The sequence below is a fragment of the Passer montanus genome, unplaced genomic scaffold (assembly GCF_014805655.1).
Source record: "Passer montanus isolate IOZ18808 unplaced genomic scaffold, ASM1480565v1 scaffold1, whole genome shotgun sequence".
NCBI lineage: Eukaryota > Metazoa > Chordata > Aves > Passeriformes > Passeridae > Passer > Passer montanus.
This window is the reverse complement of record NW_024356504.1, coordinates 26,600,210-26,661,157: the sequence shown is the minus strand read 5'-3', so window position 1 is coordinate 26,661,157 and position 60,948 is coordinate 26,600,210. Positions and strand designations below refer to the sequence as shown.

Genomic DNA, 60,948 nt, shown 5'->3' with positions numbered 1-60,948 from the left:
AGTGAAGCAAGGTTATTCCTAGATATCAAGGAGAATTTTTTTTCTTTTACAGACTCGGATTCTCAACAATTCTTTAAAAAAAAAATACATTAATTTATACTTCAGACCATCAGCCATTCCCTGAAATGAGCCCAGCTCCACAGAAAGCCTGGAAAGATCAGATAAAAGTGGAATTTTCAGGGAGCAGCAATCCCAGTGAAGTAACAGGTGCCCCCCTGAGCTGCCACCACCCCTCACCTGACCAAGGCAGTGTCTTGGGTTCCTCTGGAATAATCTGGAAAAAGATCCAAGTGGAATAATCTATCCTCACATCTCCCTGCAGACATCATATGGAATAAAAATAGAGCATTAGTTAAGCAAAAACCAGGTAATTTTAGCTGAGTTTGTGATGAGCTCCCAGGATTTAAAGCTCTTTCAGCTGCCAGGATTTTTAACTCACGCAACGTAAAACAAAACAGGTTTGAACACAGCTTGGATTAAAAATAGTTCTTTATATAGAAAGCTAAGATGGAAAATACACCAACTGCATGACATAGGCAAGATTTTCCTGGGAGGGTGAGTCTGGACTAAACATCATTGCCAGGTTCCCTCCAAGCTCAGTGATCCTGGGATTTGCAACACAGAAACACCCAAACGTGGAGAACAAAAGAGCAGAAATTCACCCCATTTCTTTGGCAGGGCTACAAACTCCCATTGCCCATTTCCCCAGGTCTCAGATGCCATCCCTCCCCTGGCACAGAACCACCACATCACCTGCAAGCCTCTGGAAATAAGTGCATATGCTGGGATCAAAGGATCAGAGTGTCCCTGCTTGCACACTGTGAAATAACCACATATGCACCATGGCCAGGTTTTGATATGTATTTTTATTTCCCTGCAGTTTTCACTTATCAAGAACAAGTAACAGGGAAAGTTGTCTGAACTAGTGCATAAACAAACATTCGGAAACACCACTACACGTATCTAATGTACAAGAACCGTATAAAAAAAGTCACTAAAACACTACACTACGAAGGTGTCCAACGCTTACAGTCAGACTTTTTCCAACCCGTTACTTGCCTTGTAGCCACAGGAAAACTCTCCAAAATTGAAAAGACAATCTTGCCACAACCCTCCCTCCCCCCCGCCCCCACCACCTGGGATGGCTCGATAGCTAGACATCCAATAATGAATTATTGCAATGATATAGAATGCAATACATACCTGGTAAAATATCCTTTAATGTGGTGTGGTACAGTTTGAAAGCCGGTTAAAATACGCAGTCTTCGGATAAAATGGCATCAAGGTGAAAATTTTTCTCAGATCTGCACATTTGGACATGTGCCAGATGCATAATTTTCCTAGTCAGTTTTTTTTTTCCTCTCCTGTGTAATTATTTTTTATAAACTGGTATTATAAATAGAAATATACATTCAAAATATATGGAAAAGTGAGTTACTACATTAAATTTGCATGTATCGATCCATCCCTTTCCCCTGCACAGTAATAGAAAATACTATTTTGCCTTGAACTTCATATTTGACAGTGAAATGCCACTAAAGTATTTACCAAAAAGTCCATCTAGTCAAATTGTGAAACAAAATGAACCAAGTGAAAACTTTACATTTCCTTTAGAAAAAAATTACAAGAATTTTGTTTCCTAGCTATGAATCTTTAACTTTTTTTTTAGACACAAAGTTGCATTTATTTGTACAAGATACAAAATGTAAACATGGCAAAATAAATAGTTTAAACAAGTGATGCAGGATCCCATGTCATGCTCATGATCCCATTAAAGAATTATTTTTTAATCCATTCAGTTGCAAATTCAAGTGCAAAAGCATGATGATGAATATCTACTATTCAAGTAACAGAAATAATATTGATGATACAAATAAACTATTTTACAAGGTAGTGATTTTCCCAATTTTACAAAATTTACATTATATATCGACTTAATACACGATATAATGGAGTCCATTCAGGTCTGTGTGAGTTCTCTGTGATCCACAGAGTGCTGTGTTTGCATTCAGCTGGAACAGGAGGAGCACAGCAGGGGACAGTTTGGAGGTTATGTCACTTCCATGGCCACTGTGGTCTCTGCGATGCCGTTCAAGCCCAGGCGCTCCGGTTCATGGTTCTCTCTGCAAGGCAAGGGGATCCCACATCAGAGCAGATCCTCACTCCTTTTACTCACTGCTTTTGTATTTGTATTTTATTTGTTATATTATGGATATCATTATATATAAATTATATTATTTATATTATTATTTATTATATTTATTTGTATTTTATTTGCTGTTAGCTGGGCCAGGCAGGAACTGTAACACACACACTGCAAACCTTGCTTGGAAGTAAATACTGGCATTTAACAACTGCTCCTATTCAACAATGCAGTCCCTTCTGTGAGATTATTGCATTTAACTGTCCACTGCCAGCCTAAACTATGGATTAAATCCCTCAACAACTGCTCCTGTTCAACAATGCAGTCCCTTCTGTGAGATTATTGCATTTAACTGTCCACTGCCAGCCTAAATTATGGATTAAATCCCTCAACAACTGCTCCTGTTCAACAATGCAGTCCCTTCTGTGAGATTATTGCATTTAACTGTCCACTGCCAGCCTAAATTATGGATTAAATCCCGAAAAGCTCTTCTGAAGGAACAAAGTCAAGATATAACTTAGCATCAGTTATTCTTTTAATGTACCAAGTGCTGTAATTCCCTGCTCATTCAGTTTTAGCACTAATTTTTTACTCATTTACTAATACTCATTTTTTACTTTTCCAATTCACAAACATGACTTTGTTTTTTGAAACACCATATAATCCAGGAGAGACTACAAACAAAGCCCAAATATTGCCATTTTCAGAGCAATTTGCCAGTTGCAAAGCTCCTGCCACTCCTGTGAAACATCATCTCAGTATCCTGAAATAACAGTGCTGCTGTTCAATGAGAATAAATACCTTAATGGTTGGACTTGATGATCTTAAAGGTCTTTTCCAACCTAAGCAATTATGAATTATGATTTTATATATAAGATACAGGTTGTCACTTTTCTGACTTGTGTTTTATATAAATATGTAACATATATCCAACATGTAAATATAAAAATACATGTGCCTGCCTGTACCTTACAATATTATACAATGATTTAGAGGGAACATGAGAATTTGACAGACTCTACCTGAAATGCTGCATGAGAAGGGACAAATGAAATGGTTAAAATTCCAACACAGCAGAAGCTGACCAAAAGTACCAAAAGGCAAGGCAGGTTATTTGAGGGGTTAATTTGCAAAATCAGCTCTTGTGCTTGCCATGGCCATGCTGAAGGTGCTGAGAAGCCTCTCAGAGGTGGAACAGACTCCCTCAGGTGCAGAGCTGGGCATGACCATGGAGAGGACACAGGCTGAAGCTGCACCAGGGGAGGGCCAGGTGGGACATCAGGAAGGATTTCTCCATGGGAAGGGCTGTCAAGCACTGGAACTGCCCAGGGAGGCGAGGGAGGCACTGCTGAGGTGGCTCTGCCCTGCCGAGGTGAGGCCGAGTCCTGCCTTGGACTCTGACTTTGGTGATTCCAACCAAACACTTCCATGATTCCAAACACAAATGGCAGCTGCTGCTGCCCTGTCCCCACTCACCTTGCTATACTGCTGATGGCACTGCTGGGAGTTACCTTTGGCACTCTGTCCATGCTGGCAGCAACTGTGGCAAGTTTTAAGGCTGTTGGCGAGGGCGCTGAAGTCCGTGTATTGATATGAACATTGACTGGAGACACAACGCTGACGTTGTTGAGGTGCACGGCGCTGGGCAGGCAGGAATTGTTCATGGGGAGAGGCTGAGGGCTGCTCGTGCACAAGGCTGGGATTAAGTGGTTTGTGGTGCTGTGGCCAACTGTCCTTACGAGCTGTACAGTTGAGATCCCTGGGCTGGATGATAAAGCCATGTTGGTGGAGTACAAAGTTCTGGAGGTTCCTGTAATGCAGAATAAATGGTGGGTGTTAAAAAGGTGACATTTCTTAGATGAAAAGCCAAAGATGAACCTCAAGGGCAATGCTTTGAGTGTGTAAGTCATTGATATCCATGCTTTACAGATTCAAAAAATGGTAAAGGTCAGATGTGGCAGCATGGCACACTGCCATTGATGCCTCAGCATTTAGCTTTTATATTTTTCAGATCCTGTACTGCTTTAGGGTATAACTCTAAAACTCCACAGCCTGTCAGCTGCTGCTCTCCTGTTTTATTCAGACAATCCCTCTAGGCCTGAAACTCACACACCTCACTGTCTCAGGCCCCAAAAAGTGTAAACAGAAGTGAGTTGGGGGGAGCAAACTGGGGGTAGGTGACTTCATTACCTGAAAATGTAATTGGAGGATTAACCCCTGATATGTAAATGGACCAAACTCATAATTATCTGAAACACTCGTGCCCATCATCCATTTTGGGTGTAACCTCTTGGAGGCTTCTGACTGCCCAAGGGGCATCTACTGAAGACCTTTAATAAATACCCACTTTGATTCTCTTGATCTTGTCTAGCCTCTGTTCCAGGCAGCCACTCCAAGGCATCACCATGTGCCTGATCTTCACCCTCCAAGCACTGCCCTCTTGGATATGAACTCAGAGAATCACACACAGATCTCTCTCTCATTCCTGGAACTGCTCCAGCTTATTGATTTTATTCAGTCGTGTTTTTTCTCCCTCTATTCATTTCATATTATCATTAACCCAGCCTGGCAGAAGGTCTATAAAACTAATCACATCATTAGCTGCTAAAACAACAAATTACTTTAAAAGCCTCTTCTTTGTCTTGGCAGCCCAAATCCCATTTGCCTCTTGGCACCGTGGAGATGGCACCAGCACAGGCAGCACCACAGGAGGGTGGGAGGGGGCACTGAGTGCCCATGGCTGCACTTTTTGGGACGAATCCTAAATGCAGTGAAACCTGAGGCTAACTGTGATGTCAGAAGAATTGCCAGTAAAGGCTGGTTAGTACATTTTTGGCTGAATATACAAGTGAGGTAACAACCAAATAATGAATCAACTTCTCCATTTCCTTCTTAAAGTTCTTTAATGTTTTAAACAGTTTATTTATTCCTTCATTACACACTTGCACTGCTTTTAAAATGCTGTCATTTAGACATTTGATCTGAAGAGATTATTAGAAGATAAACACTACCTAAGGAAAAGCAAAAATGCTCTTCCAAGGTAAAGAGGACTTGGTGGTTTTATTAATATCTATTGGACAAGGCTCTCAGGAACAGGATGGGATTGTTGGGGCTGTCCTGTACAGGGCAAGGAGTTGGACTTGGGTCATCCTTGTGGGACTCTTCCAGCTCAGGATATTCCATGATTCAAACCACTACTCCAAAGTACTTCAGAGAACAATTCTCAAAATCATCACAACTAAGAGATTTGATTTTCTTTGTTGTTATTTCCTAATGTTTTAGAAATCAGCAGTAAGATCAGCTGATAATTAAGAGCAGCTGACACTCTCAGCTCATTCCAGGCCAGGATTTTCAAGGGCTGCTCACCTGAAGGCTGGACAACACCGTTGATATTGTTGTGGCTGGTGTTCTGCTCCTTGGTTCCCTCGCTGCGCCCGGGGCCCGGGGCACTGACCACTGCAGAGGCAGCAAAGTGGGCACTGGCTGAATCCAGGGTTTTGGACATGCAGTCAGAGGTGCTGGAGCCCTGCAGGAAGAGGAAAAGGTGGCTCTCAATCATCCAAGTACAAAAGGAAACATGCCTTAGGACTGCTACAGTGCACAAGTAAAGCAAATAAATACAGCTTTGACGTGTGAGCTAATGCAGCACAACATGGAATATTTCTGTGTCACCAGAGGGATGGGAAGCTGGAAATCAGTGTCCAAATGAGGGTTACACAAGTGCTGCCCGATGCAGCAGGCCAGATCTCAGCACAACAAATCACTTCTGTTGTGTGTTGTTCAGCCTGGGGAAGGGAAGGCTCCAGGCAGAGCTCAGAGCCCTGGCAGGGCCTGAAGGGGCTCCAGGAGAGCTGCAGAGGGACTGGGGACAAGGATGGAGGGACAGGAGCCAGGGAATGGCTCCCACTGCCAGAGGGCAGGGATGGGTGGGACATTGGGAATTGGGAATTCCTGGCTGGGCTGGGATTGCCAGAGCAGCTGGGGCTGCCCTGGATCCCTGGAATGTCCAAGGCCAGGCTGGAGGGGCTTGGAGCAGCCTGGGACAGTGACAGGGACAGTCCCTGGGAGAAGTGGACGGGCTTTAAGGTCCCTTCCAACCCAAACCACACGGGATTCCCCATGTTTGGAGAAACATTTCCTCTAAGAAAACAACCCTGTCTTAAATGTTCTCTATTCTGTCTCCAGGCAGCTGCAAATCCCAGGATGTTCAGGATTTGTGGTACCTCCATCCTGTGACTTGTGCCACAGAATAACTGCCCAGCACATTCTGGAATCCCACTGTTAGTCCAGTTCCTACTGGAAAGACTCACCATTCTTACTGGAAGGAACATTAATTCTGCAATTTCAATTTATATCAACTAAGAAAATTACTTTGCACAGAAGCTTGAAGTGTTTTAAAGATCCAAAATTCATTTGTTTTGTTTAAATATTTTGGCATAGTTTCTTTACACTTACAAAAAATGTCATCAGTATCTGCCAACACAGAATCCCTGATTAATTGAAGTAGAAAACACTGAGGGGAAGGGACAACCAGCACAAGCAATTAGATATAAAATGCTTAAAGTAATATACATTTTCCTAGTAATAGACAACAGCAACAGCTTTTATACTTTATTGGGAAAAAGCTAACAGAAAATTAAGTGCAATGGAAAAACATTTTTCCCTTGCAAGGGATTCCAGAGGAAAAATGGGATTCTTTTAGAAGCCAGAATATGCAAGTATGCAAAGCTCTTTTTTCCTCTCAGAGATACCAATTTTTAGTGCTCACTGAATATCTGTTCATAACAGATCCCATTACCTCAGAAGGTAATTTTAATAAAGTCTCTTCAGAGCACTTACAGACAGGAGGGCAAAACCAGTGAAAACAAGAAAAGTTGAGAGCACACATTGATATTTTTACACTGGTAACTCTGTGGATGCAGGCAACACATTCAGCTACAAAGTCTCTTCCTCAACTTGCAAAATGCAGCCAACTTGTCAAAAAACCCCTGAGCAAATTGTTTAAATTCCCTCTGAACCACCCCACACTGGCTGGGGTGTCTCATTTGGCCATGAGAGATGAGCAGCACTGTGAGCACAAGGAACAGGCGGGGTGGGAGCAGTACCTGTGCTTTCAGATGTGTCTGTTGGGAGGAATGCTGAGATTGCTGCTTCTGCTGCAGCTGGGCCAGCTGCTGCCTCTGCATCTGCACGAGCTGCTGTTGGTGTGTCTGGAACTGCTCCTCCGTGATGCCCCCTGTGACTACAGGGAAGAAAGGAGCCACGGTTACACAACACACACGTGGGAAAGGCAAGAGTGCAGCTAAGGTGGGTGAGGATGGCAGGAGTCATGGCAGACGCACCAAAACCTTCACAGATTATGTAAAGGAAAGGTCAAGCTGTGTGTGTTTGTTGTGTTCTTTCATGGAATTAATTTGTAACAAAAGAATTCAGAGCTTTCATTGCTTTTGAGCAGTTTTTATCTTTGGTGGTTTTATCCCCAGTAGCTTTAGGCAAAAGCTCAAGAGAAGTTATTTGCCTGGCTTTCAGGAAAGAAGCACAGCCTAAACATCAGAGCTGAGGACAAAGCACCCTGGGCTGAGCTGGGTGCCTTCTCCCCCAGTGAACACTGACAGATTCCTGGACAGTTTCCCCTCCCACAGCCCCTTGCTGTCCCTTTGCCAACAGCAGAAAGGACCCTGAGGGAAGCACACGTCTGGCACGGGGCACTTTCTCTGCCAATTATGCTTTAAATGCACAATAGGTTTATTTTTGAGAAGCAGGTTAATGCCACCCCAGTAATCTCCCAGGCCCAACACATGTAGGAAATGAAGTTAGAAAAGCTCGTTTTAATATTCTCCCCCTGGAGAATCTGCACACTCAGTAAACTGAAAATACTGACAGGGGTTTGATGCTAAAACTGTGTGCATTTAACCCAAGAGCTGAGCTCTCTGGGGAGTAAGTAAAGAGAGAACTCACTTCTCAAAGATTCCCATGAATACATTTCAACACTTCATGCTCAGCTCTGTTTTTGCAGGATTGAAGCTGTGCTGCACCTCAAACACCTGGATTCTCAGGAATACTCTCCTACCCAGGGACACTGAGCTAACATTAAAACACAGAGTTTTATCCATCTTGCAGGGTTTGCCTCTTCCATTTACCACTTTTAGTACTCAGGGTTCTCCTGAAATTCCATTGGGAAAAAAATACCAGAATTAAGACTGCTTAGAAATTAGAACTGAAACCTCTTCTTTACTTCTACATTATTAAAGCAGGTTTCAACCATATTAGGAATGCACCTAGAAGTCCAATTATTTAAAAATTACTCCTCTTAAACTCCAGCAATATCATAATATCCAACTTAAGTTTATTTTGCATTTAGCTTTACTTTGTTCCTCTTGCAGACTGTTACCTAGAATTTAATTCCAAGTTAAATCAGCTCAACCTGCTACATTCCCTCACAAAACACATGGCACTGCTGAAGGCACCATGGCCAAGAACAGCATTATGGAATATTACATACATTTCTATTTTTAAGTTCTGAGGTAACAAGTCCCAGAAATGTGTTTTGTTTTACAGAAAGCTGTTTAAGAACAAGGTGAGATTTCATGTTTTCAATCTCCTTTCTTTCCCAGTTTGTCACAGACACAAAGTCATGGAATACCCTATTACAGGGAAGGTAATCCAGAATTCACTATTCCCTTGTTCTGCCTGTATGTGCCTGAATTTCAGGTATTTATCCAGTGGCCAAGCTGTTCACCTTGTTACAAACCAGAAGATGTTCATTAGCACATTAAATATCATTTGCTTCTGCCAAATCAAACACGTGGAGGGTCCTGGAGTAAAAAAGAGCAAACTCTGACCATGCCCCAAGGCAGAGCTCTGAGCAGGGTGAAGAGCTCTGCAGCTTCAGGGGGGTTTTAATTTATCAGAGCCTGACTGGGCTGCAAAACTGCACCACAAAAGAGGAAGAAAGTCACTTCAGCTTTCATTTCCAGGCTCCTCTCCTTGCAAAGTTTGGATTATGTCACTTCTCTCAGGACCTGAGGGCTTTAACCAAAGTCCATCCTTTGCAGGCTGCCCCAAAAGTGACATTGCTTCAATTACTCCTACGTGGCATTTAAGGCAGAGAAAAAATAATTCTAAAAAGTAAAAGTTGGTTCCACAAACAAAACCCTTCAGCTGGGAATAGCATCATGTGCAGCTGACCTCTCTCTAGGGACAACCCTTTTCCCATTTGCAGTGCTTATAACATAAGCAAGAGAGTAATTCAGCTCCAAAAACTGGTTCTTGGTTCATGCACTCATGAGGTATATTGAAGAAAAGTCTAGTCCCAGGCTTTTCAAATAAAAAAAAGTCTGTCTGTACAAGGCATTTGAGGAAATACCAGAGTTGCTTTACTAACACTGGGAAAAATATAACACAAAGGTATTTTTAAATATTCTTGTGTACCAAAAATCAAAGGAACTCCCCAGTTCTCTCTAAAATAAAAAAAATAAAAAATCATTTTAAGTACTGCCACCATTTCCTCTGGAGAGAATATGAAATCAGCTGTAAAATTAACTGATTTCAACAATCACTTCCCAAAGAGAATGACTCCAAAAAATGCAGTGACAATGCCTGTGCTCATTTAATGCACAACCAGACTCTGACCAGCCCCTTTAAAATTTATTCCCTATTTACTAGTGAGAAAATCCATCAGCAGAGCCTCTTGCTGGTTCAGTTATTTGGGGAAGAATTCTGTTGCCTATTGTGTCTGATCCTGTTCCAGAATTGCAGGATCTGGTTTGTAATTTAAATCTGTGACAAGAAAGGTCCTCCCCAGCCATAAATTCCATGCATAATGTACTTCAACTACTGAGGGATTTCCATTTAATTTAAATGTATTCCTCAGATGATTTCTAAAATTATACCAAGAGTTTATTACTATTCCTCCAAAAAGTGGCTCGGATCCATCAGATTTAGTTTTATTCATTTTTCAGTAATTTTTTTTACCTGCTCTTGATGTTTATCAATAATCCCATCACACTGAACTGCCCCTTTCTGCCCCAGCTGTGATCCCTCAGGCCTTCAAGGTCCTTCAAAAATAACTATGTAAAATATATAATACATTATATCTGGTTTTTCATGCAGCAGCAAAATGCTCCTGTGCCAATCTTTGTGCAGAGAACAATCTGAAGGTTACAGTGACCATACTGAGAAGCTGGGGAAGTACTGGGCTGGAATAAATATTCTGTGCCTCTGTCAGAACAATTTAATAGTACCCAGGAATTCTAGAGATCCATTATTGCAGAATGAATACCCATTCCTGCAGCTTTGAGAGAGATGGGACATTCCACAAGCACTGAAATTACAGAATTCATTCAGTCTATTCCATCATTTAATTATCCTGGTTTACAGAGGAGGATGGAGGTGGGATATATTCAGCTGCTTGCTGTTGTAGGAGATCTCATTTGCTGGATCTCCAATTTTTCAGATTTTTGAAGTATCAATGATTACGATTCTTTCCTAATTATAAAGAAGTGACAGTATTAAACTTGAGCCATTACAACTCTAGCTCACGAAGCAAGTGATGCAAACACTGCTCAATTTAAGCTTCAAGCAGTTTTTTCATCACTGGATGCTTCCACTAGCAACATTTTTACCATTTTCAGGCCTTCTCACGCCTGCTCAGGGCACTTAGGAACTTCCTACGTTTGTCTGAGTCAAAAATGAAAACTGCCAACAAAAATGAGCCACACCCACCCTCCCCAAGAAACCACCAGATTTGTTTTGCATTCATAACGAGAATCCTTCTACCCTTAAACAAGGTTAGACCAATTAGTGCCATTAAGATTTAATTAGACCTAAACAATTCTTCATATGAGCAGAATCCCTGCTTTGAATAAGGTTTGAATCCAGCACTTGAAATTCTAATGGAAGCAAAGCAGGAGGAAGAAGTGTTTGTGGGAAGTTTCTGTATGTCAGGTTGTAGCTGTGGTTAGCTCCACACCAGTGCTGAAGATCTCACCAGTCCCAGCCACAAAGAAAACCAAAATTCAGTGTTTTAAACCCCAGAAGCAGCCAAATCCTTGCCTACCTGATATGCCATTCTTGCTGGTGTTCAATAAAGCTACAGATGCTGCAGAGACTCTTTTATTATTCACAGTCTGCCCTGCTTTCCTTGAGGTACATTCTTCACTATCACTGTCCTGGAGATTGAGTAGCCTGGGCTGGAAACACTGCAGTCGACATGATCTGATATTGCTTAGGATTTCAGGAAGGGACAGTCTGTTTTCACAAGGTTTATTGGAAGCATTGGTCCGTGAAAAATTAGAAGAAAAGTCTAAAGTCTGGGAAGAGCTTGAAAAACTGCTCAGCATTTCCGGGTCAATCTGCCTCAAGACAGGATCATGTTCTGTGGATATTCGGTCCATGATAACCCTGAGCAAAGAGGAGCAGGACAATCATTAGCTTCATGAGCTCTCTTTAATACTTGTATCCCTTGAGGGGGAATGAGGAATTAGAAATAACCCAACTGTACCTTCCACCCCTGCCAATCCTCCTCCTTGCAAAGCCTATACATCTCCTTGGGATTGTGAGGGTTGTAAGGCAGTGCCTGAACCTCAGTTTGTCCAATTCTGCCAATTCTGGGCTTTCGTACGAAGAATTCGTTTGGTCCAAGCGAGGCTGTGAAGAAAGAAAAGCCAGTTTTATACTCCAGGGTGCTTGGATGAGGGCACTGCTGGGTATCACGCACAGGCTTCAGGACAGAACATGGGGTTTATGCTGAGTTAACCAAGAACAGCTTCAGTAGTTAAAAAATAAACTCTAAATATTAGGCTGTTAAATACTTTGCATCTAACAGCAATGGAAACGTTGGAGAAAATGAAAATAAAAGTTTTCAGTCATCTCAACAACTTTTGGCAAAGGAATTAATTCATAGGCTAAGGGAAAAAAGAAAGAAGGATGAATTCTAAGCAAAGTGGCAAGTTCAGCTTGGACCCTTCAGAGCCAAGCAGAAAAGGGGATGCTCCTGCAATTGTCTCTGGACTCACCAAAGCATCAAAGCTTTGGTGGTGAGAGGGAACAGAACTGCACCATTGCCACTATGCCAACATAAATTCAAAGAAACCAGCACTAAACCCAAGAGCTCAGCATAATACTGCATATTCTTACAGCATAATACTGGCATCCTGCTCTTCTCCTGAAAGCACAAGGTCCATCAGGATCATTTTCTTCTTCTGCTTCTGACACTGGTGAGGGTACCTAGGCCAGAAAACAATGTCATTCTCCCAGCTGCCACATTTGCATAATTGTATTTATTATAAAAGTTTGTGTTTATATAAGAGAACTGCCATGTTTGTCACAGCTTGGAAGCAAACTCAGTTTACAAAAGCTGCTTTTAAATATAGTCAGAGCTGGGACAAGCCAGACTGGGCAAAGGCCAGCTAACGGGAATTTCTGCCTTGTGTACACTGAGATTTTGGGGGTTACCTGTGGGAACTCATCCTCATCAGAGCTGTGGAAGTCGTACTGTTTGATGTCACTCTTGCTGAGCACAGGCAAGGGCTCAGCCAGGGGCTGAGGGGTCACCACACACTCCAGCTTGGGCTTCTTCAGGTACTTCTTCTTCTGACGGACCACATCGGACACCTCCTCCTTCAGAGAGGAGTGGTGAGGGTGCTGCTCGGGGAAAACAAACAGAAAATTCTAAAACTAAAGCATCAGCAAATTTAATGACTTCAAGACAGGCTGTTTGTCTTCCAAGAGCTTTGCAGACACTTGAGACACATCATGCAAAACTCACTGAACACATTAAACCTTTCCTCTGATTGTTTTTACAGGTATTTATTAATAATCAGAGAGCTCTCAAGCCATGTCACTGAGGAGAGGCTCCTCACTCTGCACTACACTCAGGGTATTGTCATTGAAATTCCTTTTCCAATTATCTTCCGAGATCTCATTTTTCCCTGGCACTTTCAATTTTCTGAACTGCTCGGACATGTTCAAAAGAAACAATTTAATTTGTTTCCTGTTTCTCACAGAGCTGACACTTTTGAACAGATGTGATGGTATTTGGGCTGGCTACTTAAGATTTTTCTCACATAAACCCTCTGCAGTGAGCAATTACTCCATCAATACTGAACTGTCCACTTGAACACAAATGTTATTAAACTTCAAAGCTCCCATTTGAAAAGATTATTTCACTTGCAAAATTTTCCATTTGAAGGAGAAGTACCAGTGCAGCTTTAGAAGTGTTGAAATTTACCCTGGATTAACACTCATCAATAACAGCTTGACTGAAACTAACTCCAGAGATGGAGCTGGGCTTGGGAAGCAGAGGAGGAACACGAGGAATGCCAAAATTCCTGGAGAACCGGGCATTCCAGGCTCTGTATGGAATTCTGGGACCACTAGGTGTCGCAGGTGCTAAATACAAATTTCCAGAGGTCTTCAACTCTCAGCCTCACCCCCAGGCATTTTAACTCCTAATGTTTCGGGTTATTTCTTCAGGGACACGTCTGAATTCAAAGCATATCCAGAGGGATGATGATCCCAAAGGAATGATGATCCCAGGAACAAGAGACTCATGGCAGGGAAAAACATCTCACCTTAACTTTACATTCTTGAACTTTGTGGTGGTTCCCATTGTGGAGAGATGATGGAGTTGTGCCCATCTCTTTGTCAGGTCTGTTCAGCTTCACTTCATTGAGGATTTCACCTCCATAATCACCCAAATGGTACCTGAAAAAGCAGGATTAAAACTACAGGGCTGCATTTCCACTGGGAAATGTCTCAAAGTCAAACCACTGTCTTCCAACTGTCTACACAAACTCCTTCTCTTTTAGTTTTTGAAGTTCCTGCTGCTATAATAAATAAACTGAGAGATTATTTCACAGCGACATTTAATGAAAATCTAAAACCTTGGTTTTCATGGTCTGCAATTTTACCTTTTCTCCACAACTTCCAACGTTAAATGCAACAGCTCCCGTTTTGTTTTCTCTCTCCTCTTAATCATCTCCAAAATTGTTATGGCTCTGCTAAACTCCCTCCTTAATTTCAACATCTTCTCATAGGATGCTTCATCGTTCTTTCGGTTCTGTTGAGAGATGAAACAAATTTTTAGTCAAAAGCAAAAGCCGTGAGGCACAAACTGCAAAAATAAAGTTATATAATGCTGCTGCAAACGAGGCTCATGAGGACACTCCAAAGCAGCTTTTCCTAAAGCAGATCCTACTTGTCAAACAAAGCCCCAAAAAGCAAACAAACTCAGTTTTAAGAGTAAACTGAGAAGAACTTTACAGCCATTTCCCCCTGTGTTTTGCTCACATTTCTGATCAAGCCAGTGCAAGTTTGTCAGAGCAAGGAATTCAAGCCTACACCACTTTCCCCACCTTGATTCCACACACAGTGAGGCTGTGCATGTGTACAGAGGAGAATGCTGGGTGATCACAGATTTCCTGGTAATGCTACAAATACAAAAACTGGGAATGGTTTCCCCTTTTCCCACAGAAAGGAAAGCTCCCAATCCAGCAGCTGTTTGTGTGACAGGCTGTGAGTTTCAGCTCAAAAATGGATGGACAGTAACTTGTCCCCTGCAAGATGCTGGACAGGGATCCAAATTACCCCTACCAAGGGAGAAATGTACAATTCCCACAGCAGAGTCTGCCAAGTCACCTTTCTGGTCTGCATCTTCTCAGTTCTCCTCCGGAAGGCCACGTAGGGGTCGTTGTTGGTGGAGCCATCCCTCTTCTCCTGCTTGATCTGCGGGATGAGCGAGGGCCCCCGGCAGTTCTTGCGCTTCCTCACCCAGTAGTCATAGACAGCCTTGATCAGGTAATCGTCCTCATTCAGCAGCAGCTTGGCCTCCTGGAGGGTCACAAGCTGCAGGGGAACAGGGACAAGCTCCAGCTCACATGGGGCTGCAGGGAAAGTCACCACACTCACACCGCTTGTGCACCTCCTGGATAAACTTTGTTATTTTCCAGCACCAGGGTAAAGGGATGGAAAAACATTAATGGAAATTGAAGGCATCAGTTGTTCTTGCCAAGTCAGAGTTCCCAATTTTTCTGAACCAGCAGCATCTCTTTCATCCAGTGGTCCTATCCAGAATCCCATCAATCTTTCATGAAATCTGAAAACACTTTGAAACAACTACAAGCACAGGATAGAGAGAAATTACTGCAGTCTGCAGTCACGATTTGGGAATCACAAACAAAAACAGTTTCTTATTGGTTAACCTTTATTAATGTGTAATTCTTTGCAGTTGAATGTTGATTCCCCTAGAAGCAAATTTACTTCTTATTTACTTTGTGATAGAACAGGACAATGCCCATCCCTATTATTATTATTATCCCCTGGAGACACGAGGATGTTCACTTGTTTGCTAAGTTACCTCAGTAAGTGGTAGTTCTACACAGATCACTTAAAAATAAAAATTAAATCTGTGTTCAGCTTTTTATATGGAAATGAGACTCTAAATAAATGCAAAAGTGTCACTGAACAGTACATTAGATAAGCAGGCTCATATCATCTTCAACCCATTCATTACACAAAAAGAAACTAGTACCTAGTATTGCTTAAAAAGAAGTCAGGCAGCACTTCATCTGCCCCATAATTTGAAAAATATCAACTGAACAACTTAATTTGCACTTTTGCAATGTGTCAAACTTTAATCTTGTCCCTACGTTAGGAGAAGCAAAAAAAGGAAACAACACATTTTGGAAAAATAAGGAAATCCTAAGTGTAACCATGGCTACTCTGCAAGTGTTAGCTGCAGCCCAAGCAGAATAAAACCTTTGCAATCTGTGGTAGGATTAAAAAAGCACCGAACTGCTTTTTTAAAAAAGGAAAAAGTATTGCTGAGAAATAATTTCAGTTGTGTTTGTCTTTTGCTCCCTTTTTTCCATTAACATATTTCTTATAAAAAATAAATCACCTCTGCCCTGAGTGCACAGCTGGGAAGTGAAGCTGAGCCTGTGTCTGCTTGTGGATGCAGAGCCTTTGTATTCCCTGCTTACATCAAAATGCCCAGCAGCAAAGCCTGGAACCCTCCTGGGCAGGGAAGGCATTCCCAGCAACATCCTAAATTTAATATTCCAGGGATCAGGCATGGCAACTGGGAACTGGGAGCAGCACTCAAACCCCACCAGCCACTGCCCTTCCCAGGTTCCAACAACCTGCAAGAGCTGCTTGTGTCCACAGAGAAAAACCTGTGTTCTTAGAGCACTTAATTTCTGAAAAAGCATCTTCAAATCTTAAATTGAACTTCATTATTCCAGCAAAGAAAGGTGAAACCAGCATCAGAAGGATGAATATTGATCATGAGAAGTGATCACCAGAATGGCCTGAACCCCAAGCCATTGGGGTGTCTTTATCAAAGACAGGGGTGTCTTTATCAAAGCTCCAACAAACACAAGTACACGTTCAACAAGTATCATCCAATGTATTCCCTATTTTTCCCTTCATTCCCAATTTTTCCCTTCATTGCCATTTTCTTAGCATAGTAAGAAATCTCTACCTTTCTGAAGTTGCTCTAAGACAGAGAAAAATTCAATATTTTGGCCTTTTAGCAGACAACACTGAAAAAATCAGGTTTAGGAACCGAGGCAGAGCCAGGGATCCCACAAAGGATTTTTCCCTCTCACAAAGCCTCATCTCACTGGGAAATAACTGCACCTGCTCAAACTTGACTTGCACAAACTGAAGTGGTACAAGTTAATTCACTGTGCTTCTAATCCTCAAAAGCCAACCAAAGTCAATGTCCAGCAGAAACAAGTGTAAGAAAATTCAGATTTTCATATGCTTATAGACATTTCTACACCTCCTGATCATCACAAGCTTATTCCATACCAACAGTGCTAGAACAAGCTGTGTGTCTCTGACACATTGTGGTCAGGAATTAAAAATTAAAATCAGTCCCTGCAACCCTAAAAGCTCCTTCCCCACCTGTGTCATCCTCAGGTACCACAGGAGACAGCAATGTGATTTCTGTGAAACTGCACACTCACACAAACACACTTCTCCTGTTAGCAGGAAATAACACCAAGCACTGACCCAGAAAAGCAAAACCTCCCAGTGATTTCTTCACACCATACCTGACTAGAACTGGCTTTTTCAAGTCTGTCAACCATTATTTCAAACTGCAGTGGCTTGATTTCCATCTTCCTGTTCAGCCTGTTCAGAAGGGTCTCATCCTCAGAGTCCATATCATAATCTGGCTGTTCATTGTCCAGATTAAAGGCTGAAACACAAGAAATTGAAATGCTGGGTGAGTACCACACTCTGGACACACATCTGTGATCAGAAACCAAAAACGACTGAGCAAATTCCAGACCAGCACTTCTCTGCTGGAGCACTTTTTTTATGCTGAAAAGTTTCCCCATGTAACACACAGCAGGTAGACGTTGCTTCCAATATGAAAGGAATCCAAGAAGTTTCATTTGAAGTGACTTGAAGGGGTGGTGAGCACAGAAACTTCTATGTATCTTTGCAAAACAAAATAAAGCTGCTTGCCAGTACTGATATAACACAGCTCCTCCAGAGTATCGTGGTAGGATAATAAGAATTGAGACCATTTTCAATCAAAGTCCAGACTTGGAGAAAAAGCATTTACACTCAAGTCCCAATATAATTTCTATTGCCCATTTTTAAACAGTACACCAAACCTGAAGTGTTAAAATATTTAACAGACTAAATTTTTCTGGTTTTATGTAACTGTGGAAATCCTAGACCAATCCTATGGGAATTGCTACTTCTCCTCCAAAACCACCTGAGCTGTGGATGCAGAGCCTGACAATTCCTTCAGGCTCTCCAAATAATCAGTTCTCAAGTTCTCAGCAAAGCTCATGTCTTGATTACTAACTGTGCTAATTATCTTTTATACTTGACAAAGTTCCTGGTGCTACTAAAAGCAGAAGGAAGTTCCCATTCAGGTAACACAGCAGAAATAAAATTTTACAACAAATATGAGTAAATTGCACGTGACAGTAAGAACTGTTAATAGAAACATTAACTGTACACCTAATAAAACTTTGAAGGGGTGACACACCAGGTACAACACTCCCAGTAGTTCAATCAGCACTGCAATAACAGCAGCTAATAGGCCTGATGAAATATATTCTATTCTTAACAGACAAACAGCACCATCTTATCTCCATGTTCTTAACTTGTGGCTACACCAAGTGCTAATTTTAAAACCCCTGCTACCGAGCTGCCCTGTGTGCTTTGAGAGCACCTTAAAACAAAAACCTGGGAAACCAGGAGCAAGAGAAAACCCCAAAAGAAGTCTTTAAAACAAATCCCAGTGTTTTGCCTCCCACAAGCAGGTGGTCAGCAGTGTCCTTCCACATCTCAGCCTTGCCCAAGATCACTCCCTCTGTGATCCAGTGCAATAAATGAGCTAAACCACCAGTGTTTATTTATTTATTTATTTATGCAGGCACAGAACCTCAGCCAGATGCAGCTGGAAGGGCTAAAAAGCAGCTCCTCAGCATCTTCAGCTCAAGCTGGGATCTCTCAGAGGAGACACTGCCCAACTGTACCAACTGTGCCAACAGCACTCGGCCAGAAGAGTTCTCTGACCTACCACACACTGTAACAATTTATTTGAGGAGAAAATAATAACAGGCTGTAACCATGTGTCAAGAACTGCTGGCAATATTAATTCAGTAATACAAGTTGCATGGCAAGTTTATTTAAGACACTGTCACTGGGCATGTGACCAAGAGCTCTCCAACAATTAACTGTGTATGAGACTTCAACTGCAGCTCTCAGCATCACATCTGCCTCTCCAGCAGATCACTGCTCACATGTGGGCTGAAAACCATTCAAGTCCACAAAAAGCTTGTTTGCCCTCAGGCAGATGTTGGTCTCACATCAGAAAAGATGTCAGCCTATTTCCTGTCAGTAGATAATTCAATAATCCCCTGTGGACAAAATGTTTCCAGCCAGTTTTTCCAAGCCAGAGTATCAGTGAGCAGGAGGATCTGTGACAGAAGATGTGATGTTGTTCTCCTGTAAATTGTGAGCAGTGCCAGGAAACTTCCTTTCATTTCCACAATGGGGAAAGAAGAGTCACTAAAAGGTCCTGAACCATCCAGAATAAAACCAGGATCAAGTGAGATGCAACCAGGAGACACCAAGACAAGCAAAAAGAAAACAAAAAGCCCAACCATCCAATCAAAAAGTACCTTAAACCACCAATCACCCTCAGGAGCACACTGTGGGTATTAGGGATGGGTCTCCAGGAGGGAAGGCAGGCCACTCCCAGTGCCTCAAGTGACCTCATGGTGCACCTCAGCTGGAAGCAGGGAATCCCTCCCTATTTCTGCTCACTATTTTCAAGATATTCAAGATAAGATAAAAATATTCAAGATAAAAGGCATCCAACAGGTACTTGCCATCATCAAACAAATCCAGTCCATTTTCTCAAACAACCCCCCATCATTCCTGTGAGAACAGCAGTAGCCTTGTCACACACCCCATGCTCTGTTTGTCATCCCTGTCAAAGAGGGGTTTACAAGGGCTGCAGGTAAATGACACTGCAGGGATGGAAGCACGATGTGTTTCTGTGCAGACAGCACGGCCACAAGCTCCCAGCAGCCTGGGGAGGTGTGAGGCCTCAGGAATTGCAGAGTTACCATTCTCCCTCGGAGTTCACCAGCGCAAAGCTGGCTTGTCCCAGCTCTGGCATACCCATGGAAGTGTCCTCCTCCCTGATGTTCATCTACCATTCCTCAAAACATACCTTCAGCAACATCCTTAATCACCAGTTTTCTTCTTTCCCCAAGCACTGAGTGAGCTGCAATTGTTCCAGAAAAAGCCATTTTTCACCCTGGAGCTGGCCTGCAGCGTGGCAGCTCCCTGGCTTCCAAAGCCATCACAAGACCCAGGTGTTTATGTGCCATGGATGGAACCATCCATCACCACTCCCTGCTCCTGCCCCTGCCATGGCAGCTGGGGGAGCTGCTCCTGCTGGAGAACCAGCCCACATGGACACCTCCTGCTAAATCCTGGGACATTCTCCTGACTCAGGATGAATCCAGACTTCCTCCTCCAGAACACCTGCATCTCTACAGGGCACTGTCAGACAGTGCTCCCACCTGGGAAGTTCCTCCAGGAATGCTCAGGACTTGCTGCTGCACACACAGCATCCCAGTGCTCCCACCTGGGAAGTTCCTCCAGGAATGCTCAAGAGTTTGCTCACTGCTGCTGCACACACAGCATCCCAGTGCTCCCACCTGGGAAGGTCCTCCAGGAATGCTCAGGAGTTTGCTCACTGCTGTTGCACACACAACATCCAGTTCCCAGCCTCAGCCACTCCACCCACTCCCAGCAGTACCTGCCACAGGGATTTGCTTTTTTGTGTACTTGAGCTCCCCTAGGACCCAGCTTGCACTAACTCACTCAAATGCAATTTGTTTCTCAGTGAAGTTACACTGAACTGGGTTTAACGTCACCAAATGAACTCATTTCATTTAGCTAACTAAATTAAGGCTGTGGTTCCACATGAAGCTGCCACAGGCAGGAGTTCCCACTGAAACCAGTGCTTCCAGTGCCCTCCCTCCCCAGCAACCCACAGCCCTGCCACCCCTTGTGCCAACAGCAGCAGCCAGGCCTGAGCCAAGGCAGCAAACTGATAAACACTGAGGGTCACCCAACCAAAAAATGAAAGAGAAACTTCCTGCCAAAAAGTTCCTTTCAAGGATGACTGGAGTTCATTCCCCACTTAATGAAAATTGTTTCATTGTTTCTGACTCATCTTCCATCCCCTTAGCTCTAATTTAGGTCCAAGTTTACCGACTTAATCTCTTTGCTAATTATCAACAACTTAAAATGCATCTCCATGTTATTGATGCTAGAAATATTCTTGGAAAATTACAAAGCATGCTGGAATAATTGTAATAGTTCAAGGTTTTTTATTTACATTCAGCTCAGCATCACCTGTGTTGGTGCCACTGAGGTCAACTAATACCTGGAACTTTCCTTATTCACAAATTCCAGGCTTTACAAATAAATTAACTTTTCTCTGCTTGGAATCACTGATCTAAAAAATGAACGTAAAAAATATTAAAATATTAGGCTACCAGAATCCCAGCAAAACATAATTTGCCAGAAATACCCAACCAGTAAGTATGGATTATAGCATGTGTCCTCCTGGCACTTTCCATCAGTTTACATAACCTCCCTGGCCAAAGTGGGTATTGCTGCTCTTTGTGCTTTAAGACTAAAACAGAATTTCTAAGCAGTTTATGTAGCACAAAACTGCCTTGTATCACACCTAGTCCATCAGAATATGTGGGAAAAATTATCTTGGAGCAGTATCTGATATTTATCTTCAGCTCAAATACCTTCTCCAATTCTGTCCACAAAGACTGTGAGTCTCAACAAGACAAAGAAAATGTTGGCATAATATATATAACATTTTTAGACATGTTTATGAACAGTATTCACAGTGTTTCTGGCAGTGTCCAACAAAGAACAGAATAAAAAACATTCCTCCAGCAGCAGCTTGGTTTCAGTTCATTCAGCCTGCCTTGCTTCTGAGTTTGTTTCTTTTATTAAGGAGAGAAACAATTCCTTTTAGTTGATTTTTCTCCATCACCTCTATGGGCTCTATTGCATCACAGAGAACCCTGAGTACATTATTTCCAAAATCTCCCATGTTGTAAATAAACAGTAAAAATTGGACACTTCAGCATGCTGGTGAGAAATGATGCAATAATTGAATCAAAGGTTTAGCTACAAAGGTAAGTGCTGGGAGGAATCCAAGTGCCCAAATAACCCCCTGAACCACATCCTGCAAAGGACAAACATGAACAGTGTGCCAAGGAACAACTGAACTGCAAAAGTGTCACTTGTCAACAGAACATCAAGCAAAAGAAATGGGAGAATTAATTCACAGCCCACAAGCTTAGATTAACAAGATCTTGTAAGACACAAACTAAGCTCATGCAGAATATTTAGTTTTATCTATAAAATAAACTCAGAGTTCCCTGCTGAAATGGAACTGCTCAGTTTCAGCCAAACTCAGAGAGAAGTGACTGTTACCCAGAACAGCCTGAACCCCAGAGGCTGCACAGCTGCCCTGCCCTGCCAGAACTCTGGTATGAGCAGCAGGACAAAGGCTGATTGCACCCCAAAAACCCTTCTGGTTTATGGATCTGCACTTACAGAGAGCTCTGGAGTGAACAGTGAGCAAGACAACTCTCTCCTGCTCCCTGCACCAGTACAAGCACCCAGGAGGCAGCCAGGCAGCTTCAGTTTCTCCTGCTCAGGACTAGGAAGGACAAAACCACACAAGTGAGGCTGGCTCAGGAACACTGCAAGCCCAAGAGCCAGGAGAGGCTCAGCAGCTGCTCAGCACAGAGCCAGAACCAAACCCAGCAGCAAACCCCCACCTTCACCAGCAACTCAACTCTTCCAGAACTCAAGAAGATACTGGAATTTCCATCTATAAATGGATCTCTGAGTCCTCCCACTGTAGCAACTCTGACTTCAAGACAAAAGTTCCTCAGGTTCAATAAGGAGGGGTTGCACAGACCCCACAACAATCCCAGAGTTTGGGACTCACGTTGGATGTGGATGAACTGCTTTGGTTGCTTGAACTCTCCTTTGTACAGACGATTGTAGTAGTTGACATTGCTCTCTGCTTCGGGGACTGGGATAACCATGCTCTCCTTCTTTTCTCTGAAAACTTGCTGTGCTGAGATGGCCCGTTGCAAATGATGTTCCTGCAAGGGGAAAATGGCAGAGTTCATTTCAGGATCTGTACACAGTGCATACAAAGACAGACAGCCTCTTCTCCCACTGCTCTCCTACAGGGTAAGAGTGGAGGCTTTGCTGGGTTTTACAGGCCAGCAGGATGCTGTTCCCAGCTGTGTTCCCCATCTTTTAGGGTTCCTAAACTGATGGGAATCTTAAAACTGCAGTGAATGAACCACAAACAGATGAAGAGAACCCTTTGTTCAGACACAGCCCACACCTTCCACCAGACTGGGAAAAAGACAAACATTCACACTTCACAAAATAACCTCAGCAGAAAATTAGGGCTGGAGAAAGCCAAACCCACCCTAACCTGTCAGAAAGAAAACATATGCACGATCAGGCCTTTAAAAAAGTCAAAAGAATAGCAAATTTCATCACTCCTGTCTTCCCAGCAATCCTTACTGGCCTGCTGTTAGAAGTTTAGCAAGCTAAGAGCAACAGGAAGAAGAGTTCTCACAGAATAACACCTGAAAAGCAAGGACTTCCCAAACAGGTATCCCTTCATTTTATTCTTATGGGACAGAAGTCACAAATTCCACAGAATCACTTCAGGTGAAATAGAGATCACAGTAAATGCAGCAGTTCACAAAGATTTTTTTCCCCCCATAATTTGATTCGTTAATTTATTAGTTAACTCAGTGACAACCATCTACTGTTGCAAGTCAGAGCTAAGCTGTAACTTCACTCTTGAAAGACTTTTCCTGTTAAAATTTAAACCACTAAAAAATCTCTCAGGCTAAGACACCAAGGCTGCCTTCTGTGTGTCCAGGGGAGTGACATTCCTCACCAGGACAGGATCTCAGACCCTCACAGCCCTTGGGAAAAGTGAAGTACCAGGTTTTTTCAAATCCAGTATAAACCAAGCGGAGTCTCGCAGCAGGTGAACCACGAGTGAAAGTTTCATTCTGCTTTCACTGTTCTTCCCCAAAGTCTCCCAGGGAGGGATGGGTGAACAGAATATCAACTGGAAATCAAAGCTCAGCTCTGTCACAGATCCAGGGGACTTTACTTTGTTCTAGGGGCTGCAGGTTGTGCCCTTCCCACACACCTCACTGCTGAACAGCACTTGTTTGAGCAGGGAAAACACAACACACACAGAAAGGGTTTGCTGCTCTGTGTTCCTCCCGTGGCTCCCCAGGGTGCCCCTCCCCACGGTTAACACTCCCAAGAGGCCAGGATCAACACCAGGAATGGGAAGGTGCCAGCATTCCACTGCCTGCCTGGCACTGCAGCCTGGCACACACGGCAGTCTGGCACTCACACACTCTGCTACCCACTTGGAAATTCTCTCAAGAACAAATTTCTTCCTCTTTAATTCTACAGCATGGTGTCTTTAAAAAGGGGGAATGAAATAAAACCCTTTTAAAATATGTAAATGACACTTAATAAACGATCCCCTTTTAAATGTTAAGATTTACAGCAACACAAATAATGCAATTCCTGCAAAATCAGAGCAGCTCTGGGAATCTCCTGCAGCAGATGAAGCAACATTAAATCAATCAGGCTCCCAAGTGAGTGCTATTAGAATTAAGACAAGCATGCAATCCAATAGCTGCTGTGATCTGCCTGAGTTACTCCACACTGAGTAAATCTGTCACTCCACCATTAAAACGTGTCTTGGAGAGCTTGGCAGTGCTGAGTAATTCAGCAACGCAGAAATGGTTTCATTGCGGGGCTGCTTTCAGCTGCCGTCCCTGCAGCTGTGTACCAACAGCCCAGAGGCGCTGCGAGGAAGGGTTTGATGTGTCCCAAACTCAGAACACCTCCAGCTTCTGCAGCGCACTGAAGGGTAATTGAGATGAGTAATTGAGGCTCTCAGCGGCTGGAAGCACACACGGGTTCCCAAGCAAGGCTGACAATAGGTGTTAGCGCTCATTTCACTATAAAAAGCCTTGGAGCAGAACACAGCTTTCAGACGGAGATTTCAGCTCTCAGCGCTGCTGCTGTCACTCCTCAAAGAGCAGAGCTCCAAAACAGATAGATTAGCTTTGCAAATTTTAAAATTAGGGGGGAAACCTCAAATCGTTCTGCTGAGCATCAAGTACAGCAAAATTTAAACTTTAACTCCTGGAACAGTTCTGTTTAAACAAACCCTGAAGATTTTTATAGGAAAGCTGGGCTAATTAAATGGATTTATTAAACCTGAAGAAGTGTTTTTACAGGCAGATTTATTACCAATACAACTTGTGGTCTAGTTTTCACTTTTTTCTGATGGTTTTGAAAGACACACAGGATTTTAAGCTCACACTTTGTTCTGCAGTAGGGCAGATGCAAAGGTCTTACAGAAAATAAAGGAGCATTAGAGAACCAGTGATGACAGCAAACAGAATGTGCTGCCATGGGAATAAAAAGGAGCCCCTGACAAGGAGTGATTACCCATTAATTCCTTAAAAAGCACATCCAGACCTTTCTCTCCAGTATGAAGACAAAATTTCAAACAAACACAGCTTAGACTGGGCTATTTCTTCAACCAGCAGCATTAGAGAGATGTAAATGTTTAGTGTGTGTAACACTGCTGCCTGAGCACATTTACACATTAAACGAGGGCTGCTCTGAATTCCTTCTGAAACACCACAATCCATCCTTCCATTTCTCCTGAGGAGGGAAAAAAACCCTGAAATTCCTGCAATCCTGGTACATTTACACACTGAACCAGGGCTGCTCTCTGAACCCCTCTGGGACAGCACAATCCTTCCTTCCATTTCTCCTGAGGAGGAAAAACCCTGAAATTCCTGCAATCCTGGGATCTAAACCACTCAGTTTTGGTTGCAGACATTCAGAGCCAGGTTCCAAGTCCAGCTGAGAGCAAAGCACCTTCTCTGCCATTCCCTTCATCCCTGAAACCTCACAGATTTCATGTTCCACCTCAACTTGCTATCTGGGAATTTCTTCACTACAAAACAGAGGCAAACATCAGGAATAAATTAACAATCCTATTACCCTGAAGTTATTTTTGTTAGGCTTTAAGGCAAACAATGATCAATACTGAATGGTATTTTTATGTATTTTTTACCGATATCACGGAATCACAGAACGGTTTGGGTTGAAATCCTCTCATTCCAGCCCCCTGCCATGAGCAGGGATGCCCCAAACTGCTCCTATTTCCTTTTATCCCACAAACCAGAGCACTTGGACCCTACAGACCAGGTTGGGTTTTCCTTAATCTTTAAGTCCCCTGCTGCCACCCCCAAGGAATCTCTGAGAAATGGAGTTTATCAAACTTTGAATAACTGCAAGTTTTTTGGTTGAACATGGTTGGAGATGCCCATGGCTGAACTCCATCTTACACTGAAAAGTTCATCTTAAATACCAAACTCCAGTGAGCAATTCCATATTGGATACAAACTCCTAGATAACAAAGTTTTAGGATTAAATTTACCTGTTCCCATCTTCATTCCTTAAAACTACACCACACAAGCAAAGCTACACCTCCTTAGGTTGTTTAACTGCTTTAACCCCACAGCTCTCCATAAAAGTAGGATAGAAAAGTGAACTTATCAACACATGTATCAATTTATTAACTAATTTATCAATGAATTTATCAATTTGTTCTACTCAAAAGAAGTGATTTCTACACCAACCTGGAGTCAGCCTTCCAATCTACCTGCACCAAGAACAGAATTAAAACTAAGAGAACAATTAAAATGTACTAAAGTCTAAATATTTCACTTGTTAAACATTGTATTTGAATTGGGACATTTAAAATAGGAAAGTTTTATCTTTGATACTGAGATTCAGAGGCTGAAAGTACAGAACTGTAGTGGGAAATGTGCAGACTCATCCTGCAAAGTCTCAAGCACGGCGAGTAACACCTCTTGACAGCACTTCCAGAAAGAGGTGTCAGAAAGCTCAAAAGCTAATTTGGTCAGAAGCCTCCCTGCCTTGGGAAGCTCAGCCCCATCTCCTCCCTCTCTGCACACGAACACTTTTTTTAGATAAGATTCCCAAGAGCAAAAGTGTAAACTCAAGCAGCAGCTTTTGTTTTCTTGTGCAGTTAACCCTTTCAATCCTATAGAGCTGTTTCTCTCCATTCTCTGCGGGAGGGACAGAGGACAAGTGAAGTAAGGAGTCACACAGAGCAGGAAATCAGCGTGTGCAGCACAAGAACTCCCACCCTTGAGAGCTGAAACCCACTGCCTAATGCCCAATTTACAAGTATTTCAGTCATTAGCAAAGTTGATAATATGCATTTTCCTACTGATTTGATAAAGACTTACTCTAGTCAGGAATGACAGCTGTTTCCTCTTGCATTGAGTGTCCCCTTAAAACACTGGATTAATTATCAAGTAATGCAGGGCACTGGGAAAACCATAAAAATCCAAATACTGAGTGGAAACCAGCACACCCAAACCAAGGCTTTCGAGGACAACTGCAGTTCCTTAAGGAGTTTCCAACATTCAGAGGAAGGAAGCTGGAGGAAACCCACAAGAAACAGAAGATACACAAGTGGAAAGGGCTCGTGGAACCACTTCTCAGTTTCACTTTTGGCCATATCACGTTTTTCCAACATGATATCCCCCACCCTTGCTTAAAAGAAGAAATAATCACAAGAACCACCTGCCCCACACTTGCCTTCCAGACTGCTGAACTGTGACTACAGGCCAAAAAAATGTACTAAGGGTTGGCTGCTCTTACTGACTCCGTGAGGGGAATCAAATGGAGCTGCTCCATCCAAAAAATTCACACAGGTCCTGGAATGGGCAAAATCCATCCCTGGGAGGGTGGGGAGCCTCTGGCACAGGGTGCCCAGAGCAGCTGGCAGGATCCCTGGCAGTGCCCAAGGCCAGGCTGGGCAGGGCTTGGAGCAACCTGGGACAGTGGAAGGTGTCCCTGCCATGGCAGGGGTGGCACTGGGTGAGCTTTAAGTCCCTTCCAACCCAAACCAGTCTGGGATTCACTGACTTTTCCATCACCTTCTTCCCTTTCCCTGTTGTTTAACAACTTCAATTTCCCAAAGCAGCACCACAGCCAAGCCAATCTGGGACTACTTTACATCCAAATGTGTATTATGCTCATCCCCTGAAGGCATCTCTGCATGCTGGAGTGACCCAAGGAATGGCCCCCAAGATTCCTGAGCCCTGCAGCCCCGGGTGACACCCCCTGTCCAGGTGAAGGTGTTTCCAGAGAGCAGATGTGACTCTGAATGAAGCAAACGCCAGTTTGTGCCAAACAATGCCCAGGAATGTCTTTCTTCCCCCTCTGGGTCCAAGGGAAGCACTTGAGGAAATGAGGGTGGCACTCAGCCCACAGAGCCTGCTAAAGGACAGGGACACAGCACACATCACAACCATGCTGGTGTTTCTTCCTGCAGCACCCAACAGAAAAGAAGGAGCAAACATTTCTCTAAATAACTTGAATTCAGAAAAAGGAAACAATGCCAGTTCAACCATTCCATGTCAAATTGGACAGGAAACAACTGGGAGATATCCCAAATATCACCCCAAGTGCAACATGTCTGAGAACATGAGCAATCTCTCATCCCTGTAAATAATGATTACTCACTATTTATGAGCATATGGACACACAACTGTCACTGTCTATGAAATGTCAAAAACCCCACAGCAACTAAAACTGTTTTTTAAAGCTACAATTATTTACACAAGTTCCCAGTCTAGCAAAACATGAATATAAACTAATTATTAAAAATGAAATTATTTTATAACGATAAATCGAATTATAAAAAAATCCTTTTGGAAAAGTTGTTTGTGGTACTAGAGGAGAAATTTGTGTGTACTGAGGAGTGGGATTTTTTTTCCAAAAAAAGTTTCATGAGAATATTGTTACAAATAATGTAACATGTAGTGAGATACACTGGTATCACTCCCAAGGTAAAAATGGGAATTAGGAATCTTGATTATCCCAGTCCAAGCACGATGGCCAGGCCCTGACCTGGAGAAATATTCTCTCATTTTCCACGCCACGAACCCCACGATGCATTTTTAAGGCTGAGACCCCCAAGAAGGAGCTTTTCCCTTTATCACACCCAGCCTTACCAGGGAGCCCAAACTCGCTGCTGGCTGCTCTCACCAGCCCCTCCATGTGACCGTGAGTCACAGAGCGCTCCTTGCAGCAGGAGGAGCCCGCAGGGAGAGCTGGAATTCTCCAGCAGGAGCTGCCCGGAGACCACAGCACCTCTCCCTCTCCTCAGCCTGTGGGGAACATCTTCAGCCCAGCATTCACATCCAGAGTTTGTGTTTAGCTGAGGCACACACACCTACAGCAGGGGAGGAGCCCGCAGGGAGAGCTGGAATTCTCCAGCAGGAGCTGCCCGGAGACCACAGCACCTCTCCCTCTCCTCAGCCTGTGGGGAACATCTTCAGCCCAGCATTCACATCCAGAGTTTAGGAAATTTGGATTTTACACAGTTTTTAAACAAATGGTGTTTTCATCACCAAAGTGATGCTACCTGGAATGCTGGAGACCTGAGGAAACACCCAGAAATCCCTCACTTTGTAATTAAAAACAATGTCAGAGATTGGCACTATAGTTTGGACAACTCAGGAAAAGGTTAGGGAAATTAAAACACATGTATAGTAATTGACAGAAATCAAAATTATTAAAAATTATCTACAACATTCCACTTTAAACCAAATACCTTTAACTCAAGAAACATGAATTATTATTTTTTTTACTTTCTGTAGTATCAGTGTCTCCTTTAATCACCCAGTCTCTGGATACCACTGCAGACAGAGTGGTTTGTTTACATGCAAGTCTGGCACAGGGAATCCGACATCACCGGGATGCTTCAAAGTAGAAACAGTTTGTTTTATGCAACACAGCCTGGTCTGAGATCCACCAAGTGTGAGCTGCAGCCAGAGAAACAGCACAAAGCTGAGAAAAACAAATTAGAAATTCCAACGTAAACAACAGCAAACAGCCCAGAAAGGGGGAGGAAGGGGAGTGTTTCTGCTGGCTGAGGAGTGATCCCAGGATGGAGTGTGTCCCGGGGGACAGGAGGTCACTGATACAGAAACCTGGTGGGAAAACGGCATCACCCACGGGGCAGAGCCGCTGAGGGAAGCTGAGCCGATCTCCAATGGAGATGACACAAAAACGCCCCACAAAGAACAATTCTGCCAATGGGGGAGAGCTGAGCACCCAAACTTGAGAGACCAGGGGTGTGAATGTATTAATCACAATTAGAATTGCACTAAGGAAATCAGGGAAATTAACAAATCAGATTTTTTTGCTGCAAATTTCTGTTCTCTTACGTTTGCAGCAATTCACCTGCCATGGACAGGGAGAGTATTTTAATCCATTTCAGCCTCACTAGACTGTGGTTATTATACATTAACAAGTAGGAATTTGCAAAAATCAAAGTTTTTAAATAGGATATTCAGAAATGCTTTATTACTTTAACTCAGAACTAGTCAGTACAATCCAAATTATGACAGTCAATACTGATAATACTTTTAGTCTCACAAAATTATTCTTCCTACTTCTTACACTCTTTTATATACAGGAATTCAGTTCTAGTTCCTTTCTTCTCTACTTGTTATAGGAACTTCAGTTCTACAATTGATCTCCACCTCCACTGGCTTTTAGGACACCCAAGGTTTATGTAAATATTAAATGAGTTATTTACCTTTCCAAAAACTGAAGTGTTAGAATGATAAATATGCTATGACATAAACAAGGCATTGTTTAGTAGCCTTGTTGGCAAAATAAATTACAAATAACCTTTTGAACATCTAGCATCAGTCAAATTGATATTTCTTATGAAAAATAATTAAGAAGAGAGGTTACTATAAGCAGATTTGATGTCAGTTGATCCAAATTGTTCAAGCAGGACATTTCAAACAGTTTCAGTCAAAACAGAAATTGTACCAAGCTGCTTCCTGCTCCGCTTTGCCAAGCAGGAGCACTGTGAAGTCTGGCACTCTGTAAATCCAAGGAAGCCCGAGCTCTTTCTTTCCAAGGTTTCCTTAAATTGAAGGAAAAGGAAAGCCTGCTCCCCGCGTTCGAGACGTCCCAGAGCTGAGCCATTCAGCCATTCCTAAGCTTTTGTCATGGAATTCCACCTCCCGCCGAGGAGCCCTTCCCACCAGGGAAAGTTCCCGCATAATGACCCGAGGTGTGACTCAATTAACAGCTCCGCTGTGCTCCAGGGCCACGGGCACCCCAAGCCGCCCGGGCAGCTCTCGCAGCCCTGCCCGCTGACCCCGCGCAGCCTCCGGCCTGCAGCAAAACGCACCTTTATCTCCAGCTTTATCTCGAGCTTTATCTCGAGCTTTATCTCAGTCACCCGCGCGGGGCTAAGATAGGGCTGAGCCCAGCTCACCTCGGGGTGACACCGCCGCTCCCTTCCCGTCTCTACCCCCACGTGCTCCCGCTGGAAGGATGGATGATCCGCTGTCCCACCGCCCTTTATCGAGACCCCACAAAGCAGAATGTCCCCTCTACCCGCAGGTCGGTTCCTGTGGCTCAGCTCTATCTCCAAAGCACCCTCGGGGATCTGACATTTGTCCCGGGCTGAGCTGATATCCCAAGCACTTGTGACAGGTTTGCTGATAGGTGTTAATGTGATAAGCCCTAATAAACTGCTCGTGAGGTGGAGACTTAAGAGCAAATCTTGGTCGCGTTTAACTCCAGCCACAACAAATTAAACGTGGAGCTGCTCAGTTTAAGAGCTCTCCAGAGCTCAGCTGGTCGAGGTCAATTCTGATTCACCATTATCAAACGGGACATTAAACACGGCCCAGAGATGCTGCAGGTGACAGCACAGCGAGGATAAAGGATCAGAGCTGGAAACTGAAATAAGGCCTGGGAACAGAACTGAAATGGGCACTTGGGAGGAGCATCACTGCACAGGGCCATGGCACCGGGAGGAGGGAGAAAAGTTCAGGAGATGAAGGCAGGGAAAGATGTCAAACAGAACTGAAGTTCAAAATTCCGTGAATAAAAATCCCAGCCCAGCATTTTGCTGCCTACTGCCAAACATACTTCAGTAATCTCAGCAGCCTCCAAATACTCCCCAAGTAAGTAAATAAATACAGGTGCTTAATCTAACTGAGGAATAACTTACACTGGGAATTTTATTTCCCCAGCAGATAACCCAGCTGATTTTAGTCAAACAAACCCAATTCCTTTCCTAAGCAAAGCATGTTCTTGATTTCAGCGGGTTTTGCATGGAAATACAATCCCTGCAGTTTCTCACACAGATTCCCATGCAGGCTTTCTGAGGGATTTCTGTTCTACAGAATATTTGCATGGTTGGAGCTGAAGTTATCCTCTGTTGGCCTCCAGTTTTCCCCACTGCTGTCTGGGCTTCTTTGTTCTACAAAGCCTCTCGTTTGTAAGGAACTTTGAGGGTTCAACCACAGGTTATGAGTGCACAGCCCACACACAAACATCCAGTTAAGAGCAGGTTCTGTCCATGTGGGCAGTGATTTATGTGTATTTGTGTTTTCAAACCCAGACCTGAGCGCATCAGACAGCACCAGGCAGGTACTTCTGAGCAGCAGCTTAAGTAAATCCTCGCACACTCGATACTCTCCCAGTTCCCTGTAGAAATATTCATTATGGATATTTCTGCTGATACAGTTTAACAGGAAAACCAGGACTTGTGCAAAGCTAAAAGCTTCCTGCTTTGAAAGGAGAATGAAAAAGCTGTTCCAGGAGCACCCCACCACCTCCAGGACACCTCAAAGCCCGAGGATGAGCACTTCAGGTTCCAGCATTACAAAAGAAACTGAATGAACTAAGGCAAAAAAAAAGAAAAAAAAAAAGTTTCAAGTTAACTACTTCCAGTCGAAATAATCAGAAGTGAGCGTTGTATTTGATGATCAGAGAAGGCTCATCCCGAGGTGATCCCTGGAGGGCTGGGAAGGAAAGTCCCTTCCCACGGGTACGGTGTCAGCATTCCTGCAGCGTCAAAGCACGTCCTTAAGTTGCCATTCCTGCACTTTTCCTCTCTACCCCCAGGCCTGTGATGCCGTGCCAAGCTGAAGTGTAAATGAACGGATGTGCAAACAAGCGCTGAGATGAAGGCTCAGATAGCTCCGACCGGGCAATCCCGGGATCACCCATTACCACCACATTTTCAGCTTCCTCACACCTCAGGTAAATTCACCTCCCGTGCCAATGTGCCTCGTTACCAAGCAGGATTTCACCTCACAATGTGCAACTCGGCAATCTCCAGTAACAGGGATTCAAATAAAAACACACTTATGTGGTAAGGAACAAACCCAGGCCTTATCTATCCTGCGACTTTCTCCCTTTCCAGTCAAAACAATTCATTAGCATTAGGAAGTACGAGTCTTACTCATCAGGGGAAAAAAAATAAAACCACAAGTGTCCCTGCTCAGTTTCTGAAGTCCCAAAAGAACACCTCCCTGCTTCTGCTTAACAGCGATCGTTCTCACGTGAGTTTAAAAACAAACCCACACAATCTTCTTCCTCAGGTTTAATTTAGAGCAAATTATAAACATTTGTAACATAAACATTGCTACAGAAGAGAAACTTAATTCTTTCACAGCTGGAATCTCCAAGTGAGAGAAATGAGCTGCTGATTTGTGAAACGCTGCGAGTGGATATAAATCTCTGAGATACTCATACAGAAACAGCTCCAGAATATTCATCACGAATAAATGGACCAAAATCTGCACTTTTGCATGTACAAAAGATCAATCACCAGCTAATTAAACCACATGCCTGCACCAGCGAGGCTGGGCTGTAAAGAACAGGGCAGACATGTCACCCAAGGGTTTAAATTCTGCAAATCTGTAAATAATGTTGATTTCCAGTGGAATATATCCGGAAGGTGCTGTCTGACCCCGTGACACGCTGTGCTACAGGACCTTTCTGGTGCCACCGAGGGCGCACCGGGAGGAGAGCGGTGTCCCGGGGCCAGAGTGGCAGGGGATGGTGGCTCGGAGCAGCAGATGGGGAACAGCAGCCACCCTGAGCTGCAAACAGCTTCCACTCGGGAAAAAGGCCCTGAGACACCCCAGAAACTGAGGGGGCAGAAACGAGATTGCTCTCTCCCTCCAAAAGTCCCTTTCCGAATACAATCACAGCAGTACTTGCTATGAATTAAAGCTGCTTAGGTATTTGTCAAATATTTAACTACTGCCACCCACAACAGCCGTGCCTAGAAGGGATTCAATATAATTTTTTTCAATTAAAAATTATCTGTGCTACACTGGGAGAAGGACAAGCCATGAATGAAACCATCAGCACATGGCAATAATCTGAACAATCTAAGAATAGCAGTTTATAATCTTGCCTGGCTGATGATCTCGGCACTATGTTTATATATTGCTTCAGTCATTTCGTTTTCAGACTATTACCTAATATATCAAACAGAGCCACATGTCAGGGCTGAGAAAACAAACCTCACGCACACAGAAAAACAACTTTTAGGACAACACTAAAGTACTTTTATTGAAGTATAAATCTAATCTTCTCAATCATTTAAGCAGCACATAAGCAGCTTGTTTGCTTGAACTCTTACAGCAATTTTCCATTAACAACTTTATTTTAAACATGATTTATCAAAATAACAGCAATTTTAAAGAATTAATTTAAATATTAAATGCAAGCACAGCACTGCAAGATAGACTTTTGAGGCTGAGAAAACCAAATTAGTCTCCAATATTGCTTCATTAGTACCCCAATGTTGTTCCTTTTAATTACAATCCCAGCTTCTAACAGCGTTACTCTTGGGGAATTCCTTAAGTTTTGATCACAGTGTATTATACACAGTAAATTAAAAAATCAAAGCCCACCATGGTAAGACAGAGGATTCCTTTTAATACCAACAGTCAGGTGAGAAAAAGCAAGGAGGAAAGCACGGAGCCTCCTTTGACAGCTGTAACCTCGGGAAAGCCAATCCACAGGCACAGAGGTTTGGCTGAGGCGGAGACACGGATTCATTGAGGAAATTCTGGAGGGTGCATTTACTATCGGCTCTGCAAGTACAGACACATCAGGCGACAGCCTCTGTCTGAGCTTGTGACACAACTCCCAGGAGCAGAAAATAAACCTTACTCTTACAGAAAAGTGTTTGAAGATCAGCAAGACAAAGCAGTACGTTCCGAGGACACACATGTGAGCGTTTTCAAAGCTGTCCAGCTGCTCGCCAAAAACCCCACAAACTTAATATTTACCTCAGCGCACAAAAGCTTTTCCACCCTTTAACACCACGAGCGGAACACACACCCCACGTCCATGCTGGCTGATTTGGAAATAACCTCAAAGCTCCAAGGCTTCACGCAACGCGCCCAGCCTGACGCCTCTGCCAGGCGATGCACGGTGTCAAAGCAGCGGTGTCAAACAACTGCGAGCAGCACCGGGGGGGCTGCAGGGGAACAGGCACTGTCCCACACCGGGAGCCAAAGCTGCTGTGCGTCCCTGCAGCCCCACATGTGCACAATGTGTGGGGTGTGTGTGCCGGGCTGTGCCCTCAGCCCCACATGGGCACTGTGTGTGTGTGTGCCGGGCTGTGCCCTCAGCCCATGGGCACAAGCACAGGGACTGACAGCGGCCCGGACCGCCACACGGAGCTGCCGCCGGGCTCGGGGACAGCCGGCCGGAGGAGAGAGACAGCCCGTCCCGCTGTTCCTCGGACAGGGAGAAGCCGGCCCGGAGCCGCTCGCTCCCTGCGGAGCGGCTCAGCACAGCACCCAGCACTTGCACGCCGCCAGCCCGAGCGACTTGACAGCCGCTCACAACAGGGCTGGCAGGAGTAGTACCAGCTTCAGTGCACAACGCGCCGAGCCGCTGCTCCGGGCCGGCATCCCGAGCCCGCTGGCATCCCCCGCTGCTCCGGCATCCGCGCACCCCGCACCGGCACAGCCCGAGCCCGCTCCGGCATCCCCGAGCCGCCGCTCATCCCGGCTCCGATACTCCGCTCCGGCACACCGAGCCGCTGTGCCGCTCGGACACGCCGAGCGGGCTCCGGCACGCCGAGCTGACAACCCGCACTGACACCCCGAGCCGGCTCCGGCGCGCCGCGCCGCACGCTCCACCGCTCTGACATCCCGAGCCGCTCCGGCAGCCGGAGCCTGTCCGCCAGCCCGCCCCGCTCCGCCGGGCCGGCGCCGCGCTCCGCCGCCCTGACACCGCGCTCGGCCGCTCGGACACGGCGCTCCGCTCCGCGCTGCCGCCGGCCCGTCCCGCCGCCCGCACGCCGAGCCCCCCCCGCTCACCCGCGCCCGGGACGCGCAGCAGAAGATGGCGGACGGCGGCAGGGCCCGCTCGCGGCGCCGGACCGCGGCTTACGCTGCGCCGTTTGCGCAGCGCCCCGAGCGCCCCGCGGCGGAGCGAGCGTAGCGCGCTTGGTGAATACCGGCGGCCGGTTCCCCGTGCGGGGGGTGCCTGTAAACAATGGTGCCCCCCCTGCGCCGCGCTCCCTTACCGATTCTTCCTCCTTCTCCATCCCCGTGGGCATCTGCGGCACGGCCCGGTTGATGGAGACGCAGTCGTTGAGGTCGGGCATGTCCTTGCCGCGGTAGATGGGCAGCGGTTTGGCGGCGTCTAGCGCCCGGGCGCGGAAGGAGAGTTTGCTCATTGTCTCCCCCTCACAATGCCGCCTCCCAGCCGCTCCCGCGCCGCGCCCGCGCCACCATGGAGGGTCCCGCCGCCCCGGCGCAGCTCCCGGCGGGGCCGCCCGTAGCCCGCAGCGCACGCCCCGCAGCCCTAGATCCGCGCCGGGCTCGCTCGGTCCGCTCCCTGCGCCATGGCAAACATGGCGGACATTAACCACAGCCGCTCGGCCCTCCCGGCAGCCCGCGCGGCGGGAGCGGCGCTGCGCGCGCAGCCGAGGGCGGGAGGCTGAGGGAGCCTCAGGGAGCCTGAGGGGGGCGGCGGGACCGGGCGGGAGCCGAGCGCTCCGAGCGTCCCGAGCGAGCCCGACTGTCCCCACACTGTCCCCGCAGCGTGCCGGCCGGCTGCCCACCCACCGTGTGCTTGCTGTGTCCCCTCCCGGTGCCCACAGTGTCCCCGCAGTGCCTCCGCTGTGTCCCCACAGTGTCTCTGCTGTCTCCCAGCCGTGCCCCCAAGGTGTCCCCACAGTGTCCTCGCTGTCTCTCCACAGTGTCCCCGTATTGTCCCCAAAGTCTCTTCCCAATGTCTCCCCACTATGGTCCCCACTGTTTCCTCAGAGTCCCCACAAAGTGCCCGCTGTTTCCCCCACAGTGTCCCCTCAGTGTCCCTGCTGTATCCCCCACAGTGTCCCCACAGGGTCCCACAGTGTCCCTGCTGTGTCCCCACAGTGTTCCGGCTGGGTCCCCACTGTCTCCTCACAGAGTCCCCACAAAGTGCCCGCTGTTTCCCCCACAGTGTCCCCACAGTGTCCCCTCAGGGTCCCACACTGTCCCTGCCGTGTCCCCACAGTGTCCCCTCAGGGTCCCACACTGTCCCTGCCGTGTCCCCACAGTGTCCCCTCAGGGTCCCACACTGTCCCTGCCGTGTCCCCACAGTGTCCCCTCAGGGTCCCACACTGTCCCTGCCGTGTCCCCACAGTGTCCCCTCAGGGTCCCACACTGTCCCTGCCGTGTCCCCACAGTGTCCCCTCAGGGTCCCACACTGTCCCTGCCGTGTCCCCACAGTGTCCCCTCAGGGTCCCACACTGTCCCTGCCGTGTCCCCACAGTGTCCCCTCAGGGTCCCACACTGTCCCTGCCGTGTCCCCACAGTGTCCCCTCAGGGTCCCACACTGTCCCTGCCGTGTCCCCACAGTGTCCCCTCAGGGTCCCACACTGTCCCTGCCGTGTCCCCACAGTGTCCCCCTTGTATCCCCCACAGTGTCCCCACAGTGTCCCCGCACCCACAGTGTCCCCCTTGTATCCCCCACAGTGTCCCCTCAGTGTCCCACATCGTCCCCGCGGTGTCCCACATTGTCTCTGCCGCGTCCCCACAGTGTCACCGCTGTTTGCCCTACAGCATCCACACCATGTCTACACAATGTTCCTGTTGTATCCGCACAGGATCCTCACAGTGTCCCTAATGTCTCCCCACAGTGTCCCCACTCTCTGGACAAACCAGCGGGTTTGTCTCCTCAGCGTGTTTGTCGACGTGGGCTTAAAGAGTTCCAGCCATGAAAACATCAGGAGGGTTGACACAAACCAACACTTCAGAATCAAACTTATGCCTGCGTAATTTATTTTTTTTTCCCCAGAGAATCACAGAATATTTAGGGTTGAAAGGGACCTCCAGAAAGCATCCAGTGCAACCAGGGTCACCTCAAGCAGGTGGGTTTGGAATGACTCTGGAGACACCACACTCTCCCTGGGAAGCTGTTCCCATCCTCTGCCACCCTTGTGGAAAATTCTTCCTCATTCTGAGGTGACCTCCTCGTGTTTTAGTTTACTAAACTCCTTCATCACTCTTTCCATCAAAAACAATGTCCTGCAACTTGGAACGGGGCAAGCCCAAATTCTCACCTGGACAGAGCCTCAGTCCTCTGCCCATCCAAAGCTTCCTGCATGAGTTGGCATTAGTCTGCAAAACCCTTCATCAAAGACCCTTAGTACCTCAAGTATCTCCTCACTTCCATTTAATTTTGACACCCCAAGACCAAGCAGCTGCTTCTCTCACCTCCACTTAGGGCTCTCACCAGAGCTGTCAGTGTTACCTTCTGAAATAAACTGAAACTCTTACTCAAAACTTCACTGTTTGGATCACTGTGCCAACTGTACCTAATTTCATTTTTTTTAATTTGAAAAAAATAGGTTCAGTCTCTGAATTGCCTTTTATTTTTAGTTAGCTGCTGTGTTTTTTATTTACATGGTTTTGTATAGCAAATACAACTGCTGTTCGTGACAAACACATGATTTACAAAATGAAGAATAAAGAATTGTGTCAGCTAGAGAGAGAGAGAGAAGGAAGATGAAACAAGCACAGGAATACACAGGAGGGAAACAGAAGCAGCAAGAACATTGTGTTCATCAGCCACAGACACAAATGAGCTTGGGAAAGAGATCTGGAAATTACATTAACTACTGCTATGAAAGCATCAGGTAAGTGTTCAGTCATGTGGGCAAATGAAGCTTTAAAAACATGAGAGAAGGAGCAGAGAACAAAACTGTGATAGACTGCACTTATTTATAATTCCCTTAGAGTATCTTTATTTCATAAGATAGGCAATTCTTGCCTTGGATTGGAATTAACAGGTGAATATTTAAAATTGGTGCTTTTTAGCTTAGAATTTGTAATTCAGCACTGTTTTAGGAGCAGCCAAACTTCCCACGCCCCAGATGGGATTGGTGCCCCTGGAGCACTGGGGATGAGCTGGCATTCCAGGGGTGGTTGTGGCACGTCCTGCAGGAGCTGTGTTCCACCTGGGTGCCATCAGCTGGCACTTGTGAGCCCAGCTGATGGCACAGGTGACATCCCTGGGACAGGAGCAGGCAGCTCCTCCTCAAGCACTTCCTGCAGCACTTAAAAGACACCACGACTTTCCTCCTCCTGCTCCTGCAAGAAACAGGCATTTTACACACTGCTGGAAGGCTTTTCCCCCTTTCAGCCAGCACAGCTGAACAATAGATAATAACAACCTTTTCCCTTTGTGTGCATGTTCTGCTCTTTTTCACTACTTAAATTAAAAAAAAATACAGAAATGAAACATATTTACCCTCCAGGTGGCTCTTAGTCCTAAACTCATCCCATTATTTTATTTCTACAAGCAATGCAATTTTTTTTTTTAAGATAATGCCCTGTAGGGTACAGAAGGGTTTTTTATGTATTCAAAAAAGCCATTGCACAGAGCTGAGCATGGGCAGAACTAAAGTTTCAGCTTGCATTAGTTTAGCTTTAAGCCAGAACCATCCATCTTTTAAGCACATAATCTGATCTCTTCCTCTTGTAAAATATTATAGGTTTTCTGAAGAATTGTAGCTGTAAAAAAATTAGGAGCTGTAACTCACCTGTAGATAAAATAATTTACTTTTCATGCACAAATCAAGGAAACAACGTCTCAAACGAAATTTATTTGTTCAATAGCTGAATTCTGACTCATCTTCATAGAGATAATGGAATTGAATATGCACATTTGAACACTGGATGGACCAAAAATCCTCAAATTTTATTTAAACATATATATCAGCGGAAATGTCAGAGCTGTATAGGCTCAGGGGCTTTATCACATCCTTGCTTTTGGTTCTACTTCTCCACAGTGACATTTAGCACAAGGAATCCTTGTTCTCACTCTAGCTGCCTAAAGCCTGGGATATTTCTGCAGTTTTTTGCAGATTTATCCTGTTTATTTGTTGGTTTGGGTGTTTTGTTTTTTTTTTTAATGAATCTTTTCCAAGCAGAAGCATCACTTTTGGATGATTATCTCAGTGTACATTATTGCAACATGATCCAGCAGAGCATGTACTACTTCTTTACTCTCTGTGTTGCCTTCTAAGTACAAAAAGTATTTAAAAAAAATAAAAAGCTCAAAGAGTGCAGAAACAGATTCCAGAATTGATAATGGTGTCTGCCAAGGCACGGTGCTGGGTGTCCAAAACCTTCATTCAAGGTGTTAAAAGAGAACTGGGATCTTTAGGGTGCTGCTGACCTGGCTGTAAATACATACCAATAATCAGGACATGAAGTGCACAAAGACTCATCTCCTGCAACGTGCCAGGCACAGGCTCAGAAGGTGCAAGCAGGAAAGCCATGCTGACAATTCCACATCACCAAATATGTGTAAATCCCAGATTCCAGCTCTTTACAGAGGGGTTTGAGCTCATGTTTAAGCAAATCCTCACTCGAAGGAAGCCTGAAATTATCCAGGAGCTGGCTTAGTAACTCCAGCACAAGGGAAAGTGCTGAGCTTTCCAGGAGATCCATGAATGGACGAGGGGAGTCTTTTTAAAGGTTATGAAGTCCTTCTTTCTCCCCGTGTCTGAGAACTCTGATTGAAGTGAAAGGAACCTCTGTCCTATTCATTTCAAAGGGGGTTTTGTCAGGAAAAAAGAGCTTGATCAAAGTAGCCAGCAAGCATGCTTAGTGCCTAATGCTCAGAGTTAATGTATCATTCCCAACCATTTCTATTTCCAGTTATTCCAAGGGTTTAGGGAAGTGGCAGCCTGTGCATTTTCCCCTCGAGGGTCACCCAAACCTATCAGGCAAACCCTGAAATCCAGTGTAGAATAGCTTCCTGAGGGATTTAAAGCTATGAATGAAAATTATACAAGTTGAAAATGGAGTTAAAATCTCAAGCCCAACGCCAAATAAAATGAAATAAAAGGGCAGCTATGAAAATAGCAGATTCCCCAAATTACAGCAGGAAGGGACAATGATGAAAAGCAGAAGGAAGCTCCTGATTTGAGAGATTTATATCAAAACTATCTGTGTCAAGAAATAGGTTTAAAATGAAAAGGAATTATGCTTTGTGTGTGGAGGTTACCACAGGCATCGGGAGCTCTTTAAAGGAACCTGCTGCAGCTGTTTCCTGTGGCACAAAATCTTGGATTCTGACTCAGAAGACAAATCAACTCTTGACTGGGCTCTTTTACAGCCCAGTTAAACAAATGAGTTAACAATAATGCAGATATGAAACCAGAGGAATTTGGTTTGCAATTCTCAAGTAAAACCATGGGGAACCTGCAGGAGTGCAGCTCAAACCCCCAGAAATCCAGCAGGAAAAAGGTAACTTTACAGAGCAGTGAAGAAAATAAGGATTATGACTGGAACTAGAAAAGTATTGTTAAAATCAGTGCCTAATAAGGATGGTATTTATGCCCTTTAACTTTGGAAAATAGGAGTAGAGATATTTACTCAACTGTTATTTAGAAAAACATAGCAGAGAAAAATCAAGAAAACCCAGTTTACAAATGTATGCAAATTTATCCCAAAATCTCACACCTCAGAAGGCAAACACAAGATAATTTTTTTTTTTAATCAGTGCATTTTGAGGAGCTGGGAGCTCCCCAGCTTGTATCAAAAAATTACAGCAACCCCCATCATGCAACTTAAAATATCAATACAGTAAGACTCATGGAGCATTGAAAACTGCTTTTATTTTTATTCAGATTTCAGAAGCCATAAAGGGGACTCTGGAAAACTCTGTCCCAGAAGTAAAAGCTGCTCCCTTTCCTCCTCAGAGCTCTGTAGTTCTTCTGCATTTCAGCACAAGGGTAGAAGTGGGGCTGCTTTCTAAAAATAAGTTTTCAGGCAACTGGAAAATCTTAAATAAAATGTTTTGGGTTGGAAGGGACCTTAGAGGTCCTCTCATTCCATGGGCTGGAACACCTTCCACTAGATAAAAACAAGAAATTAGGAAATACACCAAGTGTACCTTTCATAAAAATAAAACCCACCTAAAAGCTCACCTAAAAAACCCCCAACAAACCCCCCTTGATTTGACAATCACTGTCTTGGATTAATGGCCTGGATTTAACCATTTTTCTTTCTGATTCACAATGGCAACATTTTCCCTGCCCACCTTGCTCTGAGGTTGGTGTCATTGCTTTGTGCTGGAGTGGCAGCACCCACTGGAGTGGGAATGTTTAATGTTCCCTGCAGAGAAAACCCTGAAAACCCCAAAAAATCTGCCCAGCTGGGGTAGGACCATGGTGAGAACCATTTCCTGCTGTGCAGAAACAACCCAGGTCTCACTCCTGGAAACAACTCCCTGTCCCAAATTGCTGGTGACAATTGGAGTCAGGGGATGTTTCCCTCAAAAGGAGGATTTTACTTTTATCTGACTGGGATGCAAATCAGAGGGAAGTTTCTTGTCACTTCTATGGGATCAGGTGTGCTCTGCACTTCCCCCATTTTCCTGCAAAGTGGGGCTGAAAGCCTCCACAGCAAAACCAGAATCTCTCCCAGCGTTGCTGTGCATCAAGGAACACAAATATTTGCTGGGCTGCAAGAAGAGTCAAAAGGAAAACGAAAGTGTTTTGTGGCAGTGAGGAATGGAGACAATGTTTGCAGTGCTCTGTGCACACATTTGTAATAACAAAGGGAAGTTTGGAGCTGTTGTGGGGAGTTATGCAATCAACATGCAGATTTAAAGATGTATTCAAGCTTCACTTTGTTGTACTTCCTTGTCAAAGGTAGTTTTAAGAAAATAGCATAAAAAAAGATGCTTTTAGTGTGCAGACAGCAGTCACAGCAGAGCTGATGCAGTATTCCCACTTCCAGCTGCCATTCACCCCGTTCACTGGGGTCTGTGCTTCACAAACACACAAATGCTCTGAGAGCTGCTCCAGGAGACTCTCACCTTCACAGCAGCTCCTGCTTCCTCGGGAGCAGTGGGAGCCCTGCCCAGCTCGGGAATTTCCTCTCAAATAAAGGCTAAAAACTCCACAATGCTCCCTGGAAAGAGGGGACAGCTTTGCCCCTTGGCACTTCCAGCTACCTCACTCTTGTGTTTTTGGTTTAAAACCTCAGGGGAAGAGGGAGCACTGAGTTTATTTTGGAAGCTGGAGAAGGATTTTGGACAAATCCTGGAGTGACAGGGCACAGGGAATGGCTTCCCACTTGCAGAGGGCAGGGATGGGGGGTAAGGGCAAGGAATTGTTCCCTGGGAGGGTGGGGAGGGCCTGGCACACATTGCCCAGGGAAGCTGACTGCCTCTGGATCCCTGGAGTTGTGTGCTCCTTGTGTCCCAGACCAGAGCATGGACAGAGCAAGACCTGCTCATAAAATTCCTCTGAGCTTCACTAAGAAAAAAAGGAAGAGGGAAAAGTGGGAACTGAAGTGTGGCCACGGGGTAGAACTGGCAGGGCAAGAGGGCACTGGTGAAAGTGAGGGAATGGAGATTCCTTTAAATCAGTTCTCATGTGTGAGCCTTGGAAAACTGAAAATGAAAATAATGGGTTACTCAAGGTAGTGACAGGATGAGAGGACAAAATTTTAAGTTGTGCCAGGGGAGTTTAGCTGGACATGAGGAGGAATTTATTCACAAAAAGAGTGATTGGACCTTGGAAGAGGCTGCCAGGGAGGTTTGGAGTCCCCAGCCCTGGAGGTGTTGAGGAATGTCTGGCTGTGACAGTGGACAAGGTGGTGATCAGCCACAGGTTGGACTCAAAGATCTCAGAGGTATTTTCCAACCAAACTGATTGTGTGATTCTGGAATATTTGTGGGATATTTGTGGCTCCCAGGGCACTGCAAACACCCAGCTTCCAGAAGGCCAGCTCCTTGGGAAGAGGCAGGATTTATGGGACAGCCAATGCAGAGAACAGAAAGAGCAGCTGAAACTTCAGAGATCTGCAGAGGTGCCCAAACCACGTGGGACCATTTCTGTGGAAACTGCACAGACTTCCCAGAGGAAAATCAGCGAATGTCAAGGCATGATGAGAATTTCTAACCCTGAAATCCTAAATAATCCTATGAGATTACAGAAAAGGACATCGGTGCTTCTGGCTACTCCAGGTATAGGAAAAAAATCTTCCAGGACAAAAGAATGGCTGGGTTTGGTAATGTTTCTGCAGGTACCTGAGTTGTGTCACTAATTAATCATTCCTGGAAACAAAGGAGAAATAAAGGAGTGGAAAATAATGCCATTATATAATAGGAAAATTGCATCAGAGTTTCATTCTTCAATTGAAAATAAATGCCAGTTCAATAGGCAGGTTTACAAGGAGCCCAAATTAATCCATTCCCTTTTCCCCCAAGTATTTGGTGGTTGGTTGTTAATTAATTTCTTTGCACAATTCTCTGGATTTCAAACATGCAGCTATTTTGTGAGCTTTTCCTGAAGGTTAATCCTTTTGAGGAAAATGATCCATAAAGCTGCGAGGAGCTGTAATCCCAACCTGTCTGCATTATCCAAACTCCACTTGTGAGGGACCAAGCAAACAGCGACCTCACATCACCTGGGACACATTAAAATATTCCAGCCTGGGAAGTTGTGGTTCCATGCCCAGCTTTCCCTTCCTGCTGGCACCTCTTTAATAACAGGTTGTGTTGTGCTCCATTTCCAGCTGGAGAGGGAGCAGGCTCTCCCTGTGACAGGACAACCACAACAAGGTCTGGCACAGCGTGGAGTTTTGAAATTCCTGAGGAGCAGCTCCCAGGCCTCCACTCCCGTGGGAGAGGCTTGGTGGTTTTTGAGCAGCACCTCCAGAGCTTTTCCTTCTCCCCAGCTGGGGATGGGAGGGGAGCCCTTGGCTGCTGCAGCATCAGGAATTGGATGATCACTTTTCCCATGGATCCTGCTGCGGTCTGACTGCAATTTGCCAAATTGCAATTTGCCGATCTCATTTCCACCTTTGGCCTATTCCCATGGACACGTCACCATTCAGAGCATGCTTGGAATACATTAAATTCCTTTTTTCCCTCTTTTAGCCATACCTGTAACATGTCAGTGCTTACAGGGCTCATTTCACTGGGATGTTCCTGCACGAGGCAGGGAGGAGCTGGAGCTATGGATGCATCCAACAAAACCCCTTTTCCATCTACCACAAGATTGATAATCTATCATTTATTGTAACCATCCCCACCTCAGTTCCTGCTCTTCCTTTAAATATAATTTCACAGGTTTTTTTCCTATTTTTGGAAACAGTTTTATTTACATTGTCTATTTTGTGTTTAGATTTTAAATTATAATTTCAGTTATAATAGATATTAAATTATAATATAATAATAGATAATAGATTTTAAATTATAATTTCAAGTTCCTGTTCTCCTCATTCAGGGAAAAGTGGCCCTGTTAATGTAAAGGGCCATATGGTGTCAGTTTAAAAGATTCAGTGCAAATTTGATACTGGCATAGGAATCAAGCAATGTAAAAAAATCTTTGGGAAAGGTCAAGTTGGTGTCAGCAGTGGCAGAGCAGAGGCTGTGGTGACACTGAGCCCTGTGGGTGGTTGTGGCATCACTACATCCAGGGGGAGTTTGCTACTCCAAAACCTCCCAAAAGCAAATACTTAAAATTAATTTATAATAGACCTTAGAAAACAAGTTTAATTTCATGTATATCCAGCAATCCCTTTAGATCTGTTGCTGACAACATAAATTAATGTTTTAACTCAGAATTAACAGAATTTTTCATTCTCTAGTTTTGCTTTGACAAGTTTGCAATATAAATCTTATCTATATAAATCTTATGTGCAAACTTTCCTGAATGTATTTTAAAAGTATCTTATTTAGGCAAGTGCTTAATTCGAGCATGACATGTGATTTGCCAAACAAACTTATGACTAAGGCAACACAGAGTGAGTTCAGTAGGACCAAAATTTGCTCCAGTGTGATTCATCAATGAGTAAGAGTGATGCTATCTGGAGTTTTAATCTAAGCACAGATTTGAATAATGACCTGAATTTTTTGGAAGAGCAGCTAGCTAAGCAAGAAAAGGGGGGGAAAAAAAATCTGTAAAGAATTCTGGGCTTGATATCACCACCTATTTTCAGCTGTATGAGTCAGTGAGCCATCACATGGATTTGCACAGAAATATCAAAGCAAATCCCACTTCAAACCCACACCACTTCCCAATATATCCCCTCACTCATCGATCCCAGCAAAGCAGGGAACGTCTGTTTGTCTGAAATAAAAGAGCAGGGCTCCAGGAACAATGAACTTTCTGAAAACAAAGCCCCCAATTTTCTGTGAAGCTCCTGCCCAGGCTGGTTTACCAAGAAGAAACACGCAGCCCAAAAGTGCCATTTGCTGAGCTCAGTCAGCGGAGCCTTTCCGACGTGTGCAGAGACCCAGGGAGGGAAATTGTTTCGCAAAATTGCAAAAAAAAAATCGTCTAAACTGACAGAGATGGCAATGTGTGCAAATATTCTTTAATAACAATGATGGAGAGAGCTGCAGCTGCCATGCAGGACGTGAAATCTGACACATTTCTTCAATATTAGGAGCTTATTGGGATATAAATGTGAGCTGCCTCTGGATCCAGGGGAGGAACATCATTTGCAGTGGTTCATATTGAGAGACATGAAGGCAATTACTTGCTCGAAGAAAACATAACTCAGTCTGTTACAGAAGAGTTCTGCTAAGCCCCATCCTAGCAGAAGATGAAGCTTTGACAGACTTTCATTTTTTCCAGAATGTTCTGCAATGTTTTGCAAGTTGCTGCCAGATGTGAGGTCCTCTGGAAATTAAAAGAGGGATTTAGGCAATATTTTAATGTGATATTCAGAACTGCAACATTTGCATGCCAGAAGATGAAAAAAACAGATAGTTCTGTACTTTTATTTCTTTTATTGACCAGAAAATCCTCTGTGGGTTTGTAAATCCCATCACCTTAGGACATCCTGCTCTTCTCCAATAGTTTATAAACCCCTGTAACTGAAGATTATTAGGATCTCCCACTATAAAGAGGATTTAGCTGTGAATTAACAAGCAAACAAAGAGGAGAAATGGAAAATGACACTGGGTCATCCCATTAACTGGCAGGGTGGGGATCAGCCACAGGCTGGACTCAGTCTTGGAGATCTTCTCCAGCCTCAGTGATCCTGGGATTCTGTGGTTCTTCCTTGCACCAGTGGAGTGTAATCTTTGCTGGGAGTTCTTCAGTGCCAGATGGACCAGAATGGGTGTTTATGAGATGCTCAAACACAATTAGGAGAAATTCCTACTTTAGGGGAAGCAGTGCAGGAAAGCTCCTGTTGGGAAAGTGCTGGATGGCAGAGTGGGACCTTAAATCCCATCCCAATCCCTCCCCTGCCATGGGGACACCTTCCACTACCCCAGGTGGCTCCCAGCCCCATCCAACCTGGCCTGGAACACTTCCAGGGATCCAGGGCAGGCACAGCTCCTCTAAGTCATGGATCAGGGTGGCGTGGGAAAGATGGTTTCAGAGCAAAAAGAGACTCAAAGCCCTCAAAAGATGGGCGATGCGAGGAAATAGACGTGCTGTGTAATTCCATCCCTCCATGTTGTTCGGGAAGCAGCTGCAGCTGCTGTTTGGAGTTCTGCCTGCAAATCCATTTCTCTGACTTCCATGGCAAAGTCCCACCCCCAGCAAGAGCACATTCCTGCAGGAGCTGGCTGAGTTCTCACCTGGAAATACGAATGGCTCAGGGAAGTCAATCCCCATCCAGCCATTCCTCCACCAGGGCACAAACCGGTGGCACAAGACCTTACGTGTCTTCTTGTACAGCAACATCAATTTTACTTCCTTTCTTTCACATCAATATTTTAAATTCTGAAATCCAGTGCCACATACTAATTTTTGTTATTAATATAAGCATTGTGAAAATAAAATCAAATCTGATTGACTGGGAACAAGCAACAAACATCCACATTCAGTTGATTCCAGCAGGAGCTCCAAGCATGGCTCAGATGATGTGAAGGTGTTTAGGAGAGAAACAGGAACGTCCTGCTGAGACCACTGAGAAGTGCAACTCCTGCTCCTCGAGCACAGGGGCAACAAATCCCCCAGCCTGGCAGCCCAAATGTCCAATGATTGCAGGAACAATGGCAGGGAGAGAGGAGAGGAGAGGAGAGGAGAGGAGAGGAGAGGAGAGGAGAGGAGAGGAGAGGAGAGGAGAGGAGAGGAGAGGAGAGGAGAGGAGAGGAGAGGAGAGGAGAGGAGAGGAGAGGAGAGGAGAGGAGAGGAGAGGAGAGGAGAGGAGAGGAGAGGAGAGGAGAGGAGAGGAGAGGAGAGGAGAGGAGAGGAGAGGAGAGGAGAGGAGAGGAGAGGAGAGGAGAGGAGAGGAGAGGAGAGGAGAGGAGAGGAGAGGAGAGGAGAGGAGCGGGCCTGGCCTGCTCCCATGGAAGGAAGGCTGGAGAGGGAAGGTTGATGGCTGGAGAGGGAGCACTGATCACACATCCAGAGGCAGAGGAACAACTCTCAGAGCAGATGAAAACCAACGCTGAGGTTGGAAATCAGGAGACAATTGCTGCTGTGGGGTGATATCCCAATCAGAACAACAGGAGGAAAAGGTCAAATATGCTCTGATGGAGCTTAAAAACATAAAAAAGGATTATTCGTTGCTCTGCTGAGGCTTCCCCACAAGCAGAGCCTTTGCAGCACTATTTTGGGGCTGGAATTTTTGGGTTTAAGCAAAACATTTTAGCCTCAGTGATGCAGAAAACAAGCAAGGTCTCCTCCTGGCACCGGGAGCCAGAGCTGTGGAACAATTGGGAAAAGGAGAGCAGTGAGATTGAAGGGAGAAATAAATTTCCAAATGTCTTTGGAAGGCTTTGTGAAATGGCAATCCAATTTTCACGGAGCATTTAAGCCCTGACCCAGACGTGTGAGCAGGGAACTGTGGCAAGAGTCCTCGGCAGGGTGGGTGGGAGCAGGGTAAATTTAGCTGGGTTTGTTTGGAGATCAGACTGTGCTTCTCACACTCTGCTGAGGAGATGCTCCAGAAAAGCTTCCAAACACCCCCGTGTTTCTGAACTCTCCCAGAAGTTGAATAGGTGCAATTGTCTGCAGGGCTGAAGGAAGAGTGCTCTCAGATTTCAAACAAAAAAGAGATCGTGCAACTGGAGTTAAAAGCAGCAATTTCTGAGACAAGAAAGCTTTCAGTTCCTGGTTATTTACCTGATGTGATGGGTCTTGATGCCCCTCTGCAGCACCGCCAGCAGCTGATTGAAAATAACCTTGCTTTTTAACTTTCCTTTTTCTCAGAAGCAGAAACTTTGAGCCATTTTACTCTTCTTTGGTTCCAGAAAGAAGTAGAAGGGAACATGAACTTCTGATCAGATGTGCTTTACCAGGGATTGGTTTTATTGAAGAAAGAAGTAGAAATAAACTTCTTTGAGGATGAAGAGTTAGAAGTTAGGAGGTCTCTAACTGAGGGAAATTTTTAAGAAGCCTCATTCCATCTTTTAAGGATCATTAAAAAAGACCATGAAGCACTCCCTGGACCTGATAACTAAAGGCATCTAATTAGTTACATCTCTGTAACACGTCATTAACCACATTAGGGAAGACACTGGATTTGTTCATTCAGATCAGCTGCATCCAGGGAGCCTCCCCTGATGTCTGGGAGAAGGGACACCCCAGCTTTCCTGTCAGCAGGAACAGCTGGGGCTGAAGGCAGGGAGCACAAACCCCATCTTTTCTTTTCCCCCTTTCCCAGGGTGGGAATGGTCCCTGCTCAGCCTGGCCCAGCTCACACTGAGGAGTCTCCTGGCTCTGAGCAGCTCCAGGAACAGGGATATTTGCTCTTGACATCTCTGAGATGATCATCTCCTAAAAGTTTTAGGATCCAAATCAATAACCTATTCCACTTTCCTTTCATTCAGTAAATAATTGTGCTCATTTTGCTGCAGGTCCAATGATCCTTGGGATACACTTCACTCACCCTTGCTGTTATATCCATGATTTTATGAGACACTTAGGTCATCCTTATCAGGCAGTTAATAAGGGGATCCCTGTCAATAGCTAATGTCAACATCTTCCTCTGGAAACTAATTAGTGGAAGTGCAGCATTCCCATCCTTTGGAATGTGCTCGGTTCAAAGCTCTGGCTAACAAAGAACAAGAAATCATTACAGAACATGCAGAGGTGCTTTGGGGTTTGTTGGGAAACATCCTTTGTCCTTTGGATATTTAGGAATTGCTTAATATTAAATTATCTTTTAACAAATGAAACTCAGCCTCAGGGCTGGAAGGTGTTTTTAATCTCCCACAGCGTCCCACAGGGCTTGGCCTTAAATGCACAGAGAGGTTCTCACAAGGCTGAGACCCTGACCAGGTGATGGGAACATGGGACAGGGACAGGGCAGGGACACCTCCCGCTGTCCCAGGCTGCTCCAAGCCCTGCCCAGCCTGGCCTTGGGCACTGCCAGGGATCCGGGGGCAGCCCCAGCTGCTCTGGGCACCCTCCCAGGCAGGAATTCCTTCCCAATATCCCATCCTTCCCCGCCACCCCTCGGTGTGCAGCCATCCCCTGCTGGTGTGACACGCAGGCACAGCACACACAGCTCACTTCGGGCCACGGCCGCGATAACATCTTGTTGTACACATTCCGTAATTAATTTTAATTTACTTAATTAAGAATCGAGTCTTTGGGGAAGGAAGATGAAAAAGTTCCTTCATAAACTGACAATGGGCAATTGTTCCCAGCTTCTTATCCTGGAGGCACGGGGGATAATGGGAGCTATAGAAATCCTTGGACAGATTGATGTCAGGGATGTGATAGGAATCCCCCGGCACTCGCACAGTGATGGCACCTCCTCGCTCTTCCCTCACCATTCCCCATCTTCCCAAGGAATTCAGCTCAGGTTCAGGACACAGGAAAATTAAAATTTCTTTTTCTGATTTTCATTTGAAGACTCACGGCTTGGGATGTTACTGAAGTGGGCATGGATTTAACCCTTGCCAGAAAAATCAGCCTAACATTAAATCAGCGGACGACAGAAGTTGGGGAAATGATGTTAATAAAATCTGAACGTGGAAATTCCCAATACTTTTCCCTGGCATCCATAAAAATAAATTGATACAAAAGAAATCTGACAGATGTAGTGTCATATGGAGTTGCTTAATGGCAACGCTCAGCCTTGCAAAAAAAGATTTACAGCCACAGTCACTACTAAAAGTTGACATTTGCATTGAATAATTCATCGTTTGCTGCTTGCTGGGCTTTGTTGCCTTTCTTTTATTCCTCAGTGATATCAGCTCTGCTCTCAGCAAAGCCAATCAGTTCCAGCAGATGCAGATATTTTGTTGCTACTCCCAAAGCTTGACTCTCTTTTTAGCTAAACCTGGCTTAAATCTGCCCTGCTGAGGACTCCTTGCCTGTCACAGATTTGATTTGCGCCATTACCGGGCTTCAGCCTAATTCCCCCACAAGCATTCCAAGTATTTTAACAAGGATCACATGTGCCGTGGACATGTGTTCCATGGCTCACATGAGGACAAACTCCTTCCACCTCACCCTTCGGATGGATGCAGCTGAGGACACTCCTGCTCCGAGGATAAAAGGTGCTGGGAGCCACACCTGGACCCAACATCTGCACACAAACTTGGCAAGGTGGCTGCTAAAACAGGACTTTGTGGGCAGTTCTGTAAAAGTCATTGTCCCTTTGCTGGTTTTAGGGTGGCAAAAACCACATTTGTACTTCTCCAAAAATTTAAAATATATCTTTAAAAATTATATTGTATTTATTGATTATTGTCCAACACTTTGCTATCTGTTTTTTATTGTTGTCATAACCAAGTTGTAAATGACAAAGGTTTATTCCTTCCCAACACCCCATTTTTTATCTTCTGTTTGTTATTTTGGTTCATGAAACTCTTCAGGCCAAGTTTGGGAACTACAGATTCTCGGAAAGGAAAGGAAAGGAAAGGAAAGGAAAGGAAAGGAAAGGAAAGGAAAGGAAAGGAAAGGAAAGGAAAGGAAAGGAAAGGAAAGGAAAGGAAAGGAATAAAGTTTTAATCAGATGAAATCTTCCCTTTTTCCTTGGAAGCAGAGAGCTCAATGCCATGACTGAGAACAGATAATGACAACCCCCAAAATGTTGTTATTTTTTATGACGTTTTCTCTCTAGAGAAAAATCATTGAGAGAAGCAAGAACTTATTTTCCTGGAAGTGAAAATGAACTGTGTTTCTGCTGGGAGTTCAGAATTGCTTCTCCTTCAAAAAGGCCTCAAATGATTGTGGTTTGATGAGACAGAAACTTGGGAAGTGGGATGAAGAGAATGTTCTAGAGTCCTGCTTGGTGCCTGGACAGTTGGTTCCTCCCAGCACAGACCCTGCACCCCCCTGTCACCTGCTGGGGGTCCAAGTGAAGCAGAACCAGCTGGGCAGAAATTCTGTGGTGTTGTGGCCCAAAGAATTGATTCCTCAGATATTTAGGGATTAACAGTGAAGGACTTTGCACTTACCTGCACCATGGATGTGGGTGTGCCTGGAAAAGCCTTTGTTGCCCACCCCATTTGTACCTGGTTCACCACCCCACAGCTCAGCCCAGCATCACTCACTGGGATCAATTCCTGCCTGGAATTTTGGAACTCTTCACCCTGTGCCAGTGCCTCCCTGGGATTTCACCCGGGAATTCCTGAGGATGCTCCTGCTCTTCCTTCCCTGCCCCGCTTCATCCAGTGTCAGACAAACCCCTTCCCACTTCCCAGATCTTTCCCAAAGCAGGAATTTCCAAACAGTACTGCTCTAAATATAAAGTTTTTTCCCAGTTCTAAATCCTGCCCCTTATCTCCCTTTGGGATGACACTCAATTACAAACCAACCCTTATCTCGCAGCAGGTAAAAACGTGGGAGATGGAATCTCTCCAGGATCTTCTTTCACAGGGGAGATTCCAAATCAAATCTTGGATTTTTAATTTATTTTTTTTTAACAGAACAACAAAAAATTGCTTTAAAGTGTTCACAGCCAAGACCTGGCAGAGGAAATGAGGGCTCTGAGCTCCCAGTGCTGAGCCTTATACAAGACAAAGTGCCAGCATTCCAGGCTGGAGGAGAGGCTGTAATGCAGGATCACACCAGGCTGCTGGGAATTTTTGGGAGCTGTCCACTCAGGCATCACCACCAGCCCAGCCTGAGGCTGAGCAGAATTTAAGGACATCATACAAGAGCATGGAGTTGCTCTTTATCCTTGGGAGCACGAGGATACCCAGACACCAGGAGCGGGGCAGGAATGCTGGGTGGGGTGTCTGTGGGCTTGGAAGTCCCTGCAGCTCCCAGGATCGTGAGCTGGGGGTAGAACAATTCATTTTTTGTAGGATTTTTTTGGTTTTTAGCCTCCAAGTGTTTTTCCATCACTGACTGGACCCCGGTGAGAACGGTGAGTATCGAGCTGAAGGATCTGTCTGGGGTTTGGGATTCCTGGGATCTCCTGCCTGGAGCACTGGGTGTTCTGGGGGGAATCCTGGCCCCTGGAGGTGCAGCTGCTCGCTCAGAGGGGTGGGATGGGGTGGGTGGGAATGCCTGGGATGGGATCCTGGCTCCCTGGTGTGAGCAGGAGCCCCCAGAGCTCCCCGAACTTACCCGTGGGACGCGGCGCCGACGCCGAGGCCTCCCCGCCGCACACGGCCATGGACAGGCAGAGGGATCTGCAGGCTGAACTGGGAATTCCCTTGGCTCTCATGGATTTAACTCAACCTCACAGCTGTGGGTTGCAATTTTAAATTCCACAGCGGTGCCCGTGGCCCCGTTTAAGAGTGGGCATCCCATGGTGGCATTGAATAATCCGTCGGAAGACAAAGTCCCTGCCCCGAAGAGAACAGCACAGGAACTGTTTTTTCTGGTGATTTAATCATAATATTGACAACTTTATCAAAAATTACAAAACTGATATTAAAAAAATTCTCTAATTCTTAGTAAGACTAGAATGGGTTTTTTTAAAAAATAGAAAAGCACTTTTATGCTACGGCTCTTCTGGAATTCTCACATTACAACCCTACATAGCAAAATACAAACTGTAGCTAAGAAAGGTAATTCAGTCCTAAGGTAATTCAGTCCACCACGAGCCCTCTAATATCTCTAGACCATCAAACTCAGGGACTCCAAAAGGATTTCACATGACTTATAAACCTTCTGCAAAGATGATTTCGGAAAGACCTTGGAATTTGAAGTTTCTCTTAACCCCTAAAACCTTAGACTGTGAGGATAACAGACCTGGGACATCAGAGGTGGGGTGGGTTTGTTTTTTTTTCTTTTTTTTAAAAATTATTTTTAAACTATGTGGATTTTTTTTTTTCTTTTCTGCAGCTGATACCAGCCAGGAAGTTGAAAATACGAAGAAAATCCATCGAAAGAAAATGAAAATATTTTTGTTTTGTTTCGTTTATGGCGTTCACACAACGCACCATAATAAAAAGAGGAATATTTCCTTTAATTTGAATGTCATCTGAATGACTCAACCACATCGTCACCCACTTAAGCAAAAGAAAGCATAATAAATAAATAAATAAATAGACAAGAATATGCAACACTTTACATCCTCAAGGAATCACGGCGTTCCCTAAATCTACCGAGGTCCTGATCGGCGTCGTGGGCTCGCTGCACTCAGCCACTTTCGGGTGATTGTGCCATGTTAATGACAAATCCAGTGGTGTTCCACTTTCCACAATGGAGTAATTTTTTTTTTTTTGTGTGTTTTTTTGTCTTTTTTTTTTCTCCACCTTTTAAATATAGGAATTCTCTCTTAAATTAGAAAGTAGGCAAAAAGTATTTTTTTTTTAAATTTTCATTTTTAAGTCTTCTATTAGAAAAAATAGAGATTTATTAAACAAAAAATAATAAGGTAGAAAGAAGGGTTGGGCCTCCATCAAAAAAGTAGATTATGCTTTAATGCAAAGAGAAAGAAATGGCTCTATGGGCAAAATTCAAGTATGAGTGACCAGTTTTTTAATCGTAAAGTCGGTGCAACATTTCTTAAAATGTTACAACACTGCATGACCTGTAATGCTCACAATATTTACATTAACTGCTTACATGAAACCATAAAAACTCTAAAAGAGAGAAAAAAAAAATTGGTATGGACTGAAACAAACTACTCCTAGCACCCACATCAATGCCATTATTAACCGAGGAAATCAAGTGCACGAGAATACTTTACATAATCTTAGGGATGTAAAGTAAAACAGCGGGGAGGGAGCACAGACCTAGGGGCCAAAGGAGACACAAACTCAGCTCTGGGACACGAAGCACAGGGAGGAGGCGAAGGAAATCCCGAGGGAGAGGAGCTCCAGCGCTCGTCCACGCGCACGATGGGATGGGAAGAGCCAAGGGAAAACGGGAGCTGGCGGCCCCGGAACGCTCGGCGTGGAGGAGGAGAGAGACAAGTGAACCTGCCCGTGGAAGGGGACAGGAGGCAGCCCGGGAGCCCCGAGGTAGCTGCGTGCCCGGGCACCCAGCCCTGCTGCCAACGCTGCCCTGGGCACCCACGGGCGGGACGGGGCAGGAGGAGAAGGAGCCACGACCCTCGGGATCCCGGGATGCCGCGCTGCCCGGGGTGCTGATCACTGCCAGTCCTTAGCCAGAGAGCCACAGGCGGCACTCGGGGAGAAGGGAATCTGAGGTAAGCGGTGGTCCCGGCCCCAGCGTGGCAGGAAAAGCTCCAGCTGGGGCTGGGAGTTCTCCGGGGAAGCCTCGGGCAGAGGATGCCGCGGCTTCCGTCACCATCGCCACCGGCCGTGTGAAAAAGAAAAATGAAATCAAATGGAAAGAATGTTGTGCTACACTTCCGTTCGTTAATTTTATAATGGCTCATAGCTTTAGACTTTTAAATCTGTAGTGTATTAATTTTTTTTTTTCTACATATGTTTCACATTTCTCACTTAATATAACATAAATAATTTGGTTAATAGATTTAACCTGCGCATTTCAGCCACATTAATATATATAAGAATCTGTTAATGGTATAAATAATTCTTTTTAAATAAAATAAATCTGATATGTTACATAATACTGATAAAAATTACTGTTGCTAATAGTTTTGTAAGCCACCCTTAACTTTTTTTCTGCTTTAATACTGCGAGATGGATCCTGGGATTGCTTTTCCCGGACGCTGCGGAGCGTTGCCCTTTCATCCTACTGCCAAACCAAAGGTAATCAACAGCAATCAATCCTGATCACTCCTGAAAGCAGGGCCTCTGCCCCCTTCCGAGGAAACACCGTGTTAATGACGTTAGATAATCGAAGCTAATTAATCTAGGGGGTGGTTGGAGGGGCTCAACATTATGGGGGATCGACTCTTTAGTTCCTCAGGTGGCTATGAAACTTCTCCTACAGAAATGGCTGACTAAAATAGTCCCTCTACTCTTTTTTTTCCTTTTGTCCTTTTTAATCAAATCTACAGCGTTCTACGTTCGAAGCTAAGTAAATAAAAACGCAACCGAGGGGTTGCAGCCTTTGAATTGTTAATTAGAGCTGTGATCCCACATCCCGCTGGGAATCTGCGAGGCTGCGCTCTCCTAAAGGCCTGAACTGGAGTACAGCACTTCCAGGCAAGGTTCATTCCAAACAGACAGAGCAATGAACACTCAGTGGCGTGAAGTGGATGTCATAATTAAGGTATTACATAATCATGCCTTCTCTCTGCTGTTAAATACAAAAACAGCATCTTTTACATTATCATATAAAAGCATTTAGGCTGTATTTTTATTTATCACTTTACACTGGTAGTCTCTTGTATGTGTACTCAATAGAAACCAAAGAATTTTGTACACTATTTTTTGTACAATAAAAGATAAAGTGTGCATTAGGTACGCTTGTACATGACAATATTGTACAATATTTACAGTTCAGATATCACCATGAAATTCTGTATTATCTATATACACAATGAAAATTTCTCAGAAACATTTGGACTATTTCTTATAATCACAATTTTTAGTATTATAGAAAAAAAATTTCAGTAATCATCTGACATTGTTACTGCAACCTTTCATGATTTCTGATTGGCTTATCCAGCAACCTCTATCCCTCCTAATCATCCCAAATCTGGCACCACTGCTCCTCGTGGTGCCCTGCGATGGCAGCGAGCTGTCTCCACAGAAACACTGACAGAGCCACGTCTGGATCAATACCTACAGATAGACTCATGTGCACGTTCACTGTGATAAGGACTGGACCAGTAACAAAGACATTCAATGTTATCTAGAGATCTTCCTCCTCTTGAGTTTTGGAGGCTTCACTTGTCTGTCTCCCTGCGGGATTTGGTGGACCTAAAAATAAGTATATTCACAGGTTAGCAAAGGAATTGGTCAGAGGCATCCAGGAGCTGCAGGAGGGCTCGAGGGGCTGCCAGGATCAGCTCTGAGCATTTCACAGCTACACAGAATACAGGCACTGCAACAACTTTGAGAAACTGGGAGGAAAAGGTTGATCCCATAACCTGTGCATCCCAAACCTTGGGGAGAGGCAGCAGTTGCAGTGGCTGGGACACAACCCCCAAAATCAGGGACTGAAACCCCCTAACTGGGGACTGAAACCCCCAAATCAGGGACTGAAACTCCCTAACTGGGGACTGAAACCCCCAAAATCAGGGACTGAAACCCCCAAAATCAGGGATTGAAACCCCCAAAATCAGGGACTGAAACCCCAAAATCAGGGACTGAAACCCCAAAATCAGGGACTGATCCCAATAATGGCAAATTGAGTGACAAACCATCACACATTCCAATGACCAGAGTGATAAAATGTGGGGAGAAGATGATGAGAAAATGCTGGTGATGGGAAATTGGAGAAGTCCAGCTCAGGGCTGTTTTTAAGGAATGAGGGATGTCCAGGAAACTCTGTGTTTGAAAGGAAACATTCAATTCCCAGCTAATGCTGGATGGATTTGAGAGCCAAAGTTTGGCATCGCTGGCTGCTCAGGGAGAAGCAGGAGAGAGAGGAGGAGGAAGGAGGAGCTGGTGTGGAATTCCACCACCATCTGTCGGCAGCAGCTGCAGCTCCCAGCTCAGGGACCAGCCCTCAGCACTCCCCGGGCTCTGCAGCCTCTGACATTCCTGCCCCCTGCTCCTGCCAGGATTCCCTGCTGGAGCTGATGATCCTGCTGCACATGGCTCCCCTTTCACGCCGGCTGGGGCTGAGCACAGGAGCTGCAAAAGCTGCAAGGCACTAAAAAGTGCTGCTGACTCCCTGGGAGTGCTGCTAGGAATGGTAATCCTCATGGAAACCAGCCCTGAGCCCAAATTCTGTGCCCACATGATGAAAGAACCAGAGCAGCAAATCCAACCAAGAACTTCCCCTGAGCACTTTCTGCTGCTCCCAGTGCCCAGAGCAGGCAGCTTCTGATATTCCTGGATTTGTGGGTGGGAAAAGCTGGCAGCAGGATGGGCCAGCCCAAACACCCATCCCAAACTGATTTGTTGGAGACCAACAATCACCTCCTGCTGTCCTTGTCCTTCCAGAGGGGAACACAACAACGTTGTTTTAAATCAAAGCTCAAATCTCAGTTTGTTAAATTCAGTTTTAACAGAAGGTTTGATTGGGTTCTTACTTAAAAGCTACTCAGTAACTTTTAAATATTTCTTGTTGGGTCTGAAATCAGCTCTAAGTCTTCAGCTTTTCAAATATATAAGTAAATATAAATATATTTCCTTTTTTATACTCCAGAAGCTCCCAAAGTGTTACTGTAAATTCCAAGCCTGCACATCTTCAGTCCTGAGCACTGAATATCAGCAAAAAACCTTTTTTCCTTTGTGTTCAAACATTTTATAATTAATAATTTGAATAATTAATGATCAAATAGAAGATGTGGGAGGTTACATGTGCTGTGATAGATTTACTTTTTATTTTTAGGTGCACTGCAATGAAATGACAGCCATGCTTTAGAAACAAAAATGAGGATATTTTATAAACCACATTTGGAAAGATGCTGGAGTTACACAATAACTGTAATTAGTGTGGAAAAACCACTCTGGGGGGGATATTAGAAATATTTTTTTTTTTTTAAACTTACCTTGCATGACAATATCTTTCATTTCTCATGGGGAAAAACTGAACTCCAAGAGTTCTGCACTCAAAAGAAAGATGCTTTCAAATGTGGTTTCAGCACCCTGCTACTCCAGCTGAGAAAGAAATGAGCCTGACTTTGTGTCAGTAGCCAGAGGAACCCCTGGAACAGGAGCAGGACTGGAACTCATGCCAGTATTATCAGGCTGGATGTGTAAATCTCTTTTGTCAAAATACAATAAAATTTGCAATGCACCTAAAATCCTACAACTTTTCCAAATTTTTCAGAACCATCAGACTTTGCAAACAGTTTTTAATGCAGGGGAAATATTCAAAATACAATAAAATTTGCAATGCACCTAAAATCCTACAACTTTTCCCATTTTTCAGAACCATCAGACTTTGCAAGCAGTTTTTAATGTAGGGGAAATACTGAAAATTCCTCATTATTCCAGCAAATAAAACCAGGATTTGTTAGAAAGCCACCCAAAGCAAGCCTCCCTCCAATGGACACACATGCAGAAAGATGGAAAAGGAGAATATTCCCAAGGAAAAGGAACTTACATTCCCAGACATTTTGTCTAGTTCACTCATGGCCTCGTGTATAGCAGCTTCTAAATGGTTATTTAGCTTTCCACTTCTGGGGAGAAAAGATGAAAGCCATCAGTAATTGTTATGGACAGAAAGAAAACCTGAGAAAAGTGAACAACAAACACATGAATCCATTGGGATGTTCTGACCCTGGAGCCTCCCAGGCTGGGAGCACAAGGGGAAGGTCAGACCTGTAACAATTTTGTGGAAAGGAAAGGTTTGTGTTGGGATTACAGAAGAAAAGTTAAATATCCTTCCAGCTTTCAATAAACTGCATTAATGATCTCAAACATGCCCAGTTTTACCCCGGAATGGCAGCACCCCCAGGCTGAGGGAGAGCTGGGGTGAAGGTTTCCTTCTTCCAACCCCAAACTGCCCCCGGTCACGGGGCAGCTCCAAGCACGTTTCATGTCACAGGGACCATTCCATAGAGCCCCTTTGCTCCTGAAGGACTTTTCCCACGTGGACACAGTGCCAGGTCCTGCTTTGGAGATGAGGAAAAGGGAGGAGGAGGAGATGGAGGATGAGCAGAACCATGTCTGCCATGAGGGAAGGTGTGCCATGGCCTGTGGCATTCACACACTCCTGTAACAGACAGAGTTCTCTCTCCCAGGATCTTTCCTGGGGAAAGCAGTGAGAGAGCTCAGAGAGAGAAGAGAAAACAATTCTTATCTCTACCTGCTGCTCCTGTTGTTTGGCACGTGCAGAATGTGTTATGGAGATTGTTTGCCAAAAGGGATTTGTTAATTGGACTCTGGTGATGGCTGTTTGGATTGATTGACATTTAAATCAAAGCTGTGTCGTGACTGTCTAGAAAGGGTCACGAGTTTTTCTTTAGTACAGTTTAGTATTGGTATAGTGTATAAATAAAACAATTCAACCTTCTCAATCACAGAGTCATTATTCCCAGTTCAGGGGTCAATAATGGCCTGGGGAGCAAAGCAGGGACATGGCTCCAGCAGGAATGGAAGGGCTGAGAGGGAACTGAGACACAAAGAATTCAGGGAGCTGTGGAATGTGAACATCATCTCAAGGGCTTGGAGACCAATCCTGCTCTGCTGAACCAACCCTGTGTGCTGAGCACTCCACGTGCAGCAATTGTATTTAACACTAAATGTTTAAAAAACTGGATAAAAAACCAATAGTACATCCCAAAGCAGAAAGAAACCCATGAACTTTGCCAGATAAATCTACAGCAGGACATGGGGAAACCAGGAAATGTCCACCAAAGGATTCAAGGTAGGAAGTAAGTTGAAATATGGAGCAAAACCTCTGTAAG

General features: G+C 44.8%; 2 protein-coding genes across 6 annotated transcripts in view; both read right to left on the bottom strand.

Annotated features, from left to right (window-relative positions):
• Window positions 1-846: 846 nt before the first annotated feature.
• On the bottom strand, window positions 847-36,610 carry EPC2 (enhancer of polycomb homolog 2). Of its 2 annotated transcripts, none has more exons than XM_039698357.1 (14): window positions 36,234-36,610; window positions 22,680-22,839; window positions 17,203-17,348; window positions 14,783-14,989; window positions 14,056-14,204; window positions 13,717-13,849; window positions 12,599-12,787; window positions 12,281-12,370; window positions 11,646-11,791; window positions 11,202-11,545; window positions 7,249-7,385; window positions 5,510-5,669; window positions 3,620-3,953; window positions 847-2,123 (listed from the first exon to the last, which is right to left on the bottom strand). In XM_039698357.1, exons 1-14 carry the CDS (start codon window positions 36,384-36,386, stop codon window positions 2,051-2,053), a joined length of 2,421 nt encoding a protein of 806 aa, XP_039554291.1. In that variant the 5' UTR covers window positions 36,387-36,610; the 3' UTR covers window positions 847-2,050. The 2 variants fall into 2 exon arrangements, with proteins under 2 accessions (XP_039554291.1, XP_039554300.1); XM_039698366.1 differs by lacking the exon at window positions 36,234-36,610 and adding an exon at window positions 36,025-36,208.
• Window positions 36,611-54,339: 17,729 nt separating this feature from the next.
• The window catches only part of MBD5 (methyl-CpG binding domain protein 5), a 118,986-nt gene continuing 112,377 nt past the window's right edge, over window positions 54,340-60,948 (bottom strand). For all 4 annotated transcript variants that reach the window (XM_039711630.1, XM_039711549.1, XM_039711724.1 and 1 more), the window contains 2 exons: window positions 59,643-59,718; window positions 54,340-57,343 (listed from right to left, as the gene is read on the bottom strand). In XM_039711630.1, the coding sequence (XP_039567564.1) occupies window positions 57,272-57,343; window positions 59,643-59,718 (148 nt within the window). In that variant the 3' untranslated portion in view covers window positions 54,340-57,271. The remainder of the gene's footprint in view (window positions 57,344-59,642; window positions 59,719-60,948) is intronic.

Coding starts and splice junctions, on each gene's coding strand:
- EPC2 (XM_039698357.1), bottom strand. CDS start 36,386: ATGAGCAAACTCTCCTTCCGCGCCCGGGCGCTAGACGCCGCCAAACCG. Junction 22,840..36,233: donor TGGAGAAGGAGGAAGAATCG/GTAAGGGAGCGC, acceptor TTCCCCTTGCAG/GAACATCATTTGCAACGGGC. Junction 11,792..12,280: donor CAGGATGCCAGTATTATGCT/GTAAGAATATGC, acceptor CTTTCTTCACAG/CCTCGCTTGGACCAAACGAA.